General features: G+C 33.2%; 1 protein-coding gene across 3 annotated transcripts; it reads left to right on the top strand.

Annotated features, from left to right (window-relative positions):
- Positions 1-22,926: 22,926 nt before the first annotated feature.
- Positions 22,927-54,566, top strand: LOC149411952 (putative MFS-type transporter C09D4.1). 3 transcript variants are annotated; one of them, XM_089646439.1, is made up of 8 exons: positions 23,008-23,037; positions 23,130-23,149; positions 48,248-48,603; positions 49,436-49,621; positions 50,342-50,522; positions 51,966-52,174; positions 53,155-53,369; positions 54,072-54,566. In XM_089646439.1, exons 3-8 carry the CDS (start codon positions 48,271-48,273, stop codon positions 54,379-54,381), a joined length of 1,434 nt encoding a protein of 477 aa, XP_089502565.1. In that variant the 5' UTR covers positions 23,008-23,037; positions 23,130-23,149; positions 48,248-48,270; the 3' UTR covers positions 54,382-54,566. The 3 variants fall into 3 exon arrangements, with proteins under 3 accessions (XP_089502563.1, XP_089502565.1, XP_089502564.1); XM_089646437.1 differs by lacking the exon at positions 23,130-23,149 and having other exon boundaries at positions 22,927-23,037; XM_089646438.1 differs by lacking the exons at positions 23,008-23,037; positions 23,130-23,149 and adding an exon at positions 43,166-43,274.
- Positions 54,567-72,089: the final 17,523 nt, after the last annotated feature.

A 72,089-nucleotide genomic window follows, 5' to 3' on the forward strand; every position in this document is an offset into this window, starting at 1 on the left:
CAGATTACTGGTGATTATGTGTCCAAGGTATTTAGTTCCTTTGGTCACCTTCAAGTTCACACCGTTCAGAGTAGCTGGACCAATATTTTTCGGGCCTTGCCCATGTCTTATGACCAATAGAGCCGTTTTAGTGGGGTTATTCAACATATTTGTTTCTTCAGCATACTCTTCACAGATTTTCAGAAGTATTTGCAGTCCCCTTATAGAGGGTGCCATCAGAACCATGTCGTCCGCATAACTTAAGTTATTCATACACTGTCCTCCAATGTGGCAGCCTACTGCTGCATTATTTAGCCTTTCGGTGAGTTTGTCCATGTACAGATTGAACAGTATTGGCGACATGCATCCTCCCTGTCTGACGCCATTCTTAAGGAGGAAAATTTCGGAAAAACCATCCTTCTATTTTACTACGTTTTCCTCCTGTCTTTGCCACGAGTCGAGGATATATATGACCTCCGATGATATGCCTCTTTCTATGAGTTTAGCCCATAGCAGAGGGTGAAAAACCCTTTTGAAGGCCTTGCTCAGGTCTAAGAAACATGCATATGAGGTGGATAGATTTTTATTCCTGTAGTATTCCAGGGTTTTTTGCCGTAAATATAGCAGTATCGGTAGTAGTTTGCTTTTTGAATCCCATTTAGCTGCAATTAATCCTGATAAATTGATTTAATACATTATAAATTACCTACCCTTTTGTCTGCTTAATTATTTCTTTTTTGATAGTTTGAAGCGGTTCAAGTTGGCTTGTGCGCTAATGTGTATATAACTGACAATTAAAGGCCTTGCTCATAAACGTGTTATAAATTTTATACAACTGATAAACAACCATTGATAAATGTCAATAGGTGTAAAATTTGTAAGAAAATGAACGTTTGCAATTCTAATTCTTATTCAATGAATTAAAAAAACATTACTATCCACGAACCTTTTCACTTATGATCGACCCAAGAATGCAAGGAATATAGGCTTGGATAAGTGTTCCTACTACGATCATTAAATCGCGAACTACTATTTCCTTTATCTTAATCAACTGAAATAAAAATATTCAAACATTAAAATATACCGTTTGTTTGACTATTTGTTAAACTTATTTTAATAATACACAAAAAATATTAAACAGGAAAATTACTGACCTCAACTGTTTGATATGCACTCACACAAAGATGTAAGGAATTCACAAAGAAAACATTTGCGAAAACCACTGACATCAAGTCTTGAACTTCTTCGTGAAACCTGCAAGATCCAGTTCTAAGTGCCAAAAATAAACCAATTTATTTATTAATAAAGGGATTCAAATGCATTTGCAATGAAAGAAATCTCGTACATTTTATAAGGCAAGAATTTATTGACAAGTTGAATGATCTGAAAATGCTGGGCAATCGATTGTTAAATGCGGAATGAAATCTTTATAAAAAATACTTAAACTTTTCAAAGCACTGTGGCCATTGGATTTAAGTGATGATTGCTTCCGACACTTAAATTCGTTGCTCTCAAATCATAAGAAACTACGTGCCCACTAAAGTTTTAGTTTAAAAAATCAGTTAAATAAGTCCCAGCGAGAAGTCGTGCGTGACGTCATCGTTCGTGTATATTCTCTCTTTTCCGTTTTCATTCAAGATGTCCGAGAAGAAAAAGGACAACGTACGTAGGAATTATCGCTGGAACTAACTAGCCTACCTTACTATTTCCAGATAATTGCAGACTATATTTTTTATCCTGAATTTAACCAGCATTGGTTCCGATTCCTTTAAATCGGAAAACAAATTTAACACTTTCATATTCAAGATTTTTAGCTGCATTTCAGTATGTGTCGCCAGAACTATGAAGAATCCATCGACTGCTGTATAACTTAAAGCCATGACTATAAAGCCTAGCAATGTATATATGTAGAGAAGTTCAAATACTGGGAATTTGTATTTATACTCATTCCCGAAAGGTAAAGTAATGTCATGAAATACAATTTTTTTTCTATAATTATTTTCCAAATCGACTTGGCTTGGTTGAATTAGTGGTGTCATCACCATTGCTAATATTCCAAAAACTCCTAAAGCTAACCAGATAATTGGCCTTTTTTTTCCTTTTACAATTTCTTCTTTAATGCACTCTCTTTCCCACTCTGGTTGATATTTAGCTCGTTTGTAGGAGTTGTTGACATAATTTATTAATTTACGTATCTTTTCTTGTTTGAAATGAAATACAAATAACTTGACGAAAGTTAGTTGAGCTGTTAATAAAACTGGCATTTGCTTCGCAAACTCTCGGAAATCACCTTGCTTTAGGGCTACGCAACAAGAATTAAATGCAAGGCAGGCAAATAGTACAAATGGCAATAAGACTGATCTAGAGTAGTTCCAATGAGTCTTTTTTGGATACACTCCACTTAAAATCATTCCGATCGTGGTCCATTCAAAATTTTCTTCAAACGTTTTAAACTCGTCTTCTGGAAAGGAAAACATTTAAAGCAGCTTTCTATTTTGTTATATTAAGCCGATCACAAAATGTTTATTTGTAAAAATTACCCATCTTCATTTTATCAGAATCCCTTATTTAATCCTTGCGTAGTAAAATTAATTTGGCGTATTAAAACAGAAAAATGTTACTGTTCACGTGTTGGATAGAATACTTTTATGAAAGAATGGAAAACGTGTGATGAAATCCTATATTTATAGACTTTCTGCACCTGCAACCACTTCGAAACTGGCTAGTGCAGTGTTTCTCAATAGTATTTGTGTATAACATACAATTCAATGCTGCACAAATCTTCACTCTTTTTCTTAGAAAATCAGGGGCAAAAACAAAAATTTAGAATTAACAAATGCGATTTTTATCTAAAAAATGTAGCAACTATTATATTAAAGGTAATTCATGATTTGCGCATTGCCACTAAATATAATCATAAATACTTGGCAAGGGTGGGACGTGCGCCCCGCTTCAAGAAACAATTGTAGTGGCACACTACTAGAAGAAACATTCGAGATCTGCAGTACGGGCCTAGCTGTAGGAAAGTTTCGAGACTCGCGACGAAAACGCGTCAAACCACCTGTAAGTTCTGAAATTCTCCGGGCTGCCCTACTAGATGCGCTCTTCTACAGAAATGCCACTGCTCGCCGTCAGTTAAGTATTCACCAACTGGCGACACTTCGTCGGCCATCGCCGCGCCGCGAACCGGCCGCTATGGGTTCATTTTTTTCCGGCGTAGCGTATCGTCCAGCCTTCGCCCGCATGGTCTCGAGGACCAAATTCCATCGCACTTGGGGATCAGGAAGACCCATAGTTTTTACCACTGGTGATTAACATCACCTTAAGTCTAGCCTCCGCCCGCATGGCGTCGAGCTACCGACTACATCGCCACGACCACAGTCCACCACCGTTCATCTCTAATATTAACGGTGTTGAACATTGGCCTGGAGGATTCGGCAATCATCATCATCAAGTCTTCGCCCGCCGCGCATAGAGTTCAGATCCACATCTCACCGTGATGTGACCTACGTACATACCACCGTGATGCACACCAGCAATGTCTACAAAATAAAGACACTGCGATACTACTACATCTTTTATTTGTCTCCCCCTACCATTACCCACAAACTAATGTAAAAAATTGCTTACAATTTATATTTGAAGCGTCATTTTATTTGATCGCTACTACTGAAATAGTATACATGACTGAACATTTATTAAACCATTTATTATAAAATATTTTATTTATTAGACCATTCTAGGCTCTTGGCATTTTGACCCAACAATCTTGCTTCCGTGTTTTTATTTCCTTCTGCGTTCTTCTGATTCCCTTCACTCACCAAATTTCGTAATTGCTACATCATCTCCTTATGTTGAAAACATTCTGCCTCTGCCAAAAGAAAGCTTTCAAAAAATCTTTGGAGGAATCCTTGCTTCTTTTTTAGTGATTCCCTCAAAAATTTTATTTCAAGTTTCTTTACTGGCATTAGCAATTTTTTTTAACAGAACACCTTCGTAACTTTCTCTGATTCAAGTACCATGAAATAATTTACTACAAATTGTGGTGGATGGTGTTTAAATCCATCATTGATATAGCCTAAGCCCTAAGATCTATGAACTATGCATTCAAGAAAACAACAGCTTCACACTCTAATAATTGGGGATTCCATAGTTTCACTGGTTCTGAACGGTTGAGAGCCATTGAGACTCTCGTATGGTACGTATACACATAGCGAAAAATCGATAACGCTCGTCCCATTAGATTTAAATTATTTGCCCTTCATCGCACCTTGATGGTACTTTCAAATGCATAAGATCGCCATTCCTGTACTTTTTGAAACATATATATCTACTTAAGTAGTTAATTACGTTAACTTGTTCCAATCATTTTACACTACTCAAAGTAATGTGTCCCGATCAATTGATCACTTAACGTGTCAAAGTACCACCAGCGCCAATTTGAATTTTTTCTTTGACGAACTAAATTGCTGCAACAATTTCAGTGTTTGCCAAACGGTGAAAAAGTTTTATGTCCGTGCATCCTATGGTTTGCGGAAAATGGCGTGTCGATTCGTTAGTTACTCATAATATTTTTCAAATTAAGTATGTCATACTGTACTGAGTAGTCGATCGATTCTTAATAATAATGATAAAGTTGATCTCAATGTAAGGGCGCCCCTGGTTCATATGATAGTTTTCTATAAATATTGAAGTTTTATTTTATTCGGCGCATACGCCAAATTTTTTTTTTAAAAATAAATATGAATTTAATCATTACCATCTTTATTAATACATGGAAAGTTAAAGATACCTGTTTTCGGACTTCCAATAATGGGTTTAACAAGTTTTGTTACCAAACCCTTCTAAACCCAGCGCCAGAAGTCCGAAAACAGGTATCTTTAACTGTCAGTGTATTTTCTACAGCACAGTCTGTATTGATAAAGATTGCAGTGGTTTAATGGATTTAGAGGACGCTATGTAAATAGTGAAGTGTTAATTTATTTGATTGATACACCTACTACTATGATTTAATTTTTAAAAAATCAGAGTTTGATATTTATTAAAGTCCTTAATACGACTGGGAATTCATTTTATTTTCAAAGCCCGCACCGCATTGGTACTAACCTTGCTATTTTTCTACTAATATACCATCTTTGGATCTTTGCATTTTTGACCCAGGCTTGTTACTGCTTATTACTTTATCATGCTTTGTTCTTGTGATTATATTTACAACTGGCATGTTTTCATTGCTGAACATTATCATTTCTTTACCAAACGAAAGTCTTCCAAATCTTAAAAAACTTGTTCTTCCTTTGCTATCTCTCAAAAAATTATAGAATAATAATAATAATGATAATATTTGGCTAATTTATACAGTGCCGTTTTCGTGAAAACTCACCTCAATGGCCCAGTACAAATATAATTAATAAATAATTAATACTAGAACTACTGACTTACATCTAAGACTTATATCGAGTGACTTACGACTAAGGCCTATAAGTACTGTCTTACGACTAACGCCTATAACTACTATCTTAATGACATATATATTTGCATACGTAGAAACTTTCATGTACAGGTTTTGGTTTTCTTAACGGCATTGGCTATTTATTTTCCTTAGTAGTCTTTTTTTGCCTTTGGGCTTATTAAAAAATTCATCGTTTCGATTAGTTAATAAAATAGTTTTAAACGATTAGCTTGATTATGATTTTTAATAAAATTTTAATTTTCCAAACAATTTCAATCGCTTTAACTAATTTTTTTTTCGAATCTTCGTTTGGCAAACACTTACCTACGGTAACTATCGATGAACCAAATTAAATTGTCAAAGGAATATTTCAAAGTCTGTGTTAACTCTTTGACTTGCTAAATTAATTATTGAACAAGATACATTCTTTATCTAATTGACATAGTTTTACATTTTAAATTTGATGTAGTTGACACTAGAATGAATTTATTAATAAACGGGTCGAATTAAATGCATTTACATAAAAAAAATGACCTGCATAGACGAGCTTCGTCAAATTGAAAAAATAAGAGTTGTAAAACAAATTAGAAAAATTGTATATATATATTTTAATAACCAGAATTTTTGTTGATAAAAGACCAATATACTACGCTTTAGTTCAATCAACTTTACTATTTCATTAGTTTGAAATCCGATTATAAAACTAACTGTCTCCTGTAAAGAATAATAATTAAAATTTCTTTAAAAAAAACCTGTGACAACCCAACAGACTGCTTATTCAAAGAATTTCAAATACCTTCATTCAAAGATCTGTTCATAATAATATAATATTTTTCCCTGCCCGAAATTAAATATATTATATTTTGCACAAAATGATTATACACACCGAGGAAGACATTGTTTTCAATCGACTACCGAAAGAAATTAGAAGCTTTAATGACAAAATCCAAACATTGAACACAGAAAAATAGAGACAATCTTATTAAAAAAGCTGTTTTCATATGAATTGATCTTTGAAAAAAAGCCATTGTCTCATTGATTCATAAGTGAACATTTTTTTTCCAAAAATATATTATGTATTATTACTAATTACATTTTTCTAATAAGTTAATGCTCCTAGTAGTACACAACATACATTTATATCAAATTTACAAAACATGTTATTTTTTTTTACTTTCTGACTTCAATATAGTCGTTTGCTGGAGTTTGCTCCAGAACTGATGCAATTTCAAGCAACCTACGTTTCAGTTCTAAATGATGTTTTTTTCACCGGAGTGATATTGAAGGTATCTGGGGAAGGTGATGGTTTTGGAACAATGTGTGTTATTATCACAAACCCGTGCAATTTATTATTTTTTTTCAAAATAATTACAGATATATTCTCAACTCCTTAATATCTGCAAAAGTACACATATACATTGAAACAGTTAATACGTAGTGCTAAAACCTTTGCAAACTCGTTGTAGGTTTTGGGGTACGCACTTTGTGTACCAAAAAAGTACTAAGGGAAATGTGATGAAAATATTGTATTATTGATACATGGGTACTTTATCCATTCATCGCTTTATTGCAATGAGTTCCAATTTTTAAAATGACAACAACACTTTCAAATCAAATCCAAGTTCTAGAGTTCAATGAACCAGAGTAAAAATTATTATAAAATGTCAATTTTTAGTGTTAGTATAATGCAAAAGTCTATTAACAGCCAATGCTTATCGGGATGCTATTATTCACTCAAGGATCAAAATTGTAAATTCAGAAGTCGACTGTTTCGAACTTCTGAGTACCTACTCGACACACTAGGCATAAAGACCTATTTCAATGTTAGTATTTACACAACAAATTATTCAAATCATTTTCAATTTCTCTGCATAGTTTTGCAAGTGAATATACCAATGATATCGATATGTGCGATGGCCTCCGTAGTCGAGGGGTGAGGCTCTCGACTAGCAAGCTGTAGTTCACGGGTTCAACTCCCGGCACACGCAAGTAATTTATATTTGATAAATTTGTTTTATTTCAGAAATTACTCATAATATATAGTATATTCGCAGCACGTTCCAAGGTGGAAGATACCTTCATTATCGCCTTGGTGTAAAACCACCATTCAGAATTGAAGAGTTGCTTGAAATGGCTTTGGCCGTATTCGGTGACAAGATTTGAAGAGCCAGGTACTTCCCAACCTTCATTTTTCTCATTTCCTTCCCCTCGTATTACCTTCAATTTCACAACATACTGGCCTACTGCTCCAGACGATTGACAAAAGTTTGGACTCTTGTGCGGTTGGTTACCCATAAAAAAAAATTAAAAATATAAAAAAAAAATTATTGTAAAAATTTGATGTTCAAAACACACATAAACTATTTTTAATGTCAAGATATTATTTTTGATAATTTCAGGATGTTATTATCATTGTTTTCTTTTTTTTATCTTATCCAAAAATCATTGCAATGTACAAAATTATTTTTGCAACCATTGTTTATTACCCTTATGTACAAAATTGTAGATATTTAAATGTACCCAACCTAAAAACCCCATGCGCGTATAAAATGGTAAATAAATAAAAGATAACACATGGTAGAACATATTTTCTAGAACAGCATAACATGGATGATAGGAGGAATGGTGCTATTGAATAAAAATTTTGGTTTGTATTTTGTTGTTTTTTATCATTATTTGATGTTACACCCAGCCGGGATTTTAAGTGGATTTAAAAAAAAGAATATCTCTAGTAAGCCATTAAAAGTTATACAAAAAATTGAAGCATGATATAACAGTAAACTGAATATAAAACAATATTAGTAAAACAGTAACGGTAACATAAAATATTATAGAAACTAGAACAATACTACATATAAGACAAATCACTAAAACTACATTACCAATGCAAATCTAATTTGTAGGATTCAACAACGTGCTAGTATAGATTACGTTTAATTTTAATATTTCAATAGTACCCCCAAGCTTGTTGCCCAGATCATGCATCCTATTGGTTATTGAGTGTGTCTGATAGTTGGTTTGTGTATGTATTGCAAAAGAATGTTATATTTCGTCTTGTTTTCCTGGTCGGCACATGGAATTTAATAGTGACAACGATAGTAGGATTGTCAATTTATTTTATTTATTGTTTTTCAAAGTACAATCCCACTAAACCGCAATTAAGCAGTTTGTCAACAGGATGTTCATGTTCAATTATAATATAACATATTTTCATAATATTATTACTTATTAATTGAATTATTAATTGAATTATTAATTGAATTATTAATTAATTGAATTATTTTCCCATTTGATCTCTGGTGAGTTGACGTGTTGTTCTTGTATTGTTTTGTATTTATTTTGCTTATATAATGCACTTACATAATGTTGATTGACTAGATGATCATTTGTGGAAAAGTGAGTGGAAGGGTTAAGTTTTTCCTTTGGGGAAGATTTAACCCGGACAACAAAATCGGAAGTTTAAAAAAAAAAAAAAATTAAAATACAACTTATACATCATATTTATCACCAACCACTGCCATAATCAAAAGTATTACTAATACAGAGTATCTCTGGTTAGTAGCCATGTTTTCAGCATATAGGTATCTGAATCTCTGAGGTAATTCGCATTTTTTTATATTGCTTGGTAACATGTTGAATATTTTGGGCTCGTTGTATTCCAGGGTTCGCTGTCCGTATTTATTGTTATGTTTTTGTACAAGCATTCCTTCATTTTTTGTGAACCTAGTATTATGTTCATGTTCGACTTTCCTTTTATATTCAGAGTCAGATATATGCTGAATCAATATTTTGTGCCATAATAAGGCCTGTACCGGTAAGACAGTCAAGTTTAAAGTTGTTAATGACTCTGTGTAACACAACCAGGTCTGACATAATTCCAATGTCAGACAGTGTTATTAGATGTAATTGATTTATAAAAATTGATGTGGATATATTTGAATACTCTAGTAACTGTAATTTTTTTAAATGTATGATTATCTTCACATAATTATAATAATTTCAAAATAAGTCATCTGTAACTGCAACTGGGCGAATAATCTGTCGAACAATGAATAAATAAGAAAATTATACCGAAATTATTTTTTTGAGATCGTAAATATATGGTAAAACGCACGCTACCATTAATTGTATTCAAAATCGTTATTTATAAAATTTCACACTTCTCATTGCAAATCGTCGTGAACTCGTTGCAAATCTAAATTAATGTTTTATTTTTAGGTTTGTTTCCTCAGAGTGGAACTAAACTCATAAAAATAACCACATCTGAATAACTTAATAATTTACCAAAGATTTGAGTTTCCAAATGTTTAAGCCGGTGGTCACTTTCTTCCGCGTATCGAAGTCCGGTATTGCAAATTTGTAAAGCAGAAGCGGACTTGGGAATGAATGTAATTGGTATTGCAAGTTTAAAGAAGACGAGACTAGCAGTCATAGTAGCGTACTGATACGAATCCTGATGGCAATTGTTACGCACGATTGCGCATTACACGTTGATGTTGTTGTACGTATACATTTGCGAACCGAAACGCGAACCGAGCCACGAATTGCGAGAAAAGAACGAAGCAACTGCAAGCGGCGTTTCGCGCCATTTACGATTGTTTTGTTCCTTTTCCATAAGTTGAGGTTCAGCTCGGCAGTTCGGCTGGCGTATGTATACATAGCATTACTAGTACCTTCATACTAACGTCATATGTGGAAGAGGGAGGGGTGTTAGACCAAAACCTCCCAGATCACATTGTCTCACATTGAGTTTTATTCGGTATTCTTTTTACACTCCTTTTTTTGTTCATTCGCTCTGCATGCCCAAACCATATGAGCGACCTTTTTTAAATCTTACTTATTACGCTTACACCAGTCTTGCATTCTTTGAGAATCTCCACATTTCTTACACGATCATTCAGTATGGTTTTACTCCACACACGCCTCAAGGAACTCATTTCTACTACATTCAGTCTACTGTCATCCTTCCTCTGGCAGTTCCACGCCTCACTGCTATACATCAGAGTAGTTACCGGCGCTCCATTGTGAACGCTAGCTCCTGTCTGCCTATCTCTACGAGGAAATAACGGGATTGTTTTAATTGGCGTGAACGCAAACATTGTGTCACATAAATATTTGTGACAAGAGAAGTTCTTGCTTAATTGCTTAATTGGGTTTATTTTGTCTATGGGTATTTTTTCGAACTTTGGCAATATTTTGAAGGAAGGAAGTAGAGTTTTGTTTATGGTCACTTCCTCCCCGGCCAGCCAAGGCTGCTGACCGGTGGAGCCAGTCACTCTCCTTCAAAGGGGCTTCAATCTGAGTTAATCATGTGAATAGGAGTTATTATTTCTTTAAAAAAAGGCGCGGGGTGTTTATCCTTTCACGAATAGTTCGTGTTGATTATTATTTCTAGTGGGGATTATGGAATCCCGCTTTTCATCCAGTGTTGGCCGTTGGTCATATTTGTATACTCGTGTTTCGGAACTGAAACCGTAAATGGATCGGTCCTAGCTATGGCTAGTAGTTGATGGCTGAGTTTTCCCGCGTCGCGAAGGAACGGATTGCTGTTCCCGAAGTCTGTAAGACAAGCCTGGTCGGCTACCACGTGCTGCAGGCCTGATGCCCCTGCAGGCGTCCATTGAAGGAGATGCGTCCTCCTGCTTCCACTAAGAGAAGGATGTCCTGGCCTCCGTCCCGGGTCCGTTCCCCGCTGCCGAGAGCAAGTTTTCGTTCGCCATTCGTTGTCGTTCTTTCGTTTCACGTTAAGTTAGTTTAGTTTAATTCAAGAGTCCATCGGGTATGTGCCTATATTTATTTCTATGATTACATGTTTATCATCTGTACTCCTTTGTAGTTGCTTTTGATGTTTCAATATATTTTCCATTAAGAACTCACTCTTTTATTTATGATCACTTAACTTACTTGACAGGAAATTATTCCCACAATCTTGAGATGAGATCTCAGCTCTACCGTTTCCTTTTAAACATTGGAATGTACCTACCTAAAATTGCATACGTTACATTTGGCGCTCAACGTTTAAAATATTTCGTTTTCGGTGCAGTATCCTTTTTTCTGTCATGTCAAGTTGGGTTTTCATTAATACTAGTTGATAATATTAGAGTTGAATCAATGTGTGTGCACTTAGCATTTCCATACTTACATTCACATCATAATGTCTACTATTGACCTTTAATATTAATGTTATGTTCATGTATCCTCATACATAACCTATAATAATTATGTTGTTTGCATTTTGAAATGTCATTGTATTGCAAAGAACTTTTCATTGTTTGATCATAGACAACTTATTACTGATGAAGTTAGAAGTTTTCGAGTGTTTGAGTAAATTAATTATTATTTTTTCTTAAAATATAATATCGATTGTCTATGATTCTCTTGTTGATCTATGAACAAGATTAGTTGTCAAAATTTTGAAGGTTAAAACTTGTTTCGTACCTGTCATACTGATTAATAATAACTTGATTAAACATCTTTGTTTATACGCAATACGAATTGAATAACGATTAGTAAAACCTTATTATTATCACAAATACTATCAAAACAAATTCCTTGTTTACATTTTAAAAATACTATCTGTCAAAATGTGTACATTGACATTTGTCATCTATCATGATGAAACATAAACATGCAAATAATGTTCAATATTGTTATTTTATAATGAAATACCTTTTTCAAAGAATCTTTTATATGATATTACCATTTCATATACAAAAACTGTAACGAGACTTTTCATGGTTATTTTTCAATGACAGCGCACTTCTGTCATTATTGATTATGTTGTTGTTGTGGTTTCATCTGACATTAGGTACTAGTAATTACTTCATTGTTTACAAACATTGACAACTGTTTTGCAGGTTATTTAATCGAAATTAACGACGTGTTATTTCTATTAATGAGCATCTTCTTCTTCTTTTTCAATTATTATAACAATTTGGATAATTGTTTTTTTTTATTAAATTACAATAAAGTAGTTGTCCTTGATTCTTAATTGTACTTGGAGTACTCGTATATCGTCGCTTGGCGGCACTGATTTATTTGGAGAATACGTTGGCGGCACTGTTTTGACGCGTATTAGTGTAAACAATTTCTACTTGTCGAGTTGACTTGTACAGGGGGTTTGGTAATTGATGTGTTATAAATAAATTATTATTTATATCTCATTATTACATTTAAGTTATTATTCTTATTAAAGAATAATTATTTAATTTCTAATTATCATTTTCTCCAGTTTAACAAAGATGGCGATTTCGGATATTAATGGGGTGACGAAGGAGGAATTGATTAAATTGTTATCGGATCGTAACATCGTTCCGGAAGCTACTCTATCCAGTATGCGCGAACAGGCTCGCTCCTTTAATAAAAGTCTGAAAGTTGGGGGTGGTTCTAATATAGATGTGGGGGATGATAATACAGTTTCTTCAGAAAATACTAAAACTATAATTAATAATTATTATCAGTCGGCTATTCCTTCAACTTCTTCTTCTGTCCATTCTTGGGGTTTAAAATTTTCTGGGTCTTCGGACGTCAGAGATTTCATTTTACGAATTGAAGAACTATCTAGAAGCCGGAAGGTGGAGTTGTCCTCGGTTGTTACCGCTTTCTCTGACCTCCTAGAGGGAAGAGCTCTTTCTTGGTTTAGGACTATTTTTGACGACTCTCTGTCTTGGTCAACTTTGAAAAAGCTCCTCATTTCCCGTTTTGACGTTTGTACCAACCAAACGGAAGCTTTAAAAGCCTTGTTCGCTATGAAGCAAAAGTTTAATCAAGCTGTGGTGGAATATGTTGAAGATGTTCAATTAGCAAACTTGAGGTTGGATGTTCCGCTCTCGGAAGAACAATTGGTAGACTTAGTCTGTGACAGTCTCCTACCTAAATACGCCTTGGCCGTTGCTTATTTCTCGGATAAGAGTCTTTCAGCCCTAGTAAGTGTGTGCAGTAAATTTGATAAACTTTCGGTAGAAAAACCCGCTCCACACTTTAATCCTTCTCCGCGAGTTTCGTTTCCTAAATCGTCGTATTCTAATAGGGTTCCGTATTCTCAACCGTCGTATCCGCCTCAAGCTCAAGGGTCGTTTTCTCCACGTGTTAAGTATAATCAGGCTTCCTTTTCTCCACGCGCGTCTTCTTCAAGTTCTTCTTCTAATAGTAAGAAAACTTTTAATTGTTTCTATTGTAAAGAACAGGGACATACGAAACAATTTTGTCAAAAATGGAAAAGGGACTCTTTTAAGCATAATGACGCAAATAAGTATAATTCAAAAAACTAGCCAACGATCTTTTGCATTCTGTGCACAAGGGTGATAAGGGGTCGTCGGCAGTTTCTAGTAATAAATCTAAGTTTAAGTTTTCCACGCGCAACATGGACGCATGTTTGCCGTTAGCTGATTGTGGACAAGATGTTAGACCACATGTTAATATTAAAATTAAGAATTTGGTTTTTTCAGGACTTTTAGACAGTGGAGCATCTGTCAGTTGTTTCGGGGGTTCTGTTTATAATTTTTTCATAAGTCTAGGATTTAAGTTAAAGAAATTAGATTCCTACGTTACCACCGCGGATGGCAAACGTCAGGATATAATTGGTACCATGCGAGTATTGGTATTTTATAATAATATTAAAAAATATATTAATTTTTTTATAATTCCGTCTCTGTCCTCTTCAATTGTTTTGGGAGTTGACTTTTGGAAGCAATTTGACGTGGCCCCTCAGTTGTTTCCAAAAGTTGACAGCAATGTTGATTTTGGGAATGTTGTCAGTGAGGTTCGTAAATTAACATCAGCTTCCTTGCTGTCCCCTCAAGACAATCTAAAGTTAAATTCGGTTATATTTAAGTTCAAGTCGATTTCTTTCGAAGAACGAGGTTTAGGAAAAACCCATTTGGTACGTCATAAAATAAAGACAACAGGGGATCCTATTAAGCAGCGTTACTATCCTTTGTCTCAAACTCGTCAGAAGCAACTAGAAGCTCAATTAAAAGAAATGTTGGATTTAGGTGTTGTCCGTCGTTCTCGTTCGGCTTGGTCAAACCCAGTTTTGATTGTCCCTAAGAAGGATGGTTCTGTCAGATTTTGTTTGGACTCAAGGCGCTTGAACAGCGTTACTCTGGCTGATTCCTATCCTCTTCCGTATATTTCACGTATTTTAGATAAACTTAGGGGTGCTCGTTTTATTTCATCAATAGATTTGTCCAAATCGTTTTGGCAGATTCCCTTGGATAAGGAATCCTGTCCTAAAACGGCTTTCGTTGTACCAGGCCACGGTTTATTTGAATTTGTGAGGATGCCATTTGGTCTTAAGAATGCTCCCAGCGAATTGCAGCGTCTTGTGGATGCCCTTTTTGGTCCTGAGTTCGACGAGAACGTATTTTGCTATCTCGATGATTTGATTATTATTTCAGAGAATTTTGAATCACATTTGAAGATTTTGATTAAAATTTATGAACGTTTAAGAGATGCGGGCCTAACAGTTAACCTCAAAAAATGTGAGTTTTGTAAAGAAGAGTTGAAATATCTAGGTTATATCGTAGACGCGAAAGGTCTTCGTACAGACCCCGTTAAATTAGAATGTATTCGAACGTACCCTACCCCTAAAAATTCTAAACAAATTAAAGCTTTTATAGGTCTGTGCGGTTATTACAGGCGTTTTATTAAAGATTTCTCTACTATTGCGGCCCCGTTGACTAAACTCACTGGTTCTAGAATGGGAATAAGTAATTTTTCATGGTCTCCAGAAGCAGAAAACGCGTTTAAAGAATTAAAAAAAGCTCTTACTTCTGCTCCCGTTATTAGCTGCCCAGATTTTTCTTTGCCCTTTACTATACATTGCGACGCGAGCAACGTTGGAATCGGCGGCGTGCTTACCCAGGTGTTCGACGGTGAAGAACATCCTGTTTCTTTTTTCTCTAGGTGTTTAAATGTTCACGAGAGAAACTATGGCGTTACGGAGCGCGAACTCCTTGCGGTGTTAGACTCGGTGAATCATTTCAGGCCTTACGTAGAAGGAGTTCATTTCACAGTGGTAACGGATCACTCCAGTTTGCAGTGGTTGGTTTCGTTGTCCAATCCAACTGGTAGACTAGCTCGTTGGTCTACGCGTCTTTCTCAGTATTCTTTTGATGTGGTGCACAGAAAAGGAAAATTGAATACTGTTCCAGATGTTCTTTCTCGTAAAGATGATTTTACCGTTGCTGCCTTAGATTCTACGCCTACAATTTCTGATAGTTGGTATAATAATTTGTTTTCCAATTGTATGAATAATCCACAACGATTCAATAATTTCCAAATTAAAGATAATTGTTTATTTAGACATTCTAAATCTCGTTTCGATTTGCAGGAGGATACAGCCTGGAAGTTGGTTGTGCCTTTTGAGGACCGTAACGCAATTTTAAGTAAAGAACACGAGTCTATTAATTCTTGCCACCCAGGTGTATTCAGAACATATAAAAAAGTCCAACTACGTTATTTTTGGCCGGGTTTGTACAATGATGTCAAAAAATTTGTTAATAAGTGTAAAACGTGCAAAGCACATAAAATAAATACATCAGCGCCGGCGGGTATTTCTACGAATCCTAAAATAGTCAACAGACCGATGCAAATGTTGTCTATCGATCTTGTTGGTCCTCTTCCACGTAGTTACGCGGGATTTATGTATATTTTATCGGTTGTTGACGTCTTTTCGAAATACACTTGGATTTTTCCGCTAAGAAATGCTACTGCTAAAAGCATTGTAAAAAATGTTGAACAATTCATTTTTCTGGTTCACGGTGTTCCTCAAACCTTTGTGTGTGATAATGGTAAACAATTTATTTCAAAAGAGTTTAAACAATTGTTGTCCGATTATAATGTTCCTATGCCTTTTTATAACGCGTATTACACCCCGCAAAACAATGTAGTCGAGCGATATAACCAAACTGTCGGGACTGCTTTGTCTATCTTGACCGAGTCTGACCATCGTAATTGGTCTAGATTTCTGCCTCAGATACAGTCAGCCTTGAATAATTCTGTTAATTTTGCTACAGGCTTCACGCCTTTTTTCCTCATGCACGGCAGGGAACAAATTATTGACGGTAATTTACATAAATTTAATGTTTCTTCTAGTCCCACGGACATACCTTTAGATCAGTCTAGAGCCGGTTTTGCAAAGAAGTTGGAAGACTTAGTTCCTATTTATGAACAAGTTTCAAATGCATTAGTACAGGCCTTTAAAAAGAATGCCCAACATTATAATTTACGCCGTAAATCCGTGGTTTATGATATAGGTGATGTCGTTTGGAGGAAGAATTTTGTTCAATCCAGTGGTCCGGATTACTTTTCTCATAAGTTGGCACCAAGATTCGTGCGTAATGTTATAAAAAATAAAGTTTCAGATTTAGTATACACCTTGGCAGATATGCAAGGTAAAATTGTAGGCAATTTTCACGTAAAAGATATTGTTCGGGTAGATTAGTTTTGTTTTTTTTTCCTTTAAGGAAGCTAATGTTTTAGTGTGTAGGCCTACCAACCCTTCACATTATGGCATTTGTTTCTTTTGTGACTGTTCTGTTCTCATGATTTGGAGTTTGGTACCTTCATTTCTTGTGCTCAGTACGGACACTAAAATCTAGTTTATCGACGATAAACCGTTTATTTACCCTCGGTAAACTGGAACGTGATCCTTGTGGTCACTGGCGCCCAAATTTTGTTAGTTAAGTCTTTCTTTTCTTCGTTACTATGTTTTTTCTTGTTATTAATAACATACACTAGTTTCGAGATTTTGGTTTAGGGATTTTAGTCTCAAATATTTGATTATATTGGTTATAATACACTTAGTTACATACATGCACACACATTGATTTATTTCTTGGTTCCGTCTGTATAACGGATTATGTTGTAATGTTTTTATTTTTAAGTTTAAGCCCTTCTTTTTTAGTCCACTGGAGGCCCTTTTGTTGGCCCATTGAACCTCCAGGGAACTTGAGAATGTATATCTTGGAATATTGTGTTTCAGAGACTTGAGCTACTTTCTGATGCACAAAAGTTCTGATAAGTCTATTATTGATAGGTTGTATTTCATAAGTTTAAGTATGGTAAAGCTTTCCTAAAAAGTTCTTTATATAAGTCTTAGTTCATAAGAGAGTTGTTTTGTCTCTAACAAAGTTAGTACTGCTTTGGCGTGCTTAACTAGTAATTAATTCCTTTGGAATTATCACTTTGCCTCTAATACAGGAAAGTGTGTTTCTGTATAGTTTTTAAGTCTAAATGTGATAAACATTAGAGTCTTACTGTTAATACCAGTATTAGACTATAAATTAAGTATCTCTAGTGTCATTCATTAAATTTTGGATTGATCACCCCTCGAATAGTGTCAACTCACTGAAAGCCATAGTTGATCACACAATTTTGTTTTGTTTGTACAAGAAATGCTGACGTTTTGTCTACACTTGGAGTGTTTTTTTTAAGGAATGCCAGCTTGGGTATTGCCTTGGTCTCATTTTTTTTTACAAACAATGTCACTCTGTTGAGTGTTTGCTGCAGGTTGTTATATGGATTTTTGTATATCCTAAGGTATGAGCTTAACTTACTAGTTTCTGTTTTGCTTTTTAGTACCATTTGACTTTGGTCATGAACTGATTGATAAATAGATAGGTATTGTGTTATGTAAACCCTATTCTGTCCACCTTGATCGGCAGGTATTTATAGTTTTATAAACCTGACCTGATTTGACTTTCGCAAAAAGAATAATTTGAATATTATTCTTGTTTGAAGACTCTGTTACTTATTGGTATTTCTTCGGAATTGTAAATCCTGGTTCAATAACGAACGATAAGAAAAAAATGATGGATAAATAATCCAGTACAAACCCCTACTCTGGTCACGTCTAATAGACAGTTTGTAAACTGATTCTATACTACTAATAACACAGAACAGTATTTTCTTGTGTACTAATTTTGCCTACTTTGAACTTCATTGTTCTGATTTGAAAAAATGTATATCTATAAAGATATTTTCATTATCTATGATTGTTTAATTTTAAGTATTGTTTAATTTTAAGTTTTGTCATAAGAATGTTGTCATAAGATTTTTGTCATAAGACTGTTAAACCGGATGGACTTAGTTAGATAGGTTTCTCATTTTGCTATTTAATTATAGCGTAAATTCAGTGTAAGTGAGGGCTGTTTAACCACCCTAAAGTGAAGCCAAATTGGCCTTGATTTCCTGTGCAAGGAAAAGTGATCTTGTTTTTTTTCTTTATTATTAAGAAATTTATTTTTAAGAAATTTAGTTTTTAAGAAACTTAATTCTAAGTTGTTATTATAACTACTAATTATTGTTTATGTTTTCATTTTTCTAGACACCTGTTGGACTCATAGTTTAGTTTGTTAGTGGTCTTAGTTGTTCATGTTTGAGGGCAAACATTTTGTGGGAAGGGGGGAATTGTCACATAAATATTTGTGACAAGAGAAGTTCTTGCTTAATTGCTTAATTGGGTTTATTTTGTCTATGGGTATTTTTTCGAACTTTGGCAATATTTTGAAGGAAGGAAGTAGAGTTTTGTTTATGGTCACTTCCTCCCCGGCCAGCCAAGGCTGCTGACCGGTGGAGCCAGTCACTCTCCTTCAAAGGGGCTTCAATCTGAGTTAATCATGTGAATAGGAGTTATTATTTCTTTAAAAAAAGGCGCGGGGTGTTTATCCTTTCACGAATAGTTCGTGTTGATTATTATTTCTAGTGGGGATTATGGAATCCCGCTTTTCATCCAGTGTTGGCCGTTGGTCATATTTGTATACTCGTGTTTCGGAACTGAAACCGTAAATGGATCGGTCCTAGCTATGGCTAGTAGTTGATGGCTGAGTTTTCCCGCGTCGCGAAGGAACGGATTGCTGTTCCCGAAGTCTGTAAGACAAGCCTGGTCGGCTACCACGTGCTGCAGGCCTGATGCCCCTGCAGGCGTCCATTGAGGGAGTTGCTGTCCTCCCGCTGCCACTAAGAAAACGGATTGCTGTCTTGGCTCCGTTGAAGAGTCTGGTCGACTACCACGTGCTGCAGGCCTGATGCCCCTGCAGGCGTCCATTGAAGGAGATGCGTCCTCCTGCTTCCACTAAGAGAAGGATGTCCTGGCCTCCGTCCCGGGTCCGTTCCCCGCTGCCGAGAGCAAGTTTTCGTTCGCCATTCGTTGTCGTTCTTTCGTTTCACGTTAAGTTAGTTTAGTTTAATTCAAGAGTCCATCGGGTATGTGCCTATATTTATTTCTATGATTACATGTTTATCATCTGTACTCCTTTGTAGTTGCTTTTGATGTTTCAATATATTTTCCATTAAGAACTCACTCTTTTATTTATGATCACTTAACTTACTTGACAGGAAATTATTCCCACAATCTTGAGATGAGATCTCAGCTCTACCGTTTCCTTTTAAACATTGGAATGTACCTACCTAAAATTGCATACGTTACAATTGATGCTTTTCAGTTTCTAGATTATATTTTTAAAATTATTTTTAAAATTCAATAAAATTGGCTCCACTGCTTTTTTCAATACATACACCTCTGGTGGTGACAGAAACTCAACTAGAAAAACCACATTTTTTTGCGTGCGATGTTGCGCTTTTTGTTTCGTTTTTAAAAAAACTAAAGTATGCCTGTTCCACAATATCTGTTGAGCCGTATCGTGGCCAAAGTAGTTACAGCAAGCTATAAACTAACAATGATAAAGCTGGGCCGTAGAACATTGGATTGGATTTTTTTTGCGAATTCAACCAACGTATTTTATTTGCTAATCATAATCATGGAAAAAAGAATGCCGGGAGATCAAAAATACTGATTACAATTCCGGAGGAAAGATGTCCGGATTTTCCAGTTGACGGGACCCACCGCTCTCCCGTCCTGTAATAAATAACAAGTGGTTATTTTTTTATCAAACGATGGCGACGCTACATTTATGTAAAAAAAAAAACTACTCCAGCCCCTAAATTGTCCTTGCACAGCAGGAATTAGTAACGAGTATGTATGGTTGATGGATTAGTTACTATACAAGAATGAACAGTTTTGAAAATTCAGCAGATAAAAAATAATAACTTTTAAAAAATCACAATAATAGCCGGAATAATGTTGTAAAAAAAAATAGCATCAATATTTGATAAATTTTCAAGGGATCTTAATGATGATCAAAAGTCGTGTGTGTTGGAGCAGTAACGAAGTTCTAACCATCTCCTAAAGGGTGAGGTTGATAATGCAAAAGAATAGTTCAAGTAACTCTCGAACTATTAATGAAAACTTAGAAAAAAATTAATTCATAAATTGGATAGTGATATATTGTACCATTAATGTACGTTGTCTACGTAACATTTAAAAAATAAAATAAAACTCTGGCAATTGTCATTATTTTTCTAAAACTAATTCCAATAATTTATGTATATTGAATTTTTTTATTGTTTATATTAGCTTTCACCCATTTAGAGTGATCTTGGCCATACATTACAACATTTTTCTTATTAATAAACACAACAAATTATAGGATAAAATTGATTACACAACATAACATAACATAACATAACGTAACATAAATAAACCAAACATAACATAAACATAGCATAACATAAACATAGCATAACATAAACATAACATAAACATAACATAACATAAACATAACATACTTAACATAAACGGTACAGAGCTGGTAACAGTAGATTATCACAAAATTATAAAAATAGGAACCTGTGTACAATATAAGTGGGCGCTTTTCGTTATTTAACCAAAGATTTTTATAAAATTAGTAGCGATTTTTTTAAACAGAATTATGAAATTGGCCATATTATAAACAAACACATGGGAGTAAACAAATGTGATTATAAAACATAAAGATAAGCATAACACAAACATACTTTTGTAACTAATTTGAATATTGAATTATGTTAATTTGTACGTTTATTTACGTTTTTAGTTTTTTAATAAAACTTTGAATATTGTTTACACATGGCATTTTAAACATTATGAAAATAGAACTGGAGAATAATTAGATAAAAAAAAAACATTTAATAATTTTGCATAGTACTCTTATTATTTGGAATGTTATATTTTTTAAATAAATAAATATCGCCACCCAGTTGGGCAGTACTGTGAGGTCGGTTAAGCTAAAGGCTATAAGAAGATAATACAGCAATAGCGCAAACTTTTTTAAGTATTGTAAACTTTAGCTGGATATTGTATTATACTCTAGTAACACCAGATAACCTTGATAAAAACCACGCCAGGAGAATCAATGTTTGATTAGATCATGGATAAACGAGTCATAATGATGTCCTTCCTTTGTGGCGGACAGGGGTACTAAACTATTTTGTTTCAAATTTAAAAAAATCATATAATAGGTAACCTTGTAATGTCTTTGGGAATAAAAACATGTGTAGGTAGGTACCTGAAATATATGTATCATATTGTATAAATAAAAATAAATTTCATAATGCTATTTTATGAAAATATCATTATATTTAAGACCTAAGTAAAAACTTTTTCATGGAATTTGCCTACTGTCCACACGCGTACATTGTATATTTATGTGTGTGTGTATGTGTATATGAGAGTATGTGTATTTGTTTATGGATGAATGTGTATGTGTATGTGTATTTGTTTATGGATGAATGTGTATTTTTAAATAACAGTGTACAATAACCATTTTAAAAATAAAACACCTTACATGTATATAAGAAAATTAAACAAAACACAAATACTTAATCATAACTACGTAAACACCTCAGCACAGGTTCTTCTAGTGAGTTTTTCACGAAACATATAACATTACCCACCACAGTGTCACCTACTCAAACCTACCTTACACCCAGCATAAAACAAACACCATATTAACAACAGTTTTAAATATTTATTCATATATTATGTACAAATGTAAATAATTTGGTAGACACTGTAATTTATGTAAAGAAATAAATAAATAAAAATTTGTAGATTATTGTTGAAGGTGGTCACATTTTGCTTTTACATTTTTTTATTAAACATACTAATTTTGGTTGTTTTTGCTGTGCGTTAGTTAGTCCTGCGTGATATCTGACTCCGCGAAATCCAATTTAATGAATTAAAATTTGATTTGAATTTAAGTATCATTTTAAAAATTGTAACTTATTGAATGAAGAATAGTTCATACAAGCGTTAAAGTAGATACCTATGTATAATTTAGTATTTTAAAATCAAATGATTTTATATGTCTAATTTAAAAATTCTAATTAAATATGAGCTAGTATTATATAAAATGTAAAAAAATGTGTAGGTAATCAATAATATGTGTATTTTTTGTCGCCAATCTTTCAGTTAGAAAAAAAATATTTTGCCATCAAATCAATATTCAAGATTTCTAGACGCGTTCAATTACAAACAACATAAAAAAAGATCTTTAAGCCTGAAAAAATGAAAAATTGATATGGTTTATCTTTTTTCATAGAAGATTAACCTTTTCTGCAATGATTAACGAGTCTTAATATTGTTCAAGATCTGAGTTACAACAGTTCAACTTAGACTCTGGTGATACTCTTTTCAAGTTGAAAACACTCCTCAAAGTATTACAAAATAGCTTGTTATATAGCAGTGAAAAGTATTTATGATGGATACATAAAAGTATTTTGAATCCGTAAGAAAAATGAATTGTGATTTAAATATAATTTTTATTGTTGTTGATTTATTTATAATAACATTATAATATTATTGCACGGTGTTTTAAAGTTCTTAGTGTCTAGGAAAGTGTAAGTAATTTTCTATCTAAATAAAAGGCATTTTCAGCATGTGTGAGAAATAACTAGAACGATTTCGCTGACAATTTAAAAGTATATTTTATCGGTATCAGGTGTATTTAAAGAGTGCTTTCAGTGGTAGAAAAGTCGTAAACGCCTGAGGAAGACTTAAAGCATATTTTCTGCATCACTAAATTTGATAAAATATAGTTTTTAATAGTATGTCACATAAATATTTGTGACAAGAGAAGTTCTTGCTTAATTGCTTAATTGGGTTTATTTTGTCTATGGGTATTTTTTCGAACTTTGGCAATATTTTGAAGGAAGGAAGTAGAGTTTTGTTCATGGTCACTTCCTCCCCGGGCAGCCAAGGCTGTTGACCGGTGGAGCCAGTGACTCTCCTTTAAAGGGGCTTCAATCTGAGTTAATCATGTGAATAGGAGTTATTATTTCTTTAAAAAAAGGCGCGGGGTGTTTATCCTTTCACGAATAGTTCGTGTTGATTATTATTTCTAGTGGGGATTATGGAATCCCGCTTTTCATCCAGTGTTGGCCGTTGGTCATATTTGTATACTCGTGTTTCGGAACTGAAACCGTAAATGGATCGGTCCTAGCTATGGCTAGTAGTTGATGGCTGAGTTTTCCCGCGTCGCGAAGGAACGGATTGCTGTTCCCGAAGTCTGTAAGACAAGCCTGGTCGGCTACCACGTGCTGCAGGCCTGATGCCCCTGCAGGCGTCCATTGAGGGAGTTGCTGTCCCGCTGCCACTAAGAAAACGGATTGCTGTCTTGGCTCCGTTGAAGAGTCTGGTCGACTACCACGTGCTGCAGGCCTGATGCCCCTGCAGGCGTCCATTGAAGGAGATGCGTCCTCCTGCTTCCACTAAGAGAAGGATGTCCTGGCCTCCGTCCCGGGTCCGTTCCCCGCTGCCGAGAGCAAGTTTTCGTTCGCCATTCGTTGTCGTTCTTTCGTTTCACGTTAAGTTAGTTTAGTTTAATTCAAGAGTCCATCGGGTATGTGCCTATATTTATTTCTATGATTACATGTTTATCATCTGTACTCCTTTGTAGTTGCTTTGATGTTTCAATATATTTTCCATTAAGAACTCACTCTTTTATTTATGATCACTTAACTTACTTGACAGGAAATTATTCCCACAATCTTGAGATGAGATCTCAGCTCTACCGTTTCCTTTTAAACATTGGAATGTACCTACCTAAAATTGCATACGTTACATTTGGCGCTCAACGTTTAAAATATTTCATTTTCGGTGCAGTATCCTTTTTTCTGTCATGTCAGGTTGGGTTTTCATTAATACTAGTTGATAATATTAGAGTTGAATCAATGTGTGTGCACTTAGCATTTCCATACTTACATTCACATCATAATGTCTACTATTGACCTTTAATATTAATGTTATGTTCATGTATCCTCATACATAACCTATAATAATTATGTTGTTTGCATTTTGAAATGTCATTGTATTGCAAAGAACTTTTCATTGTTTGATCATAGACAACTTATTACTGATGAAGTTAGAAGTTTTCGAGTGTTTGAGTAAATTAATTATTATTTTTTCTTAAAATATAATATCGATTGTCTATGATTCTCTTGTTGATCTATGAACAAGATTAGTTGTCAAAATTTTGAAGGTTAAAACTTGTTTCGTATCTGTCATACTGATTAATAATAACTTGATTAAACATCTTTGTTTATACGCAATACGAATTGAATAACGATTAGTAAAACCTTATTATTATCACAAATACTATCAAAACAAATTCCTTGTTTACATTTTAAAAATACTATCTGTCAAAATGTGTACATTGACATTTGTCATCTATCATGATGAAACATAAACATGCAAATAATGTTCAATATTGTTATTTTATAATGAAATACCTTTTTCAAAGAATCTTTTATATGATATTACCATTTCATATACAAAAATGGTAACGAGACTTTTCATGGTTATTTTTCAATGACAGCGCACTTCTGTCATTATTGAATATGTTGTTGTGGTGTCATCTGACATTAGGCACTAGTAAATACTACATTGTTTACAAACATGGATAACTGTCAATGTCTGCACAAGACTTCGTTATTTTTTTTGCGGTTTATTTAATCGAAAATAACGACGTGTAATTTTTTAATAAAGAGCATCATCATCATCTACATCAATTATCATAACAATTTGGTTAATTGTTTTCTTTATCAATTATTATAACAATTTGGATAATTGTTTTTTTTTTTATTAAATTACAATAAAGTAAATGTCCTTGATTCTTAATTGTACTTGGAGTACTCGTATATCGTCGCTTGGCGGCACTGATTTATTTGGAGAATACGTTGGCGGCACTGTTTTGACGCGTATTAGTGTAAACAATTTCTACTTGTCGAGTTGACTTGTACAGGGGGTTTGGTAATTGATGTGTTTTAAATAAATTATTATTTATATCTCATTATTACATTTAAGTTATTATTCTTATTGAAGAATAATTATTGAATTTCTAATTATCATTTTCCCCAGTTAAATTAAGTTATTGTTAAGTATAATTCAAAAACTAGCCAACGATCTTTTGCGTTCTGTGCACAAGGATGACAAGAGCTCGTCAGCGGTTACTAGCATTAAATATAAGTTTACAACAAACAACATGGACGCATGTGTGTCGCTATCTCATTGTGGACAAGATGTTAGACCACTTGTTAATATTAAAATTAAGAATTTGTTTTTTTTTCTGGTAGATTAGTTTTGTTTTTTTTTCCTTTAAGGAAGCTAATGTTTTAGTGTGTAGGCCTACCAACCCTTCACATTATGGCATTTGTTTCTTTTGTGACTGTTCTGTTCTCATGATTTGGAGTTTGGTACCTTCATTTCTTGTGCTCAGTACGGACACTAAAATCTAGTTTATCGACGATAAACCGTTTATTTACCCTCGGTAAACTGGAACGTGATCCTTGTGGTCACTGGCGCCCAAATTTTGTTAGATAAGTCTTTCTTTTCTTCGTTACTATGTTTTTCTTGTTATTAATAACATACACTAGATTCGGGATTTTGGTTTTGGGATTTTAGTCTCAAATATTTGATTATATTGGTTATGATACACTTAGTTACTTACGTGCACTCACATTGATTTATTTCTTGGTTCCGTCTGTATAACGGATTATGTTGTAATGTTTTTATTTTTAAGTTTAAGCCCTTCTTTCTTTAGTCCACTGGAGGCCCTTTTATCGGCCCATTGAACCTCCAGGGAACTTGAGAATGTATATCTTGGAATTTTGTGTTTCAGAGACTTGAGCTACTTTCTGATGCACAAAAGTTCTGTTAGTTCTTTTATTGTTAGTTTGTATTTCATAAACTTTAAGTATGGTATTGCTTTCCTAAAAGTTCTTTAAATAAGTCTTAGTTCATAAGAAAGTTGTTTTGTCTCTAACAAAGTAAGTACTGCTTTGGCGTGCTTAACTAGTAATTAATTCCTTTGGAATTATCACTTTGCCTCTAATACAGGAAAGTGTGTTTCTGTATAGTTTTTAAGTCTAAATGTGATAAACATTAGAGTCTTACTGTTAATACCAGTATTAGACTATAAATTAAGTATTACTAGTGTCATTCATTAAATTTTGGATTGATCACCCCTCGAATAGTGTCAACTCACTGAAAGCCATAGTTGATCACACAATTTTGTTTTGTTTGTACAAGAAATGCTGACGTTTTGTCTACACTTGGAGTGTTTTTTTTAAGGAATGCCAGCTTGGGTATTGCCTTGGTCTCATTTTTTTTACAAACAATGTCACTCTGTTGAGTGTTTGCTGCAGATTGTTATATGGATTTTTGTATATCCTAAGGTATGAGCTTAACTTACTAGTTTCTGTTTTGCTTTTTAGTACCATTTGACTTTGGTCATGAACTGATTGATAAATAGATAGGTATTGTGTTATGTAAACCCTATTCTGTCCACCTTGATTGGCAGGTATTTATTGTTTTTTTAATCCTGACCTGATTTGACTTTCGCAAAAAGAATAATTTGAATATTATTCTTGTTTGACGACTCTGTTACTTATTGGTTTTTCTTCGGAATTGTAAATCCTGGTTCAATAACGAACGATAAAAAAATGATGGATAAATAATCCAATACAAACCCATACTCTGGTCACGTCTAATAGACAGTTTGTAAACTGATTCTATACTACTAATAACACAGAACAGTATTTTCTTGTGTACTAATTTTGCCTACTTTGAACTCCATTGTTCTGAATTGTAAAAAAAAAAAAAATGTATATCTATAAAGATATTTTCATTATCTATGATTGTTTAATTTTAAGTATTGTTTAATTTTAAGTTTTGTCATAAGACTGTTAAACCGGATGGACTTAGTTAGATAGGTTTCTCATTTTGCTATTTAATTATAGCGTAAATTCAGTGTAAGTGAGGGCTGTTTAACCACCCTAAAGTGAAGCCAAATTGGCCTTGATTTCCTGTGCAAGGAAAAGTGATCTTGTTTTTTTTTCTTTATTATTAAGAAATTTATTTTTAAGAAATTTAGTTTTTAAGAAACTTAATTCTAAGTTGTTATTATAACTACTAATTATTGTTTATGTTTTCATTTTTCTAGACACCTGTTGGACTCATAGTTTAGTTTGTTAGTGGTCTTAGTTGTTCATGTTTGAGGGCAAACATTTTGTGGGAAGGGGGGAATTGTCACATAAATATTTGTGACAAGAGAAGTTCTTGCTTAATTGCTTAATTGGGTTTATTTTGTCTATGGGTATTTTTTCGAACTTTGGCAATATTTTGAAGGAAGGAAGTAGAGTTTTGTTCATGGTCACTTCCTCCCCGGGCAGCCAAGGCTGTTGACCGGTGGAGCCAGTGACTCTCCTTTAAAGGGGCTTCAATCTGAGTTAATCATGTGAATAGGAGTTATTATTTCTTTAAAAAAAGGCGCGGGGTGTTTATCCTTTCACGAATAGTTCGTGTTGATTATTATTTCTAGTGGGGATTATGGAATCCCGCTTTTCATCCAGTGTTGGCCGTTGGTCATATTTGTATACTCGTGTTTCGGAACTGAAACCGTAAATGGATCGGTCCTAGCTATGGCTAGTAGTTGATGGCTGAGTTTTCCCGCGTCGCGAAGGAACGGATTGCTGTTCCCGAAGTCTGTAAGACAAGCCTGGTCGGCTACCACGTGCTGCAGGCCTGATGCCCCTGCAGGCGTCCATTGAGGGAGTTGCTGTCCCGCTGCCACTAAGAAAACGGATTGCTGTCTTGGCTCCGTTGAAGAGTCTGGTCGACTACCACGTGCTGCAGGCCTGATGCCCCTGCAGGCGTCCATTGAAGGAGATGCGTCCTTCTTCTTCCACTAAGAGAAGGATGTCCTGGCCTCCGTCCCGGGTCCGTTCCCCGCTGCCGAGAGCAAGTTTTCGTTCGCCATTCGTTGTCGTTCTTTCGTTTCACGTTAAGTTAGTTTAGTTTAATTCAAGAGTCCATCGGGTATGTGCCTATATTTATTTCTATGATTACATGTTTATCATCTGTACTCCTTTGTAGTTGCTTTGATGTTTCAATATATTTTCCATTAAGAACTCACTCTTTTATTTATGATCACTTAACTTACTTGACAGGAAATTATTCCCACAATCTTGAGATGAGATCTCAGCTCTACCGTTTCCTTTTAAACATTGGAATGTACCTACCTAAAATTGCATACGTTACAAGTAATAATCTGGTATACAATATTGTACGCCGGAGGAAGACTTGATCATTTATCTCTGCACTCAAATAAAATACGGTGTTCAATTAAAACCAATATGACGTCATGAATGAAGATACGGGTGTAAGGAAAATTTATGACGTGCAAGTGAATGGTAGAAGAAATCGGGAAGAAACATGGCATGATCAAGTAAAACAAATATTTAAAAAAAAAAAAAAAAATTAAAAAACACTTTTCATTTATTTAAAATAATAGTCTTTACACCTTAATTGCAGCCAGTTTTTACGTACATTAGAAATTACAAATTTCAAAATTTTTCTCCAAAACATTCATAACACTGAGCAACGCCTGTTACACGTCAACCAGTTAATTATAAAATTATCCAGTACAAAAATATTGCAAGCGACTTGCTCTGTTTGCACAAAATAATACATGCATAATTATGTTTATAGTGTCTAATAATACATGCATAATTATGTTTATAGTGTCTAATAATACATGCATAATTATGTTTATAGTGTCTAATAATACATGCATAATTATGTTTATAGTGTCTAATAATACATGCATAATTATGTTTATAGTGTCTAATAATACATGCATAATTATGTTTATAGTGTCTAATAATACATGCATAATTATGTGTATAGTGTCCAATAATACATGCATAATTATGTTTATAGTGTCTAATAATACATGCATAATTATGTTTATAGTGTCTAATAATACATGCATAATTATGTTTATAGTGTCTAATAATACATCCATAATTATGTTTATAGTGTCTAATAATACATGCATAATTATGTTTATAGTGTCTAATAATACATGCATAATTATGTTTATAGTGTCTAATAATACATGCATAATTATGTTTATAGTGTCTAATAATACATGCATAATTATGTTTATAGTGTCTAATAATACATGCATAATTATGTTTATAGTGTCTAATAAAACATGCATAATTATGTTTATAGTGTCTAATAATACATGCATAATTATGTTTATAGTGTCTAATAATACATGCATAATTATGTTTATAATGCTAATAATACATGCATAATTATGTTTATAGTGTCTAATAATACATGCATAATTATGTTTATAGTGTCTAATAATACATGCATAATTATGTTTATAGTGTCTAATAATACATGCATAATTATGTTTATAGTGTCTAATAATACATGCATAATTATGTTTATAGTGTCTAATAATACATGCATAATTATGTTTATAGTGTCTAATAATACATGCATAATTATGTTTATAGTGTCTAATAATACATGCATAATTATGTTTATAGTGTCTAATAATACATGCATAATTATGTTTATAGTGTCTAATAATACATGCATAATTATGTTTATAGTGTCTAATAATACATGCATAATTATGTTTATAGTGTCTAATAAAACATGCATAATTATGTTTATAGTGTCTAATAATACATGCATAATTATGTTTATAGTGTCTAATAATACATGCATAATTATGTTTATAATGCTAATAATACATGCATAATTATGTTTATAGTGTCTAATAATACATGCATAATTATGTTTATAGTGTCTAATAATACATGCATAATTATGTTTATAGTGTCTAATAATACATGCATAATTATGTTTATAGTGTCTAATAATACATGCATAATTATGTTTATAGTGTCTAATAATACATGCATAATTATGTTTATAGTGTCTAATAATACATGCATAATTATGTTTATAGTGTCTAATAATACATGCATAATTATGTTTATAGTGTCTAATAATACATGCATAATTATGTTTATAGTGTCTAATAATACATGCATAATTATGTTTATAGTGTCTAATAATACATGCATAATTATGTTTATAGTGTCTAATAATACATGCATAATTATGTTTATAGTGTCTAATAATACATGCATAATTATGTTTATAGTGTCTAATAATACATGCATAATTATGTTTAAAGTGTCTAATAATACATTCACAATCATGTTTAGAGTACCTAAAAAAAAAAAAAAACGTATAAGAATACTATTTCATGAAGAAATAACTATTCGTACCAACTTTGCCTGTAACTCGATCACATATAGAAACTTCGTAGCCCATGTAATAAATATTGTTATATGGAATTTTTTTAATAAGGATTACTGAAATACAAATATGAAATCAATTAACTTTAACCTAACCTAATATTTTATTTTACTAATACACTTCATACCATGTAATTGCTTTTTTTTTTTTTTTTAAATAAATTTAAAATAAATCAAATTTAATAATGTTATAATAATCATTAAGTTCTGCAAGTATTTCTGTTATTTTTACAGTTTTTAATGTGACAGCTGTTTCGGCTTTTGAGGCCATTATCAAACTGTGAATATGTCCACACGGCGACAACTTATTTGCAGAACTTAATAATTATTATAACATTATTTAATTTGATTTATTTTAAAGTTATTTAAAAAAATTAAATGGAGTTCTACGAATTAAACACCAAAACAATAAATATACTCCTTATTATTCATATAATTTCATTATTATTATTTCTTCTATAGTTAATACACATAGATATTCTCCAGTGCGCACGGTACACTTAAAATTTCATGTATCACTTTTATGTAGAAGCCTTTTTTTGCGTATAAATAAATTATTTATCAGCGTGCAGTTTATTTCAAGTACAGGTGTACGTAAAACTGGCAACCAGACAAGGCAGAATACTATTGTTTACAGCTTAATGAATTTTAATCGCTTACATCCTAAACATCTGCAAATTGAAGGTAATCGTTCGTTTTGATACCTCGATTATCATACACGCTCATTATAACTCTAACGTATATAGATCGGTCATTGGCCTAGTTGGCCTTGAGTCTAGTTACCATTCAGACGTCGTGGGTTCAATTCCTCAGCTGCCTATGTTCTACATCAAGGAACAAGTACATTTTCACCTACTGTGATGGTAGTAGGAGATTTTCAAATATTGCCAAGCATTCGTAACACGGGATTTTTGTCTTCCTTTTTAAAATTATTAATTAATTAAAATTACTATCTACTAATTTTATATATTAGTTTGGCGTTGGAAATTGTGTTGTTTATATCTAAAGACTTGTGTTAATCATTAGACTATATTGTGTACATTTCTTAATCATGTCGGTATATTTTCCATGTGTTTGTTTTGTTAGTTCAATATTAACAACACTTAGCCACAAACCCTTCATATAATACGTATTATTATTACCTATGATATATTTTTGGATATTCAGGGCTGATGCAAGAGGTGCCGCCGCCTGCGTGCAAGAACCAAAAAATATCAAACCTATATTATTTGTGTGTACTTGCGCGGTTTTAGTTTCACATTGAAAATGATTTATGAAAGAGGATATTAAAATTTAAATAATTAATCAATCAAGATTAAATTAAATTTCTGCTATAAATATTACTATTTAATATATACATTTCAGAAACAATGTGTCACACCATAAATTTACTATGGTATTCGTGCATTTATTGAAAATTAATAGTTTTATCAGCACAATAATAAGTGTAATAGTTTATATTTCCATTGTCCTGAAGAAGTTCGAGTGCAATCGAAACCGGTCGACCTATATAACTCAAATAAAGTGGTTTAAAAAAGAGTTAAAAAAAAATTATAGTAATTATTTTTTATAAAATATACGAAATTCTAATGCCAGAGGCCTTGAGGAATGTTATATTGGTGTTTGCTGTGTTAAGACTGTGAATGTATTTATAATGAAAGAAAGATGTTCCGAGAAGGAAAAAGGCAAGAAGGCTGGGTAGGAATCTGGAAATCAGTTTATCCGAGAACGACGGACGTATGAAATCATCCCTCCCACTGCGCTTAAAGGCAATGGGTCGAAATAGTCCGGCTAGAGAAGTCAGAGGGCCTCCCTCAGCCGTCCTCTACGCATTTTCTACCACGACCTGGACTCACCTCACCCAATGAACTCAGGCACCCCTACTAAGTCATCAAACGTAACGAACCATTTTTTTTTTCAAGGAATGGTTGCCCAGGCAGCTATACCCGTACACCTAGTTATCTCTTATTCTGTTAAAATATTGTCATATCCAAACCTTAACCCCGCTTATACATATAGTTAAGGATATTTCAAATTGGGCGCCTAATTATTCAGAGACGTGATAAACTTTAACGTTTGTAGGAGTAAACAAACATAACTTTTCGAAGATGGATTCATTTACTAGTGGTTTTCGTAGCTTTCTATTTAATTAGTTATAAAAAACTTACTTAACCAGTCGGTGGCTGAGTTGGCATCGTGTTTGGGTGCCACCCAGGCGTAGTGTGTTCAATTCCTCGGCTCACATCACAACATAAGCAACGTTTTCCGCTTAATGTGGTGGCAGTAGGGATTTTCAAATATTGTCAGGTTATTCGTAACCCAGGAATGTTTGTCATTATTAAATAATAAAAAAAAGTCTCTTGCAATCTCCTGCTTGCTTGGTGGTTTCGTTGCCAATTTCACTAGCGGAATCAATTTACATATTACAGCATTACCCATAATATATTTTATCAACCACTTCTTTTCTGAAAACTCAAAATAAAACTTTTTATTTTCTTTATTGATAGAAAGTTTATGAGCTCGTATCCTAATGACCCAAAAAAAAATTCCTTACTTTTCTAATGCATATTGTTTGAATATTATTAAATTGTTTATTTAATAATACCTTAGAGGAGCATTAAGCTGTTACAAAAATAAATAAAAAATACCTGTAGTATTTTTTTTAATTATTTTTTTGCCACCGTCTGCTGAAATGCTGAAAACTGCTCTTAATTGTGGCCGCCCCTAAGATTGGCCGCCCGAGTGCGCCACAGATATTGCACTATGTTTTTTATTTATTATAGCTGTGGCGACCCTGCTTTCGTTGATGTGCACCTTAAGAAAATCATTTCTGAAATGAAGTTTGGAATATTAATGTTTGGGGAGGCTCCGTACGTTATTGTTAATTTACCCTGTTTTGTGACAAACGCAATTGCCAGACGAATGACTCAAAATTTTAAGGCTGTGTTACTTCAGTCAAACAAATAAGCCACTAGATATTACTGAAAACAAACTTATAACATTTGGATTTCGAAAAAAAAATCATTTTTAATTGTACTATCAAGAAGAATCACCTCGCCAAGTTTGTGCATTTTATATCGGACACCTCGTATAGCACTAGATTTCTCAGACGGCATTTTTTAACATGGAGCAAATAATATTGCGTCTTGTCTTATTTTTAGTAAGTAACGTATCTCGAGATTAGACTTACCTGAGTACTTATCTACCGAACCCCACAATGGAGTTGACAGCAAATGAATAATATGCGCATATTTATAAAACAGATATCTGATTGCATGAAGCAGCAAACGAAGAGTGCAATGGTATCAAATAATGCATATACTACGAGTATATTATATCTGACATAACGTAACGTTTTATTTTTATATGCAGAAATTCGTTGTGAGGGTCTAAAAGTAAGATGAAAAATCATACGGTTGACAATTCGCAAAAGAAAGACAAGAAACATACTGTGTACTATGAGCTGGTTAATGGCAGAGCGATGGGAGTTCTGAACACCGAGATGGGTTCACAATTCAGAGAAGTACGTTAAAAAACATACTATGAACTATAAACTAGTCAGCGTCAGAGCGATGAGAGTTTTGCACCCAAAGATGGGTTCACAATTCAGAGAAATAGGAAAAAAAATCATTCTGTTAACTATGAACTTGTCGGTGGGAGAGCGATGAGAGTTCTGCACCGAGAGATGAGTTCATAATTCAGAGAAGTTCTAATAAAAATATTTGCCTAACTTGAAATCATGATAAACATATGCATAGTTACATTCTGAACACAGAGATGGTTTCACAATTCAGAGAAGTGCGTTAAAAAACATACTGTGAACTATAAACTAGTCAGCGTCAGAGCGATGAGAGCTCTGCACCCAAAGATGGGTTCACAATTCAGAGAAGTAGGAAAATAAATCATTCTGTGAACTATGAACTTGTCGGTGGGAGAGCGATGAGAGTTCTCAGAGATGAGTTCATAATTCAGAAAAGTTCTAAAAAAATGTTTGCCTAACTTGAAATCATGATAAACATATGCTTGTTACATTCTGCCTACTGTTCAACGTTGCCTTGGTGAAAACCTCCCGTCTAAAACGAAAAAATATGTGGAAGTTTTTCATGATTTTTTGTGTATTTATGAATTAACACTCTACCGTTATATAATCAAAATGTTTGTTGTTAGTTAGACGCATTAGTCACGGTCGCTCAAGTCTGTCGCAGAATGTCAAATTACAACCGTTAACGTTGTTTCTTACTCGGAGATTGTTACCAAATTAAGTTACAACATACATTATTATTTGTACTGATTTATAACCGTATCGTAAACTAAATACATGTGTATTCTTTCACCGTGGTCATGGATAGGTAGTCTCTTTAAACTTAAATTACTATCGTAATTTGTAAACAGAAGCATTTTATATTAAATGAAAAATACACTTTGTAATATACCACTTTCAATCAATCAAACATTACGGCCAAGAAGGTTTCGTATCTTTCGAAGCTTCGCCAGGGTCGAAACGTCAAGGTTGAAGGGTCAAGAAACCCAGTTGGTTGCCATGTATTGATTAATTTACAAAGCACAGTTTTCATTTAATATATAGGGTAACAGCTCATACCTTGGTTTTTTATTTGCCCCATTCGAGAATTTATTTTTTATTTTTTTAAATAACAAATTCTCTCATCATGCTTCAATTTTGCAACAAAAATAACACACACCAAGGAATAAAATTCATCATCAACTGAAAACATTAGAAAAAGATTCTAACGATTTTCAAATTCAAATTAGGTATTCAACATTATTATATAGGGTGTGAAAAATGCAATTATTTATACAGATAATAAAATATTATAATATATATATTATTAAAAAAATCGATCACAACAACCTAAAATTTAAAAAATTAAAAATAATAACGTATTGCATGCCATCAACAAGAATGAGAAAAACAAACTGAACACCTTTTCACTATGAGACGGTCATACAAATAATATTCAGTTAAGATCATAATCTTACAACATAATAATCATGGGTTATTTTCCATGAATGAAAATCCATCATAAAATTAATCTCTCTCTAAATAACGAAAGACTACTTATCTGGCTCCATGAAAAACAAACACTAGATAACACACAATACTTGAGATTTTTATCTGTTAGTGCGAGTTCTTTGTAAAAAAAACTAGTATTTTTTTCATTATCACAGGGCATATTTTATGTCATGTTTGAAAATCATGTGTGAAGATTCTTTTTGAGTAGAGACAGTAGTGAGCATTGGTTAATGTTGTTAAACTCAGAAATGAGTCGTAGAAACGACGCATTCTCTTGTGGCTAATGATGTCAACAGCGAACAAACGTTGGGCACGCGTTTAGCGAGTTTTCCGACTGTGCATCAGCGTTGAAGGGATCGATGACGCTGGTTCCTATATATAAAGATATTATTTCATGAATATTATTCCTTAATTATTATGGAAACATATGAACTACTTACTGTGGCTTAAAACCAATGAATTCACCTAGATTTTGTGGTATCACATATTTTTAGGTTATTTAAATTTTGCACATTACGACAAGCGATTGTTCAAATTTTTTTGCAAACTTGCAATAGTATGCCAAAAATTGCTTGAGTAATTAATGAGTCACAATGTATCTTTAAAAACTTTATCCGTAATACGTTGTAGTTTACCTGTGAAAAATTGATTCAATATGTAATAGGTGTTTAATATAACTTTTTGGGTAAGAATGCACATAACTGTGGGTATTTTTTGGAAATATTTTTAAAAACTTTGTTATCGGTTAGGTTAGGTTATGTTAAAATACCAGCACTAATAAGTAAACTTTATCAAACATCGAAAAAAAAGGGTTTTCAGCAATAAATATTTATTTGCGTGTGCGTGTGTAGATAAATTATTGTATATTGAAACACAAAACGATGTGATATATCTCGAGATTCATAAATAAATGAATAAAAGTTTGAGAACAAGTTGCTAAATCCTTATGTCGAGTTTCCTTAGAATTGGTTTTCCCGGTTATTCCAGATTTTCCGGACTGGCGTGATTGCTAAATGTATTTTTGTAAGATCGAGTTAAAACTTGTTGGCATTTGCGAAAGTTGAAAAACTTCCGTCGAATGAATTAAAAAGTTGAAATCCAAAATTCGGAAACATTTGCTAAGGAAGTTAAATTGGTAGATATATAAATCGTATATAACGAAGAATATATGTAAGCATTGAAAATGGGTGATTTATCTTTACTAAATCATTTCATAAATATCTGTTATCAATCATTATACATATTTATTTCGATTGTCTGTGTTATGAGTTGCTGCGTGAAATTTTAAATTATTCACGCTCAATAAACTCAAATTTGATTATTTTTTAAATGTCATTTTCAAAATTACAAGCAAAAATGTATGTACCCTACCTATGCCTATTGCATATTTTTAACAGAATAGTATTTTGATTGACTTATTCAAAATTGAAATTATGATATTCCGTTATAAAATTTAATTTTCACGGAAGTTGAATTTAAGGTTTTGCAGAAATTCAAATTTGACAAAGTCATCAAATATCTATTCATTTTCATTTTATTTTTTGAGAATTGAAAGGTCCCCGTTAACGCTATAAAGTAAAGTGGATTTTAGCTTTCAAATTGTAATAATCTGATGATAAACATGTTACTTGTCCTATTCTGATGATCACAAAAACTCAACCGCACTAAGAATCAGTATTTAACGGGAACCTTCCAACTGTCCAAAATCAAATGGCGTTAAATGGCCATTTGAAGAGAATGTTACATTTTAATTTCTGTGAAACAACCCCTTCTTTCCACACTTCATGTTAAGTATAAACGAAGTTTATATTTATGAAAATTAATTACTTTGTATACACGACTTTTAATCAATAATTATCTTCATGTTTCAAATCTAATGGCTTCTTTATCGGGATAATGAAAATGAAATAATTATTTTATTAATTTTCATATTATTAAAATTACTCCGCAAACTAATTTAGCAATAATTGCAGATGGAAAAGTAATAAAATTTATTATATTAAGGTAATTTCTTTAATTGTCTTTTTAAAGATATTTTTTTCCAGGTTGCGTGTAAGCTTTAAATGTTTGAGTTCCACTTTAAGGTCGTCGAACAGCTCGGCATCGGAACGGCACCACCTCGCCTCATTTCACTAGCCTATGCGAGAGTAATTAGAGCAGTCCGCTAATTTACAGAGCCACTCATCGACAGTCAGAATGCTGCAGGTTCAATTTCCGTTGGCGCCATTCATTCTTTGTCGGGAGATTTTTTCAATTTGTGGGGATATTTTAAGCAAATAATCTTTGCTCATAAAAAATTGCTTTTCTTTGTTGTATGCATAAAAACCTAGTCTTATAAAAATTAGTTTATCATTTATTTATTTATTGAAGTGAAACTTCTTTAGGCGCGTCATGCATTTTCGAGGACCGGAGTAAAACCGACTCATGACCGTCACGAAAAACCGTGATCATTTCGCTATAGGAGCCTAGCTAATATTATATACCTAGTTTAGGTCACTCTCCAAACTCAGCTTCGCGGTCTAGAGGCAGAGCGCCCGACTGTCGTTGTGAAGAACCGAGGTTCGATCCCCGCTTTAAATATATATTTTTTTCTTTTTGTGATTTTTTTTAATACGAGGAAAGGTGATAAAATGCTCTCGTGCTGCGACTTTGTCAGGCATACATATAAGAAGATATCTACATGATTTGTAATAATGACGCAAAAAAATTACATACAATTTGTTAATTTTAACCGAGAGTCTCCCGAAATGTCTAAATCCATTTAGTGAGACTCTAGACCGGCAGGTTTTCACTCGAGTAATTGGCTAGAAGTAACGGTCGGTACCTATATGATATTTTGGTCGAAATATAGCTTACAAATCGAGCCGGTAGAGTCGCTTGGTATTTTGATTCATTATTTTTATTTTGAATCATTAAAATTACTAATCAAGGCCGATAACGCGACTAATTACCCTCGCAGACGTGCGTGACACGTTTTTTTTAGTAAAAAACACAGCCGTAAGTGAGTTTTTCAAAATTTATAAATGTTTTTCAAATTCAGACTCCATACGGGTATGAGACTGTTAAAACACGATAGATCTTTTCCAAAACGTACAAATATACGGAAATATTTTGAAAAACGACAGATATGACTTCACACTGCCGATATATCTTCGATTCGACCCTATATAAAGCGTTAACGAGACGTTATGTGATATTATTCATTTGCCGTGTTTGAAAACGAAAATTTGCGCGGGACAAGTCAATTGAGGAGTACACGTTGCATACGCGGTTCTCGTCGCGCGAGATACTTGACGGCCGGCATAGTCCAGTGGTGACGCATTGGACTGCCATTCCGAAGGTCGCGGGTTCGAACCCGGCGTGCGCAAATAAATTTTATTTGATTAATTTGTGTTATTTCACAATTAATTAATTAAAAATAATATATAGTATATTTGCGGCACGTTCCAGAGTGGAAGATACTACCAGTATCGCCCTGGTGTAAGACCACCATTCAGAATTGAAACGTTGCTCCAAATGGCTTTAGCCGTGTTTAGTGACTAGATCTGAATAGCCAGGAACTTCCCCACCTTCCTCTTTCCCTTCCCCACTTACTTTCAGCCTCACAACATCCCCCAATTGGGGATGCCATAGTCTCACTGGCTCCAGACGGGAGCAGTTGGGACTCTTGTGAGATATGCACTATAAAAAAAATAAAATAAAAATACCTCTCCTCGCGGTCTAGAGGCAGAGCGTTCGACACTCGTTATGCAGGACCCGGGTTCGAATCCCATATTTTTTATAACTTTTAATTTTTTTTTTATCACATGCTACTTATAAATATGTCAATATTATGAATCAAGCTAAACGTTCATTTGTTAACAACACGCCTATAAATAAATTTATGCTTTTTAAAACTATAATGTACAGCATTCTTAATAATAATAATATGAAATGAAAAGAGAGAGAGAAGAATACTAAAAGTTTCACTTCCGTCGTGCGTAGGCTTGCCACACACTGTATTTTTTTATATATATATACGCCTAAAAAGGCTTTTGCATAAAAAGTGATACATAATGCAGTGTACATAGGAGAATATCTGTTTTATGTAGGAGATATTGACAGTAAATAGATGCAATCCATTGTAAAGTAGGCACAAAATACACAATTGTAAAATTTTGATTACAAGTATAATGAGAAAATATTAAGATATAATTTTTTTTAAAACTAAATATGAAGCAATATTAGTAAAACGTAAGAGTAACATAAAGTAAAAAAGAAATTACAACAACACTAAAGTAAAAATGAAAATAAAACAACACATTAAAACTAATTTACCAACGCTACTCTAATTTGTAGGATTTATTCGACAAAGTGTTGGTATAGATTATGCTTAATTCTATAAATGGAGTCAATAAATAAATCAATTACACCCCCATACTAGTTAAAATAATAACAATAATAATTACTCAAAAATACAATTAGAGTTATTTAAATGCTTAAAATATGCACTAGAGTACATTGAAAATACACAAAATAAACTTTAAAATGCATTTAAATAACCTAAATTAATCTAAAAAATAGATCAAATTTAATAAATACATATTTGAAAGCAAGTACCTTCGTCAATTAAAATATTATAAATACAAAAAGAAACATTTAAGCATGTGATAATAATACAAATTAATGTTGTAGAAAAGACGTGCAAAAATATGTTTAAATTTAAGAAGAATTAGAGATTAGGAGAGTCTCCAAGTGGCTTGTGATTTTATATAACCATTTGGTTGATTACGTTATGTGTTAAGAATTTTTTTTTTTAATATTTATTATGAGTTACAAAACAAATTTTGTACTTGTTATCGTTAACTTAGAAACCACTTTTATTATCATTTTCTACTCTGTATTTTTGTATCCAACTTACTTTATCAGATGTCTTATTCTAAAGTAATTCCGCGTTTGTGACAGAGTCATTTATGGCAAAAAACAGCGTTACCTTCAAAGCGTTTATTACGAAGACTTAAAAATACGATGTATTCAGTATTTGAAGAAGCATTAGACAATGAGGAGTCTGCACTGTTTTATGATCTGTTATCTCTGGAAAAGGTTCTTAAAATGTTCAACATGTAACTATCATATTTCTCGAAACATTTGTTTAATGTAGTTATTACCTGGTTTCTCATGAATAGATTTATCAGATCCGTTGCGCATTGTTAATAACGTAGAGTAAGAATAGTAATTAAAATGAAAACCATTTGTAATGGCACCTAAACTAACAATGCTTCATTCAATTTGAAACCATTTTTCTATATATTAAAGCCAAGTGGATTGCAATAATTCAATCTCTCAAATATATAATCAAAAATAATTTTGAACATTCCCTTGTTCTCTCTGACTCTCTCAGTTTCCTCGAAAAACTTAAATTCAGTCCTCTTCTTTATCCTGATGATCACTTTATATGCCTTATTTGAGTGCTGATAGACTCCATTCAAAGCTTTGGTAAAACTCTAATTCTGATTTGGATTTCTGGACACGCTGACATCGTGGATAATGATATTGCGGATTCTTGCGGATTCCTTGGCAAAACGAGGAACATCCAATACGATTGTTACCTTCGTAAACCACATTCCCCTATCCGACTTTTTGCCCATCCTCAAAGATAGATCCCGCGATGTTTGGTCAGAGTATTGGCACATTGTTAGTCAATCCAAGGTAGCCTGCTGTGCCGCAATACAAGGGACTATCCAATCAAAACCGTGGTTTCAACAACTCCGGCCATTCTCAAAAAAAAAATCTCTTTTTTGAATGAGGATTGGACAATGTTCAGTTCCTTCTCATATTTTCAAAATTCAAGTGCTTGACTCCTCAGATTGTACATTCTGTGGTCTAGAAGTGGAAACTTTAGGTCATGTATTTTTTGGCTGTCCCTGTCGAAACTAAAATCCTCTCTTCTATTAAGCCTTACCTAAAATTGCCTCTCCTCCATTCAACATACCATCTCTTCTAAGTCTGAATTCGACTACAATCTTCCATATATTTTTTAAATTTGTCAATTTTAACAAAACAGTTAGATAAAATCACCTTCCTCTTTTCCATAATTTGAAATGATGGCCTAGAATTCCCTTGAAGGGTGAAAGCCAGAAACAATTGAAAAAAACTCACTTAAATTATAAAATTTTAAGAAGAGTTGAAGAAATTCAATTGAAATATTAGGCTCGATACTCGAGGATTTAAAAATCTCGGCGACTACCGATACACATTTGCACAGGGGTTCGTGCCCAGATACGCGTTGCCGTTATTTTGTTAACTCGTCGACGACGCTAGTCTCCCGCCACCAGTCGAGGTTATTCCCACACACGTCGTAGAGACTTTAAACATAGTGTAACTTGTGTCCGACTTCTGTAAGAATGGGTGTACTGTAGATCAATGTTAGAAATAAAGCAGTGAACAAAAAATGAAAGGTACAACATTTTTTGGTTGTCAGTAAGGTTTTGAAAGCATTCTAATGCTGAATTAATAGAAAAAGCAATGTTAAGAAAACATGAAATCTAATGACTTTCTTCCATGGGGACACGCAAATATCCGATACTCAGGTCTTCTCCGATTCTCAATCGGGTCTTATGATTTCATTAGAGACTTGTACGGCCTGTACGCGACAAGTTTTTTTCGACCTGAGTATCGGATATTTGCGTGCCCCTATGGAAGAAAGTCATTAGATTTCATGTTTTCTTAACATTGCTTTTTCTATTAATTTTAAAAAAATACATTCATATCTATTTAACTTTCTTAACTTAAGTAAATAAAAATTCATCTAAAAACTATTTTTCTGTACCTATGTAACAAATTATTCTTATTTAAATATATTTTGATTTTGCCCACTAATCTTTGAATTAACCAACATTCTACTGAAAATACATGAATTATTTCACTATTCCAGCTTCCGATTCTTAACTAAGGATAGTAAAAATTAAGACTTCTCAAAACAGAGGCATTTATCATCTTTAGCTATGGAGTTTTAATATTTACTTATTTTATTAAGTTTAATTTTAGTAATTTTAATCCAAAAAATATATACTAAGAAAGAACCGTGTATTACTTTAGTAATTTGAGAAAGTTTTGTAGCAGCAATAAAAATAATTAATTAACTATAAACCTAATATTTGAGAATCACTACTCATCACGTGCAGTAAAATATAAATCAAGTTACAAATAATAGAACCTATGAAAGTCAGTTGTAGCATTACTTCAGGAGTTTGAAGTTAATTCTAATTCAGTCATTTGTCATTTAGCCATAGAATGTTAAATTCAGTTTGCTGACAAGTTAAAGAGGTAAAACACAGTTGAATTCACGACTTCATAATAAGAATTGCTTTATAATTTTATATAACTTTTACAGTTATTATTTTTTTAAGTTCATGTTAATGCACACGCTGTTTTTAATTTTAATTTTTAATTGTAAATACCACACGAGTATTATTATACGCAGTCAACTTGTCTATGGAATCCCCATTTTATTTATTTATATTACAGGCACATGTTATCTTTTAAAAACAACGTGATATCCATAACTCATGACCACGCCCTTAGTTGTCCTTAATTGCTTATTGTAATATAACCTATTTTCGGATTTTCTTTTAACTCGTAAAGTTCATTGTATTTACGTAACTGTTGTTTATTTTTGGATCTCTTTGAATGTCTTAAAAGGGTTGCATTATTCAAAAAATTAATATTTTATTTAAAAAAAATATTACGTTCACCTATCTATTGTACAATCAATATATGGGATTGCACTAACATCCCCACATCCTGGAATTTAAATTTATTTTTTATTTTTTAATAACTTTATTGAGTAAACCCTCAAATTGTAATATTTAATTATAAAAGACAATATTAGCGATTTCTGAAAAATCAGAAAAGGATACGGTCACATCTAGGACACGAACCCAGGACCCTTAGATTGCCGGGGCACGGCAAGGGTCCTGGGTTCGTGTCCTAGATGTGACCGTATCCTTTTCTGATTTTTCTGTATCAGATTTTTGTTTAGAAATCGCTAATATTGTCTTTAATAATTAAAATTATTACTATGGTTTATTGGAACAGTAATTAAAAAGTAAGATTTACTAGTTAAATTAAATACAAGTATTATGCTGAATATTACTTACTATAATTACTGAGATATTTTATAATATACTTCTTGTAACTATAATCCGTGCAGTTGAACACTATTTGAACTGTATCTATTTCTGCGAAAATGTAGAAAGTGAATTCAATCTAGATATAAGCAAGTATTTAAATGACTCAGTCCTTCAGTTCTCAGTCGATTAGTTCTATTAGGTATTTTGAAAGGTGATTATTCTAAGTAAATTAGGGATATCTATGATTTAATTAGCAGTATTAAATAAAAAAATAATTAGGAAAGAAGTCTTCTCTCCGAGAGTTTTATTATTTTATTTCTTTCATCAAGTGGCTCTACTGCATATTTTTATAATTTTAAGGTATCTTGGAGTGCTGAATGAAACGGGTGGGGAAAATTTTAGTAAGGATGTGAAGATTTTAATGAGGTGGAAAGTACCTGGCTACAAGGATCTGTTCATTAAACATGGCTAAAGCCATTTAAAGCAAGGTTTAGTTTCTCAATGTTTGTATTTCACCAGGGTGACACTAAGAGTATCGGACATTGAAATCAAATACGGCAATTTTTCTTACTTCCGGTGGTCTGGACTAGAAATTATGTTAGGTAAAAGTATGACAGGACACCAACGACGTCCGTAACTGGTTGATGATATACGTAAAGCCATAAATATAGCATATTATTTTCATATTTGGGAAAATTGTTTTACGAAAACTCTCTTGTTTTCGTAAGCATGGTAAGGTTAGTTTAAGTAAGGTTATGTTGCATAATCATTAAGCTAGGTTAAGTTAGGTAATCCACGTTGTATTGGGTAACATCTTAAAAATTTTGTTTTATATTAAATGGTTACCTTCCCACGTAGATTGAGTTAGGCCTATCTTAACCTAACCTAACCGTTCGATTATAGGTAATTTTTTTGCACGTCATCGCACTGTATGATGTGCAGTCGCGATTAATGCGTTCGTGATTTCAAAAATTATATGTTTAACAAAAAACTTTCAATTATCACTGTAGATTAATATTAAAAAAAAGATTTTTCAGTATTTGTTTGTTTTTTAATTTTTCTGCACTCACGATTCGCTAATTTATTTTTAAAATATGGAGAAATAAACTTTCAATTTTTCTGGAAAAACCAATTAATATTTTCAATTGACTTGAATTATAATTTCTTAGTGAAGAGTTTTTCGCTTTCTTTGTAAAAGTGACTTAATCATACAAAATAAAAACGTTAGACAAAGTTTTATTATTTGTGCTTTAAATTATTTGAAGCATTTCTTGCCGAAAAATCATGACAGGATTTCATAATGTAAATTAAAATGTAATTTTTATTTGAATGAAAAAATAATGGGAGTTTTGTAAATCTTCCATTTAACAGTTGTTGCCTAAATGAAATATAGTATAAAATATCATCAAATATTTGCATGGGATCCAAATCTAATTATTGCAGACCGTATCAAGAAGCGGAAGTACTTCCGGTCTAATCAAAGTGTATGCGCTCGCAAAATATCCGAATACTAAAATAATATCCACAACTACCATTGTAATAACGTTATACGTTAATCTCCTTTGGCGAGCATTAAATATAGCAAAATTTCTGAAAATAAAAAAAGTGGAAATTAATAATCATAAAATAGAAAAAGTAAATGAAATCAAACAACTAAGTGTAAAATTGGATTCAAAACTAAATTTCACGGAAAATTTTGAATATGTGCTGAGGAAGATAAACTTTTTGAGAACTAAATTAATTTTAAAAAAAACACTACAAAACTCATTTATAAAACAATAGTTGTTCCACATTTAGACTCCTTTTCCAAGATATTATTTATTTCTTTATTAAATAATGAATCAATTTACAGAGTATAATCATCAATGTTAACTAAAATAATTCATAAAATTAGTTTTCACTGCTTTTGATTTTTTAATGTTCCTCTTCTATAATAGCGGTGAGCATCTAGATGTAGAATATTTAGTGTTTGTAATAAAGGTGTAAGGAAATGTGAATATTAAAATTTATAATTAATAAAGAAGATAGTTTCATCATTTTGGTATTTTTACATTGAACTTTTCTTTAATCTTTTGGTAGGTGTTTATCGTTTTTGATTGTTCTGATATTTTCGGGTAGGCATTTGAAGTATTTTTTCCCTAGATATATGTAATGACGTTGAGCAAAAGTGGTGTTACATCTTTTGTTGGACATATATGTTTTTGACGAGTTCAACTTTCAGTTAAAAAGTTGTGATTTTGTTTTTCTTTTATTATTGGAATTTTTATGTTTTTCGGAAAAGATCATTAAATTTGAATACTTTAAATTCTTCAAAAATTAGTTGTGTTGCATAATCTCAAGTTTTTTTTCAATATTATTTTTATAATTAGACGTTGTACAATTTCAACAGGGAGTAAATTTGTTTTGTATGCAGCTCCCCAGCAGGTCACAGCGTATTGGAGATTTGATTATACTAAAGCGTGGAAGACTGATGTTAAAATTTCCAAAAAGAGAAAATTCAAATTTTCGAAAATATATAAATTTATTTTCTTATTTTGTTGACGGTTTGGTTAATTTGATCTTTACAGTTTAGGTTTTTGTCTATTTATATTTATAAGTATTTTATTTTATTTGAAATTTTCAATGTGGAACAGTTTATTGAACAGTTATTTTTATTTTTAAATTTTTAAATTGTCATGTATATTTATGTCAAGATTTTGTATAACGTAATTTGATTTTATTGCAAATGGTATAACATGAGTTTTTTCTATTATATTTGGACAACGAAAGAAACCTGAACAAGCTGAAAAAAATTCAAAATAGGGAATTGACATACAAAAAAGTAATTGACATATAAAAGGCAAATATGTAAATGAGAGAGAAGCTGGATTGGTTTCCAATAAGAAATAAACTGCTTTATAATGTGTTCATTTTATACAAAAAAAAAATAATGAATAACAAATGCCTAAATACTTTAAGAGTGAAATAGTATATATTAAAAATATTCACAATAAATTATGAAACCAGAAATGTTAATAAAATTTGATAGCCGCGTACGAAAAAGAAACAGAATCACAAAATTGCTTAATGTATAAAGGATTGAAGATGTATGATCAAATGCCTGAAAGTCTGAAGATGGATGAATGTTTTTAAAAAAAATTATTATCACAAAAATATAATTTTATAAATAACGAAATGTAAACATGTACAAGAAAATATTAGTTTATATACTTAAGGCGATGCACTACGTCGTGTAATATTTTAAATTGAGCCGCTATCAATAACAAACTCTTACGTAGATGGCAATAAGGTTTAAATTCCCGCTTAACACCATTCGCCTGTTTTGATTTATGCAAGAAAAAAACATGGCCAAAAAGTGCCTTTTATTTTATTTTGTGGATGCTCAGGCATAAATACTTAAATGTTTTTCGATCATTGTATAAATAACTTAATTTGCCACATTATACAATAAAATAAAATCATTAAAATCATATTCGTTTCGGGGACACATAGCCTCAACAAGGCGCCTCCAGGTATTCCTGTCCTGCGCTACTTCGGTGGCCTCCATCCTCAGAAAGCCCAGCCTTTCTTTGCACAGCCTCTGTAGTAGCTTTTCCCAGCTACAACTGTAAATAGTGATTATTCGTCCTGGGAACTTTCATTGTATAACCTATACCTCTTCAACAAGAACCCCAAGTCGCAAACTACGGCCGGTGACTTGGCAGGGGTGCCCGGGTTGAGGATTTCCCATGTGTTGGTGGCGAATTCGTCTGTTCACCAGCTGCATGGCTGGCCGAATTGAGAGTGGCCAAATATAAGGGAGACCCTTTAACCTCACCAGCCAAATTTCTCAACCCCAACGCCTTGTACTGCAGTGAGATGGATGGATTTATAGGTCACTCCCGGATACAGTGAACTTTTTCTCCTTCGTTTCGTTAAAAATACTCTCCGTACAGCAACCCCGAAAGATGACAGGCAATAATAAATTTAGGATTTGTGAAGCTAAGAAATATATTAAATATTTTCCTTTCAATAGCATATTTTGTCAAATTTCATTGTAAAAATATTTAAGAAAAAAAATTTAACGCTAGGTCTGCTTTTAAATAAATAACGTTTCAAATTCAAACACCTTTCCCACTATATATTTAATATATTTCTTATGGTTAATGAGTCTTTCTATTGTTTCAGATAAAAAAAAACTGCAATTCAAAATGGCTTTCAAAAAGGACAGAGACAAAGACATCAGCGATTTCAAATCGTCAAATAAAAGCATAAACTATACCAAAATATCCGGATCTCAAGAGATTCAAGATAAAGATCAATTCGTTGAAACCAAACTGTACAAAAGAAGATGGCTGATTTTGATGATATTTGTTTTATACGCCGCCAGCAGCTTCATGCAATGGTTCCAGTACTCCATCATCAGCAATGTAGTGGAGAGATACTATACCGTCAGCTCTTGGGCGGTCAAATTGACGTCTATGATCTTTATGCTAACTTATCTACCCTTGGCGTTTCCAGTATCTTATTTTATGGATAAATTGGTGAGGTTTAAACATGAATTGTATTAAACATACTAATAATGTCCAATATTGGTGCATGGGTAAGTAAGTAATGTGAAATATTTCTGCTAAATGCATAAAGTTCATCGAACTTAAAAAATTCAAAATTGGAATTAATTATAGGAACTACATAAAATCATATAAGACAATCGATAAAAATAATGTTTTGAATTGGTAATCTTTCATTAAGAACTTTTTTAAACTTTTTTTGGATGTTACACCCATCAATGTAATTTAGCATAAAAGAAGAAGATAATACTAATAAATCTAAGCGAAACATGAAACAGAAAACGAAATAGAAAAATAAAACGAAAACCGTTACAACTAGGAATCATTTGCATAGATTTATCAGTATTATCTTCCTATTGACACTGATAAATCTATGCATAATTAATAGAGTAAAGTCACTTTACTGAGAGAAAGACAATTTTCCCACTGGACTACATCCAGTGGACATACATTAAAGGCCCCTTCGAAATATTCTTTGAACGGCTATTTTTTTCGTGAGCGATTCTAAATTGTATGTTCGATTAATCTCTAAATAGTATAAAACTAAGTCACTATCCAAGTCTGTTTTTTGTGCACTTAGTTCTTCTAAACTTTGCAACGGATGTAAAATTCATTGAATATCGCAATTCTGCTATTCAAAGTGTCTGGGAAAATAGTATTGCGTGCGTTACATAAGTATGTCCTTTCCAAGAGAGTTGAATAAAATTTAATGCAGTCCTTAGATATATCATTATTGTGAGAAAGAAAATATGTAAACTCAATAAATTGATATATGTATTCAAAATGGTAGTTCAATTATTTTTAGGATTTGCGAATATCAGCGCTTATAGGCGTAACAGGCACAGCCTTGGGTTCCTGGGTAAAGGTGTTCTCAGTGGCTCCAACCAGATTTCCAATGACCTTTGCAGGTCAGACCATTATAGCCCTCTCGCAGCTTTTCATCATCAATGTGCCTCCGAAGCTGGCTGCTGTATGGTTTGGGGAATCAGAGGTAAGTTTTCAAAGACCCCTGGTCTTATGAAATTCAATCAACTGAATTGTGTACTATGACTCTCTGTGTCTTTTTTTATTCCGTGTATATGAACTTGCACGAAGTATCTATTATTGTTAATTATAGTTTGACTAGAGAAAGATCTTAAAATTCTGGCGTCATGTGAACCTAATCAAATTGAAAAAATATCCATTTCTGTAGGATCTAGGGCTAAGAAGATAGCTCTGATGAAGATAACTGCGTTGTTATAATCAGAGCTTTGAAATAACGATTAGGCCGCTCAAAATACGACATGATGCCATTTTCTTGATTCTTGCATTAAATTATTTGATTCAAAAGAAATCTGGTTCTAAACACATTGATCTAAATCTTCGTTTAAATTAAAGTTTTGTTAAAAATTTGTAGGTGCATGCAAATCTTAAAATAATTTGTATTTCAAGTTTTAAACTTTTCAAACTCTATTTTTTCTGATAGACTGTTTGAACTACATTCACGTGCCTAAATAATTTCAAGCAGCTAAAAGTAAATAAAAAAATCTTGTTTGAGAAGTTTAAAATTTAAAATAAAAATTATTTTAAGATTCGCAGATTTTAGTTCATATTTGTCAGAAACAAGTTTTATTTAAGAACCCTTTCAAAAATACTTATTAATTGGAAACTATATATGCGTGACTTTCCACACTCTTGCGTGGTAAAATTAATCACTTTCTTTCCTTTGAAGGTTTCTACGGCATGCAGCATTGCAATATGGGGCAGTCAATTCGGAATTGCTTCCGGATTTTTCCTCTCCCCATTGTTGGTCTCAGATTCCGAATCTTTTGAGTCCATTGGTAGTGATCTCTTCAACATGTTCCTGTATATTGCCATCTTTGCTACTGTAATGACAGTGGCCGTAATAGCGGGTAAGGGAAGTGATAATACAGGGTTTTCCAATAAGAGGTGTTATTTTGATATTCAATCGTAAAAGATCAATGGTTTCGTTGCTTGTGTGGCACGTAGAGCCGTCTTGTTGAAAGCAAACGTTATTTAGATCAATACCATCCAATTTCGGCCATAAAAAATCATTAATCATTTCTCGATAGCGCAATCCATTCACCGTAACTGTTGCTCCAGCCTCATTTTCAAAAAAGTAAGGTCCAATGACTCCGCCGGACCATAAACCGCACCAAACAGTCACACGTTGAGGATAGAGAGGCTTTTCAACAATAACTCTTGGGTTTTCCGAGCCCCAAATGCGACAATTTTGCTTGTTGACGAAGCCATCGAGGTGGAAATGGGCCTCATCACTCAAGATGATTTGCATTTGATTCACTCAAGTGAATTTTAATAATTTCAATGCGTTTTTGAAGCGTGTATCGTTCCATTTTTATTAATGGCGTAGTTTATATTTGTCAAATTTTTGAAGCTGTCAAAAAATGACAGTTTCAAAAATTTGAGTAACTTCAAAAGTAACATATACCGAAATAGCGGGCTATTCAAAATAACAACTCTTATTGGAAAACCCTATACTATGGTAATATGTTTAAAATGCAGTTGCACTGATACAAATAGTATTACGAAGTTCTCCCTTTACTCCTTTTACCTTGCAATGTAATTTGCATTACTTCGTTCCAATAATTTTCAGGTGTTTGAAACTGGACCGGTTTCACGTTACTGCGGACTTCTTCAGTCTGGAATTAACGTATTATGTGATTTTTAAAATTTCTGGATCAGAGGCTGTGATTTTCGTGTTCCGCGAGTTATAAAACTATAAAATTGCGTCCATCTGTATTGCTATCTCCCTACTAAACTCTTTTTCTCAAGTATAGCAGGGTCAACCACCAATTTTTTTTCTTTGAAGCTTAGCATGCCTATTAATGGTCGCGTTAATTTAAGTATTTATGTATTGTATTTGTATGCCTTTCTTGAGATAATTGAGTTTTTTTACGGAAAAAAACTATTTACTCTTGTTCATATTACGTATGTATGGGCACAAACAAACAATTAATCTTATTATTTTAATGCATAACTTACATAAAGTTTATTTAAATAAAAAATTTAAATTAATGCCACCTGTGAAGGCGTATATTATATAAAGTACGTCGCGTTTAACCATTAGTTCTGTCATTCTTATTGCAATATCTGTGACATTGAAATTGTCATATTCGATATATTCAAAATAACTAAGTAACTTATTTGATATTTTATTTGAAATTTTTTTTTTTTCCATCCGCAAATTATATGTATACATATTTAATTATCTGTTTCTGCCCTATTGCATCAATATATTATTAATATCATAAATTTGTTGAAAGTACTTGTTTGCTGTAGCATGTAGCATGAATACGAATAAAACACTTCATCAGTATTTCAGGCTAGACCCGCGGTGCCTCCCAGTCATGCCCAGGCCATCCTAATCCTGGCTCCGGAGAAAAATCCCAGCTATCTGCACAGCTTGAAGAAGTTGCTCTTTAATAGAGATTTCATATTCCTCTTTACGTCCAATGGCATCAACAATGGATGCTTTAGCGCCATGTCGACCATGCTAAACCAGATATTTTTATTCTATTTTCCAGTAAGTAAATATTAATTAAATAAATCTTTGTTTAAACCACCATTTTTTAAAAACCGCAAAATATATACCAAGTAACTTAATATTATTACAAAATTACAGATGAACATAATAATATTATGTGTCGAAGTGGGGGTGGAGACGAGACTAGGGGAAGAGTGGTGAAATATTAATTTATAATATACTTAATTCGCAAACGTTGAGACAAGTGTACAAAATATAGACTGGAATAACTAGAAGGCATGATTTTTGCTGTTCGAATTTTAAAAAGTAGATATTTAAGTATTGTGTTGACAGAGTCTTTTCAGCGACCTCTATAATAATTCATCTTCAATGTTTGGGCACTATTGGTTCAGTAACTTCTCTGACAATGTTTTTAAAACATTAATCATTTATTGTTTTGCTCCTTCTTCTTAAGAAAATTTGCTGGACTTAATGTAGCTATTAATAGATTGAATTTGTTGCATAAGTTTATGACAGGTGGGAGTTTGTTGTATAATTTGTTTGATGCTAGATGGGAGTTTGTCGTATAAATTTGTTTGACATTTTTTTTCCACATTTACGTTATAAGTATATTTTTCACTTAGTTTCAGAGTTGATGAAACTCTCAGTATTCTCATAATTCAGTATCAAACCGTTGCTTAAAACGATTGTTGCTATGTTTAGTGAATAAGCATGATTATCGAAGTAATTCCTTGCCATCTCCATTTGTTTACTCTTATCAGCTTTTTCCTCTCTCTCTTAATTTTACATCACAAAATTCCCCTAGTTTGAGTTATATAGTCCCTCTGGCTACGTGAGTGAAGAGTCATGTGCAAACACGCAAAAAAAATAGACTGGGAAGGTCTTTATCCAACCGATGTATCTGATAATTATGAGAACTGCGCTATTATAACTTATTTTTCTAGTTTCACGTGAACCAGTTGCGTGAAATTGTTTCAACCAGTCTGGCAACGTCATAAAAACAATTTTCTAACTTTCAGGGCGGCCAGATTGACCCCGGCACTGTCGGAGTTATAATAGTCGTGGGAGGCATGATTGGGTCAGTGGTCTGCGGGGCAATAATGGACAAGACCAAGAGGTACAAGGAAGTAGCCTTTGTAGTCTATTTCCTCGCAGCCGTCACCATGGTAGGGTACACTTTTGCCCTGATGTCGCCTAATAAAACGGTCATTTATGGATTGGCTTGGATATTGGGGTGAGTTTATTATTTTTCGCTCTCTCGTTAAAACCTTAATTGGCTGACTTCCTTCTTGTATTTGCGCTGAGTTGCATTATTTATGGGGTTCATATATTTTGTTTCAGAGAAAGCTCATATTCGTTTTTTTGCGGATGGCATCAAAAATATTAAAGCCTTTTAGACTTTTTGTAGCCATTTTACAGTAGATATAATGGAACGCTGCGTAACTCTATTGCTAAATACTTCTTGTTCAATTCACACGCATGCATCGTCACATACTGATATAGTGTCACCAAATATATGTTATTTTGGTTCTTTGTCTGGTTCAAGATTTTTTTTTCTTCTCGTTCGTAATTCGGTCTGTCAAAGTGGTTTCATCTACAGAAGATAGACATTTTGTCTACATTTACTGCATTCAGACTATCTTCATTCTTCGCCTGTTAGTTTCACGCCTTACTCCATTGTGAACTGCTTTGCTACGTTTTTAAACGTTTTACAAATGACTGCTATACATATTCTTTTATTAAAAATTAAATTTACTGCGATCGTTTTTCTAGTAGTATGCTTATTAGCCTTCCCATCTGTTGTGAATATACTCATTACAAATATATGATTACAAACTCATTCAGTTTCTGAAGTTCTATATAACTCTACACAGTCTCATGAAATTCTGTCCATTTTCCATTCATAATTGAAAAATTACGATTTTTATTCTTCTAGATTCTTCCTTCTCGGTTATACTCCAGTCGGCTATGAATTTGCGTCTGAACTCACCTATCCAGAATCAGAAGTCACCGTTGCTACAATCCTGAACACCATGAACATGCTTGCTGGCATCCTGTTCACAGTCATCTTCGACTTCACCTTTGAGTGGTATGGAGAATTCTGGTCCAACATCGCTGCAGCTGTTACTCTTGTTATTGGAACCGCTTTAACCGTGATGATTAGACCTAATCTCAAAAGACAGCAAGCGCAGAAGTTGAGAAGTGATATTATTGGGTTAAGGGATATTATTGAAATTGAAAGATAAAAAATTGATCTGATGAAATGATTTGGTGAGTTTTTTTGTAAAAAAAATAATCGAATATATTGTGCTATTTTTTATTGAATAAAACATTTGAGTAAAGGTGGAATATACTCTTAGAATCTCCTTGGTGTGATTTTTTTATGGAAATGGCCAGAGAAAATATTGTAAACAGATCTGAATAAGTGAGTAATAATTAATAATGATTATAGGATACTTTCAATCTCTCCTTCCTCATTTCGTTATCCTCCCCAATTGAAGCCAAAAACATTGCTTAAATTGAGGATGCCACAGTCTCACTGAATCTTGAAATTTCTCGAAATCCCAAAAAAACATCCAAGTCGCAAAACATGAAAAAATATCTAGCATGCCTCTAGAAAGTCTAGACTAAGAAAAATCTTGAAACAATGTTAGAGTTACATGATCAATCACCATAATACATACACTTCTGATAAAAATGGGGGGCTAAGTTTTTAATCGTAGCCCGAATGCGTATTTACAAAATCATCTACAAACCCTTTATTATTTCAGTCGCCAGAGTGTACCTTGACCTATTTGTTTGGCAGTCCATCCTCTCTGCCTACCTTGGCGGAGAAACGGCCTGACGGTATTACAGTCCGTTGCCACTACTGAAATATTAGGTAAATAGCCGAGTATGCTACTATATATTGTGTGTATGGCACGATGCATGAATGTGATGATGAATTAAAGAGTGGATATGATTGCCAAACAGGGGCGGATCTAACGGTCAGCATTTAAGCAAATCCTTAATGCCCCCTCCGGATTAAGGGGACCAGAACTCATAAAACCGGAGTATAAAACATCGGGCCCCGCACAAATAAATAAAGATTAAAAAGGGGGCATTGATACATTGAGGACACAAGAAACGCCTGTTGCGCTTTTTGCCTGGCTTTCGACTAGCCAGAGGTCGCAGACTTATTCTCTTTTCCTTTTCACCATCTCTTTTCCTTCCCTGCTACGTTCAGCCTGACAACATACCCCAACTGGGGATGACATAGTCTCACTGGCTCGAGACGGTTGGGAGCAGTTTGGACTTGTGCGGTATTTACATAAAAAAATAATTGCATTAATTCTTCTTCCACTCCCTTCCCTTATACCCCAACATAGTTACCCCAATTGGCGAAACAGGGCAAATAAATTGATAAACCACCATTCGGAAATGAAACGTTTCTTGAAATGGCTTAATCCATGTTCGACACTTTCAGGTACTCCCAACTTTTCTATTTCCCATCACCTTCGCTCTCCTTCTCTTTTCAGTCTTACAGCGTACTTAAAATAGGGAACACATATTTCCACTGAATCTCTACGATTAGTTAAAAAAAAACATGTCCACTGGAACATGGTAATCAAACAAAAAAATTACTACCGCATGCCGTCATTTGAGCCCATGACCTCCGTATTCCTAGTCGACAGCCGAACCTCTCGACTACGGAGATTGTTAATTGCATGGGTACTTATTATTATTTTCAAAATGGCAGAGCGATAAAACAAAAAAGCCCTCATTACAGGGTGGATAAATATACGAATTCGAAACAATACAGAATTCAGCCATTGCTGCTTGAAAAAATTGGATCCTTCCAACTTACTATGGGTCTCATTAAATCATTTATTTTCATCTCGCCATTCGCTTTGGCCTTTCCGCGATAATAGGCTCAGAAACTTAGCTTGATGAGAATGGTTTTTTTATGTTTCCTCTTAGGAAAACGTTGTATTTTATTTTAATAACTGCCTTTTTTGCGGTACGTAAGGAAAAAATAAGGTATGGAGGAATACAGGCACGAACAATAGACAAAATAATCTAGACTTAATAACTATCAAGTGTTTTAATACTACCTCAGTCCAACTATTTTTTAAATACATTGAATACAATATTAGTGACTCTCAATTGAAAATAGAAACCAGAAAAATATTCGGTCACATCTAAGAATTAAACCCAGGACCTCAGCCTTGCCGTGGCTTTGTTTTGGCTTTGCAACCGAATCTTTTTTCTGATCTTTCTGTTTCAAATTTTCGTTTGAGAGATACAATATTGACAAATATTGTCTTCGATGATTAAATATTACAATTTGATGTTTTACTTATTGAGTTATACTAAAAATAAAATTTAGTTAAATGTTTTAATGAGTTAATACTAGATTAGAAACATGGTATTAAAAATTAAAAAGTATCAAATATACCAGAAATATGAACATATTTTGGACCGAAATCTTTGCCAATAACACTGGATATTTTAATCCTATGTCTAGAATGTCTCGATCATACAATGATCTTGCTAAAACACACACTTTCGTAGATATTTTTTCAAATAATATAACTTGTTTCAAGAAATATCTCCACGATTTCTGTACTTAGATAAAAAAAAAAAAAAGAACAATAAATAAATAAAAAAAAATGTTTGGTGGTTTAGAATTTTTTTTAATATGTACTCTATAAATTTTTCTCCTTATTATGTGCTTCAATCTTTGTAATTAAGTTTTAAGTTTTGTATATAAATACTGTCATTGTTTTACATGTTTGCTTATGTGAATGTGCAAATGTGATTGCTGCAGACACATTAGTCTAGGGATATTTATAATTGTATTTTTTTTATTTTGTAATCCATAATTAATGTTTTTATAAATATCCTGTTTGTGTCTCGAATAAATAAAAAAATAAAATTAAAAAAAAATATCGTTAAAAAACGTATTCAATAATTTTTTATCAATCAAACTATTCGCAACTTATTTATTTAATATATTGGATAACTAGCTGTCTTTTTTTATAAAGAAGAAAGACAAACATTCCCGGTTTACGAATAACCTGATAATATTTAAAAATCTCTCACTACTACCCCAATAAGCGGAATATGTTACTTGTGTTGTGATGGAAGACTTAGATAGCAGAGGAATCGAACATACTTTGCCTGGGTGGGACCCAAACGCAATGCCAACTCAGCTACTGACCGGTTGGGTTAACTTTTCATGTTTTTGTTTCACTCGATCGTGCCACGTCTTCCTCGGGTGTGACCTTTATTCGAGTCCGTATCTAATTCCAGTGTTGACATAATGCTTTAATTCAAGCGTCCCTGACTTTTTCCACCATTCTCTAATATATACAACATTGTTTTAATGTGCTTTAAAAAATATATTATATTGACTTTTTTTCGACTCCGTATCTCATTTCAATGCAGTTATAATGAATTCTCGTGCGTCCCCGACTTTTTCTGCCATTTAAACAACTCTCTCTCTCTAAACACTCCTGATACTAATAAGAACAAACATTATTCTTTTTTGCGCTAGCGTTGCTCTTAAAAAGATTGTAACAAGGTATATAAAAAAAAAATTGTTTGACTGAAAAGAGGCACAATAATATTTTATCCAGCCTTACAAAGAAGAAATATAACCATTATATTATCTTTCATGACGTAGCTGATTAACTAAAGCTTATAAGTATGATAACTATCAACAGAGTCAGACTGAACGAAGGCTTATTATAAATAATTATTCTGATTACTGACTGATTATCCCAATAAAGGCTCACGGCAATAAAGGAAAAGTAACATGCAAGCCTTCCGGGTTACTCACGACACAAATGCGTCAATATCTGGAATGGAATTACGATTATCTGACTGTTTGATAGTAATGTTATTATTCGTAGTCAGTCCCATCGCATGACGGTTTACGGTTTTAATGGGTGCTAATGCTGGTTAACTTGGGGGAATGGTAACTGAATCACCCTTGTCCACGCTGTACGAACAGAGAACGGTGTATAGTTTGAAGTAAGGGATCAATTTAGGTTGTCATCTTTTTGTCAAACTGGGAAAGATAATGGTAGATAATAAAGGGCAGTTTTTTTTAACGTTCTAGCCAAGTTCTGTTACTGTGAAACTACTGATAGGTAGTGGAATTGTAATAGAACTTTCACAAAGCTTGAATATTGACTTTGAAATTTGATAAATTTTTTAAGTTCTGTGAATCAAGTAGTGAAAGACCACCATTCAAATTTGAAACGTTTCTTTAAATGGTTTAAGCCGTGTATCGGACGTACCAGTCATTTTTATTTATAAGAATGTATTTTATAATTTTTTGCACCGTGTATCTGGGCTATCCGCGGAATCTTGCAATATGTACCTTGCTGTAAGATTGCATAAATTGTACAGTATTTACTATGACACTTTCCTGGAAAAATGTTTTTAAATAATAACAATTAACAATAAATAAATGTCCGGCAGGCGGTAGATACAAACGGGGCCCAGGGCAAGTCCGTAGTTACGACGCACGGTAAGGAAGATTCGACCAATGAAAAGCTTAGAAACGGGCCGCCGAACCTTTGCCGGCCTTTTTTTGTGTGTGTGTTTTAGTTTTTGTTTTTTAAGTTAAATGAACACTTTAAAAATAAATATTATTGATTAATACCTTTTTATTAACTTAAATATGTACATTTTAAGTAGGCTCGCTGATCTAAGGAGCAATCATTCATTTCAATGAGATAGGAGATTCATATATAGTCATACATCCTCGTGGCCTATGTTTCTTTTACCACTCAGTCTCTTCTAAATGTGTGTATAGTTCATTATGTTGTCTTGTATAGTGTTCATGTACATGTAATATTTTTAAAAATGTGTTCGTGTGTGTAAACCCATTTTGGTTATGTAGATTAATAAACATACATTCGTACAGTTTTCTGATTTTCAGTCATTTCGTTTCTCGGTATACTTTTTTTGTTGGGGTATCTGGGTTAGAATTTTTTTTTAAATGTACAACTTCATTCTGTATTATTTGTAGGTCGTTTAAATATGTATTTTCCCCATATTTCAATTCAATAATTTTGACGGGACTGGATCAAAATAAAGTACAATCCCCTCTTTACTTGTGTTGGTAAAAGATGGGCTATTCTACCAAATACACCAAATAGTGGTTTTTTATTTTAAGTTTTTGCACGTGCTGCTTAAATGATAAGTGTTTATCAATATGTAGTCCCAGGTATTTTTCACCATCTGAAATTTGTAGGTTTTTTCCTTCTATTTCCAATGGTTTACGAGCTGGCGTTTTTCTTTTTAGTGAGATTAAGATCACGTTACTTATTTTTTTTTAATATGATTTGTTAAAATATTTTTAATTAACCAGTTGTTTTTATTCAATATGATTTTTTTTTAAATTTGCACATTTTCTTTCCAAACCCTCTCTTCCACTAGATCTCCTGCGCCCTGGACCCGTCTAGATACGCTGCCTGTCGCAGCTCCTTCCCGCTGAGTTTGAGAATTTTATCGGCTACCTAACCCTGACTGTTTGAATTGACTTACCAGCGGAAATTACGACGCTTGCAGCGAACCCTTATTACAACATATTTAAACGCCAATCTGTCGGGTACAAGCCATGTTTGGTAACCAGATTTTCTCTTTCTTTTACTGTCGGGAGATGGTTGAGACTATTCTATGGTATTAGTTATTACTAAACAAGAAAGACTAGGTAAAAAAAATCTCGTTTCATTTTACACATCATCATCTAATGACGCAAATACATTTGCGAGCCGAGCCTCGAATTATGGGAAAGAAACGAAGCAACAGCAAATGGCGCTAACTTCGCTTGCGGTTGCTTTCAAAATCTACGAATAAAAGTTTATCTTAACTTTGAAGCTATAACGAATAATGATGTGACTTGTGACAAAAATTGTTACCACACAAATAGTCAATTTAGGTATTTCCGTGAGGTAGAAACACTAACGAGTCGATTGGGAATAGGTCAGAGGTAACCAAAAGCGCGCAACCCTCACACCTACAAGGGATATTTTGGATACTTAGCACGGCCAACTCATGTCTATTTAAATGTCATATTGTGAACTCGAATCGGTTTTCAAATCGAAATATCCGCTTATGAAATGTTTTCAATTAGTCAAACTCGAACAATGACAATGTTTTTGATAAAAAAAAGACGACGAAAAAAAACAATGATATCAACATTCATTATTTAAGATCACGCTGTGTCTCGACAAATTAGTATCAAATAAGTTGTAAATTAATTGATTACTTGGACTGTACATTGACAAAAAGAATATGAATGAATTATAAACGATTAACCGATACCTTCAAAGAGTTCGATTATCGTGAAACATTCTTGCGATGTCTTAATTTTTGTTCAATAATTTTGAATTGTAATGTTTCGGGTTTTTAAATACACACGAGCTTGACGATTACCCGCATTTAACAGATTAGTATGCTTTATAACTTAGACATGACGCTGCCAGCTGAATAAACTAAGTTGAACGAGAAATTACATTGTTTTCAATACTCCACTTCTCACAGCGCTTCCAGAGTTTTCTCTACTGTTTAAGTTTTATTTTTAAAAGCTTATCCTGTAGAAATGTAATCATAATATGAGATAATCTGTTAAAGAAAGCATTCTTAGGAGAATTAATTAATTTCCCATACATCTTGTCGTCATTGTAAAAGCCTGGTTCCATAGCATAGTTCAACTGCTCAGTTTACCAGTGAAAACAAGCATTTTTACAAATTATTTTCGGCTGTTTGAATATAGAAATCAAATCTTAAACAATTTTTGTTAACTTCGCTTCAGACCTGATTATAATCCTTTCTCGTACCTCATTTTCCTCTACTTCAAGGCCGCTGCCAGCTTCCAAACTAGGAGGGGGCAGCTTAATTTTTTTTATAGGGCTTACACAAAAGGAACAAGGAAATTGTAATAATAAACAAGAAATATTTACATATAAGCTGACGTATAACCGGCATTAGATGTAAAGAGAAACTTGAAAATGAATTTAGAATACCGCTCATTAGTACCAATTTCTGAATAACCTCGGAGCCTCTGGAACTATGGCATCCTCAATAGTGACGAAAAGCGAAGAGAGTGGAAAATTAGCCATAACTCCCATAAAGATATGGAAAAGCGCCGCAGGTGATATTTATTCCGCGGTACCTCTTATCGGGATAGGTATGAGGTGTGGGTGAAGGGAGTGCAATATAAATATAACATTATACAAACACACGGAAAAAGCGCAGCAGTAGAAATTCCTTCTAGGTCGAAGCGCAAACCAATAAATGCTTGTGATTTTTATTTTTAGACCCAGCATCCAACAATATTTAAACGAAAATTGTTTAGTATTTACTTAAACGTGGATATCATAGTATAGTTTAAAAGGCAAACCTTCAAAACTGTGACCGGAAAAATCATCAAAATGATAATTCATCACATCTTTAAAAAGTTATTTAAAGTCATGGAAAGTGATGAAGCAAAAATTTTATAAACTGGTTTAAGTAGGTTAGGTCAGGCTAGATTAGGTTTAAAAAAAATTTTCATCGTTTCTAATGACTTTATATCACTTTTTAAAAGTGTGTTGAGTTATCATGGAACCTTTTAAAATACATAAGTTTAAGGGGCTAGTAGCCAAGTGGATAAATGAGTCGGAAGTCGCCTGTTCAAACTACAGCTAAGTAAGTTCTTCATCATTGCTAAAGCAATATTTTCCTCTTGCATAAAAATTAGATTTATTAAAATTACTGTGTTCTCAATGCGCATAATTTCGGCAATTAGCTGGGGCCCCCTCCAATGTCCCTTGAAAAATTTTCCTGTGTCCTGTGATATTCGTAGCATCCCCAAATATGACATATTATGACTTAAGAAACGTATTTCTCATCGGGGCCTCCTGTGTGGAGGTGATGTAAAAAATTAAATTAAAAATCGGTTCCTGGCTTGAGGTTGGAGCCCTGGGCCGGGGCATTTAGGGCCTAGGATGCCCAGCTCAGACCGAGGCGACGCGTTACATCTGTATCTGGCACTAAACTTGTCACAATGATCATTAAAATAACAGATTTGTAGTTATAGTGCCAGTTATAAACGTATTTTTTTCGTTTTTTTGTTCACTATTTTTTCCGGGGGGGGGGGCTGCCCGCATGCCAACGTCTTTCTATTTCACAATCAGGAGTGACTTAGTTTTATTGGTTCCGGGCTGTGGGAATCTTGTATGATGTCACACCAAAAAAAGTGATAAAATACCATACTCAATCTATTTTCTTTTAATTCACACTGGTATTAATTATTTTACGCCTCTTGGCCAATTTACGAGAGATCGTGGTAACAGTGCTAAAAATGAAAATGAAATGACAAAAAGTGGCCTAAATTTCGATGAATTTGCTACAGTTGATTGCATAGATCTCAATGGATAACATTTCTTCTGTAAAACCGCGAACATTTGGTTACTTTTCATCTCACATAAATTAGTTACACTTAAAAAAAAATAGCTCATAAGAACAAATGGGTTTTTTTATAATCTTCTGTAGGATCTGTGGGATTCTTGTTGTCTCTATTTTTTAAATCTGTACCCGTTCATTTGATGTTTCAATCTTTTAAATGTTGCGCTGGTTATGTCACCAAAACGTTTTAAAAAACTAAATCGATCAAACTGGTAGCTAGTTTTTTCATGTTGAAGTAAATTTGTCCAATCATTTCAATGTACTTAGTATTTATTTTCTGACTGATTTTTTTTTTTGCAATGTGCAGCCTTCCTCTACATTCACATGATTTCGGTCATTTTGTTGAACAATTATTAATTCGTTAATAAAGCATGATGTATACTGTATTCACAAAAGATGCTTGTAGTTGTGATTTCTATCATATGAAGTCAAGATTTGGAGGATGTAATATGCCGCAGTAATGGCAAAGCTGTCCATTGGGTTCATTGTCTAATATTGGACGACAGACGACTCATCATATAGCAATAATACGTAGGATATTATCTTGAAAATTATTCCACTTTATAGTATATAACTTTTTTGAGTATTACAGACTGTGTGTCCATTTACAGTACACATGTAACATAAACTACATATTTTTAAATACATTCCTTAAAAAATAAAAAAATAACATAAAATTATGTATTATAATGGATTATGTGTGGCATCATGTGTATATGCATCTTGAATCTTACAAGGTAAAAGGTTTAAAAAAAATCTTTAGATTTATTTCAAAGGTGTTTATTCGATTCTTCGTTTTCCAGGAGAATCAGAAGGAGATTTTAAACGTGTGTACCCTAATGTATTATACTTTTTTCAGCGCTTTCAGTATTTATTGTATTAGGGTGTAATTTATTATGTGGTCTTGTTTGTTGCATATTACATAGCATCGAATATTATTAAGATGAAGCCTTATGTCAAGTTGATTTCCAGTACTCCGTTCGCCCATTCTGGATAACGTTAGGATTTGGCGTGTCTCATTTGTTGTTTATCACGACCGCCTTCATGTTACATCGTCATTCACGGTACCCGGCGTCGCCCCCGCCTGTTAGTGGCCGCATTGCGTGCTCCCGGCCACGCGCGATCGCACTTATCTGTCTTTGTTACAAAAACGATTCTACTGTGATAACTCATCGGTAGGTAGACCCATTGAATTTTTTTAATGCCAGTTTCTGCAGATGTTCGGGTTATACCTGTTACTAATGGGGAGAGTATTATTGTTAAATGAAATGGTAAAATGAAGACGCCTGTTTATTATTTTTATGCAGCAATAAACAGATAAGTAATAAACGCTTTAAATCAAGATTACCTAGTAGATACACTATCACAGATAGTGTTACTGTCGTGAAAGACATTTCCATTCAGAATGGAAACGTTGCTGGAAATGGCTTTACCAGATCTGAACAGCCAGGAACTTCACAATCTTCAACTTTCCTTCTGCACTCCCTTAAATCTCACAAAATACTGCAATTAATTTCCTGGTTTGGAAAAATCCAAAGCAGTTGAGACTCGCAATAAAAAAACTTTTTCTGTGAATATTTTACCACGCCTTGCATGTTCAAATGCTTAAAAATTAATCGCATAATCTCTTTAGTTATAGTTTTACATTTTTTGACAGTGTGTGAATGCAAAATACTTCCACACGTTGTGACATTTGCATTAGTGTTACAATACTCCTGGCTGGGTATGATCATCGGAGGGTTTCGATCTTTGTAACTACTGTAAAAAAAGTTAAGAAGAATAAATCAACATGACATTCCTAAAGAACAGAAATAATTCCAAATGCCAGGATACTACAAAAAAATAATTTGGTAGTGGCCCAATGGAAGTGACTCACGGGCAGGCGAGGATTGAGGATTGAAGGAGGACAGGAATACAACGAAACGATTGGAGACGAACGTTTAAATACCGTAGGCGATGGAAATCACATGTGAAGAAAGCGAATTAATAACCACCGTGAAAATTTTTTATTACTGATGATAAATAAATTCAAACGTTTTTCACGATTCATTTCGATAATTTTCATAAAGCGTGCAGTCTGGACTTTTTTACTTGTATAGTTTGTCATGTAATTTTTAATGTGCAATTTCATTACTACGTCTACGAAAATAAACTGTGGCTTTTTATGATTGTTCGATTTGCTTAATGGTTTGATAACTTTTTTGGAGACACGTAACGAAGCACGAATCGCAAACAGGGTTGACGCAAATTCTTTTCTTGATAAAAACACATTTTTTGTTGGAAGTAATTTTTTTTTTTTATTGGAAGTCATTTATATTTAAGTAATTAACTTATCATTACGCCATTTCTATGCTGGGGCAGGCAGAGATAGTAGAGTGTCACACACCACTATTTTTACGATCACTACTTCCTTCACTCACATCGTAATACACATATTACATTTATCTCACACATAACTCTTATGTTACTAAATAACATGATGACGCATGACTTGATCTTACCATGTTATTCCTTGTGTAGATATCTCCAACTTATTTTTCCAGATACTTTCGTGTAATATATTCAATGACAATTTATCCACTCTAACGGTCGACATGTTGTTACCTTTTAAACTATCCCAAAATAAATATGATAATAGTGTTTAAGACTTATATGTGTGTGTATACATGGTTTCCAGGTGTAAAGTTCACTTACTTCGGTAGGTGATTCCATGTGATGGTAGAAGTAAAAAAGAAAAATAACGTTTCTAGAAATTGCAATGTTTATTTTCCAATACAAAAATACTATTCATAATTTCTAAAAAAAGTACTTTTCTTTTTTACTTGTAATATCATGTAGAATCACTTCCTGAAGTAAGCGCGCTTTACCCTCAGATAACTGTTTTTATATATATAAATAGGAACACGATACAAATCTTTAAAGATCTTATTCAAATATATTTTAACCGTGTTTTCACAGCCCTAATAAATCAGACATTATTTATTGTTAGGGACTTTCTTGGAGTTTTGTCATATTTCTTGGGGAGTTCTTTTTGTTTATTTTGCATTTCGTATAAAAAGATTTTCTTTTGTCACATCGTGACAATAAAAATTTCAAAAAAACGGACATGAATCGTTAGTCAAATAATTCAATGTTTCGAAAAATTTAAGAAGTAAACCTTCCTGTGCGTCTTTTGTCTTTGTTAATTAAACTTTAATTGATATCGTTAAAGGAATAATCCATTTCTTTTTGTTTAATCTACCATTCTTTTAATTTCGTTTGTATTACTTGTTTATCATTTACTCAATATGGGAGGCGGGTGTGGGTACCGCCACCCCGAGAACTATTTATTGGATAACCAACATCTCTGCCATAGGTCACCTACTCCCCCTCAACACAGGATCTCCTAGTGAGGAAGACTACGAATATAATCAAAATCTGTTACACATAAATATAAATATACGGTGACCGGATAAATCATCAAAATGATAATTCAGCACATCTTTAAAAAGTTATATAAAGTCATGGAAAGTGATGAAACAAAAACTTTATTAACTGCTTTAAGTAGGTTAGGTTTAAATTATTTTATTTTTTCATCGTTTTAATGACTTGATATCATTTTTAAAGGTGTGTTGAATAGTCACTGTATTGAGTTATCATGGAACCAAATATACATATACTTGTAAAAATGTCAAATAAAATATATAGCTATTAACCTTCCAGCGGGCGCGCTGTCGTAAAATTTACGACAGACGCGCCTTTTCGCTTCCCCCACTCTTACCACTTAGTCGTTAGCATCGAGCTTCGAGCTATGCTAGAGTCAAATCAAATGTCAAACATTTACCGCAAGATATAAATGTTTTTCCCAAAGTGAATTACGGTCGGGCAGTTTAACCGATAACAGAAGAAGAAAACAGAAGCTTTCCAAAACGAAATTTTTGTCGGTTATGTGCACTGGATAAGAAAAGATCCTCAGCATCAATGAAGTGTTGCCGTTTCCAGTCCATTACATGCAAGAACCATTCTTCAGTTGAGGTGGTTTGTAACAATTTAAGGATGAGAATATTGATTCTGACTAAATAGGTCGATAAAATATATTTTTTTGAAATATTAACATGTTTAGAGTGTTGCTTCGTTTTTTTTTTAAGAAAGTCAAATAATTACTGCCTATTATCATTTTTCATATCCTTAAAAAAATTCCCCAACATTTGTGTAAGAAAAAAACACTTACATGGAGAAAACTCGATGACGTAAAATTTACGACAAGCGCCCGCTGAAGGGAAATTTCTCAACGCGCCCGCTGGAAGGTTAAATAAAAAAATAAATAAAAGAAAGTGATTCGTTACGTGCAATGACTTGGCAGGGTTACCCAGGTTCGTGTCGTGAGGTTTGTTCAGGTCTTGGTAGCGGATGCGTCAACCGACCAACTGCGTGGCAGGCCAGATCGCGAGAGAATAATTGAGGGAAAATTCATACATCCGTCACTCTTGGACACACTGACCTCCACATATCCGCCCACACTTCATGCTTTTTTTCTTTTCCAGAACTTCCTCTCCTCCCTTAACTTCTAACTAGACACTCCGCACAGCATCTCCAAAGATAACATAGGCTCTGAAACGAATTATTTTCCTTAGGGCCACCTATGTACAAGCGATAAACCGATGTAAATAAGTGTGTTGTCGGCGTATCTGCATGCCCTAAGTAAGGGATAATTGACCTTATTAAAATAATCTAAGTTATAAATAGTTTTATTGACCTTCCTGGAGTCTCGGAGTATAAATAGCTTATATTCAGAGTATGTTTAAATCGGTTTCAAATTTTTTTGGATTTAATATTAATGAGTTTTATTTAACATGGGATACCAGATTCATGAATTAAACCATTCAATTTTCTTTATATCTGGGGTAAGGATTTTGTGAAGTTTTATTGCATAATAATTTATTTGTCCAAATTTGGATTTATATTGCGAAAGTTTTTTATATCATTTTGATTCAATCTACTATGATGGATACGCATAGTAGACTTTTAATATAATATTACTGTTAGATAATTAATTATCAATATCACAGATGCACTTAAACCGGTAAATCTTTTCCTGGCTCTGGTTAGCAAGTTCCAGAATGCTAAATACTCTCAGTATCGCCCTAATGAAATCACAACATTCAGACTAGATTCTTCGTGTTGCTTAAAATGGCTATAACCGTCTTTTGTGATCAGTTCTCAATATCGTTGTACCCATTTACCAATCTTTCCCTATACTCCCTTACGCCTCACAGCACCACCAAAATGATGATGCCAGAGCTCTCATGGTTTAGAGCAGTTCTTCTCCGGTATTTACAACATATCTTCAGGTATTTGTTAATCTGTAGGTATGCCTTAAGGAACATATAAATTTATGACGTTTCAACAAAATTGCAAGATATTTCCACCATGGCTAAAAATCGACGAAAATATTTATTCTTTAGATACTCAATATTTTATATTATTTGGTAAAGAAAATTGCCACGCCACTTTTTGACATCAATAGCAATGCCTCCAACAGGTTAAACGGGGGCCTGAAAGCGTCATATAAAAGAGATCATCGTTCAGAAAAGACGTCTTTCAAACCTTATGCGAAAGGGTTCATCTCGAAAAATAAAAGCCTGAATGAAGCCTCGTAAGGAAAAATTGCTGTCATTAAATTGATGAGCAAGTTAACGCCATTTATTGATGAAAACGATAAAACCTGACTTGACTAGATATTGAATAAAATCGTTAGGGGGAGGAATATTGAATATAAAAAAGCAAAACAAATCTCATATTATTATTCATTGAGAAAATGATTTTGGAATAACGTACATAATAGAATGAATTGTTCACGTTTGTAAAAGAATTTAAAGAAAAATTCAGTATTTTTATAATTTTTTTATATTTTTTAAAAAACATCTAAATGAGCATAACAATACAAAAACAAAATAATCCAATAGATGGAAAAGTAGTAGATTGGGGATTGATGCTGTGCGGGAGATCTTTTTGAGGAGAGGAAGGAGTGAAAATGTTATAAGAGGGAGGTTTTTGAACTCAAGAACGAGTCATAGAAACTATCCGTTCCTCGGAGCATCTTCCATTCAATACCGGTAGAATAAGAACAGCATTCCGCCCTGACACATTTGCTATAAAGATTGAAATTCATTTATTAGGAGAGCGGAGTCTATCAAACGGGCCGCCCGTTTCTGCAGAGTCAAAGGTTTTTTCTGGTATTTTGCTACACGCACCGCTTATCGAGTTATAATAGTGGAACAAAATTCGATGAGATATTAGTATACAGTAGCGCCTCTAATTGTATCTCTATGATTTGAAACTAATTCGTCAGGTATAGAAGATACCAAACTTTAACCATACTGTCAGCCCTTTGTTCCTACTGAAAGTTGGGATAAAGGTAAGTAATATGTTTTAGGAAACTCCTTAGATTTTGCCGCCTACTCGAATGTAACGTGATATTATTCCTATCAACATAACGGTATTGTTATTGTAGTACTGCTAAATTGTTAGATAATAGTTTTGATGTGTTTGGTCGACAGAACTGTTTGTTCAGAATGAAATATTTCCATAGCACGTATTTTTGTGTAAATATCACACTAGTCCCAGCTGCTAACACATTTTAATCACTAAAATTTAGATTTAGTTCTCGAGGACTTTACCACTTGACCACAGAGATTTTCATATGTGTTTATTGCCTACCTTTTAGAATATTTAGCATTTCCGTAACAACACGTCCGGAGGCTAGAAATCATGTATTTCGAGGTAGGTACTACTTTTTTGATTTGATTTCTTGTCGGTTATCCGGACGTTTTACAACATTTTAGGGGCTGGGATTGTGCCGGATCACGATCAGGACCAGTGGCGGTTTTCACTAAAGTGCGTTTGTACCGATTAACCCCCCCATTAAAATATTTAAGACAACCTTGTATTATAATAATATTATGAACATTACACCATTAAAATTCAAAAAAGGTTAAAGAGCGATCCGGTATTCACATTTTGTGCATTATAGAATCAGCACAAAGTGCTTTAAACAAAAAATCAAACTATCACAATCGCCTCGACGGTTTATTCGCAAACTTATGCCAAATTAACACTATCCTGGTGCGCCGCGAAGCTTGATGTTTGATACCATGTGACCTCCGAAAATTGACGGATGACGCGGCCGGCCGGTCTTTGGGAAAAATTAAATTGCAAGTTTAAATTTATTTATTATTTTATGTTTCCGTGTTGTAGTAAATAGTTGTACATTTTTTTATTCTCATGTTTTCATATCTAAAATTCAACCCATTTTTAGAAAAGACATTGCTTAGTTAATTTTCTAAAGTCAGTAGTTATGTAATAGTGTATTAAACTTTCTCCAGTATACAGCGACTAGAACAGTGAGTACATTTTGATTGAATATAACTTTTCTTGAATTTTTGAAAGAGAAATTGAAAGGAAATTGAGAAGAAATTGAAAAAGGAGTGAAAGTTGAAAACACCACGAACCGCCACTGAACAGCAGTCTCTGATTGATTAATTTTACCATTTCAGGAAAGGTTTTGGAGCACTGAGCTCTGATAAATATATGAATCCATTGACTGACACAGTTTGGTCTATTTGGACGAGTATACAATATTATTTTACTTTTTACATAATATTAGTTAACACAGAAGAAGGTTCAATCATTAAGAACTTTGCGATCATTAACATGAAAGGCTTTGTTTGAAAGTGTTTATTTAAAGGTTACTGTTTGTTATTCGAGCTTGACTACGCATAAATAAAATTGGATAAATACAGGGATATTTCGGTGGAAATGATAAAGATGCTTTTGATCAGAGTGAAATGGAATAAAAATTGGTAACTTTCAATAGATTTCAGAATACGGTTTTTTAGCCGGTGTTAAAAAATTAAATGAATCTTGTAACACATTTTTTTTATAGTCCCAACTGCTCCCAACCGTCTAGAGCCAGTGAGACTATGGCATCCCTAATTGGGTAAAGGTGAGGAAGTATTTGGCTATTCAGATCTGGTCACCAAACATGACCAAAGCCATTTCTAGCAATGTTTCAATTCTGAATGGCAGTCTTACACCAAGGCGATACTGAGAGTATTTTCCACTGTGGAACGTGCCGCAAATTTATTATATATTATTTTATAAGCGTAAATTTTGAAAAAACACAAATTAATTAAATAAAATTTACTTGCGAACGCCGGGATTTGAGCCCGTGACCTACAGCTTGCTTGCCCTCGACCGAAGGCTGTCAAATAGATTGATTTTTGTTATTTTTCATTGAATCAACATGAAAATTAATCTTTGCATTATTTCCGGCAAATTTCAGATAGATACGTTTAGATATATTAGAACCTTAACATATTTTGGACCGATTTTTTTACCAATAACACTTGTTATTTTAATTCTATATCTAGAATGTCTCGATCATACAATGATATTGCTAAAACGGTTCCATGACTGTTCAACACAGTGACTGTTCAACACACCTTTAAAAAGTGATATAAAGTCATTAAAAACGATGAAAAAAATAATAATTTAAACCTAACCTAACCTAACCTAACCTAACCTACTTAACCCAGTTAATAAAGTTTCTGTTTCATCACTTTCCATGACTTTTTGTAACTTTTTAAAGGTGTGATGAATTATCATTGTGATTTTTGTTATTTGTTTTGGGGTGTTATGCCGTGTTGCGCTAACTCCTTCTTTAGCCAACGTTTCGGACAGCATTGCAGTGTCCATCATCAGGGCAGATGTGTCACGCAACACGGCATAACACCCCAAAAACAAATAACAAAAATACTTTTGGCCGTGAAAATCTTAAATCATATCATTGTGATGATTTATCTGGTCACCTGCTAAAATACACGCTTTCATAGATATTTTCGTAAATAATAGAACTTGTTTCAAGAAATTTCTCCACGATTTATGTACATAAAAAAATGCAAAATAAAAAACAAAAAAACTAATATTGTTTGTTGATTTTTGAAGGTTTGATATTTTCTATTATATACCTAATTTAAACATTAAACATTTTAAAATTAATATGTCTTGTAATTTTTGTTATTTTAAGCTTTGTATAAAAAAATACTGATATTGTTGTGTTTCCTTCAGTGAATGTGGAAATGTAATTGCTGTAGTCTAGAGAAATTTATATTTGTATGTAAATTTATTTTATACTAACCACAAGAATGTACTTTAAATGTCCTGTTTATGTCTCAAATAATTCTAAATAATAATACTCAGAATTGAAATGGCTATAGCCGTGTTTTTTTTCTGTAGCCGGCACTTCCTCCTCCTCATCTCCTTTGTACTCCTACTCCCTTCACCATCACAACATACCCCATAATAACACTGGCTACAGACAGATGAAAGCGTTTGGGCCTCCTGTGCAGTATTCACTTATAAAACATATATTTTTATATATATATATATATATATATTTGTATGTATGACAATATGATTATATCAAAAATAATAAGCCAAAACCACATATTTTTAAAAAGACTGAATG

Source organism: Hesperophylax consimilis, chromosome 24 (assembly GCF_061612785.1).
Source record: "Hesperophylax consimilis isolate HC1 chromosome 24, BYU_Hcon_1.0, whole genome shotgun sequence".
NCBI classification, from domain to species: Eukaryota; Metazoa; Arthropoda; class Insecta; order Trichoptera; family Limnephilidae; genus Hesperophylax; species Hesperophylax consimilis.

What these genes read in the sequence shown, in the direction of transcription:
- LOC149411952 (XM_089646437.1), top strand. Translation starts at nt 48,271, where the DNA reads ATGGCTTTCAAAAAGGACAGAGACAAAGACATCAGCGATTTCAAATCG. An exon ending in GACAGTGGCCGTAATAGCGG is followed by an intron (nt 50,523 to 51,965) that starts GTAAGGGAAGTG and finishes ACACTTCATCAG; the next exon opens with TATTTCAGGCTAGACCCGCG. An exon ending in TATTTTTATTCTATTTTCCA is followed by an intron (nt 52,175 to 53,154) that starts GTAAGTAAATAT and finishes TCTAACTTTCAG; the next exon opens with GGCGGCCAGATTGACCCCGG.